Source organism: Pelodiscus sinensis, chromosome 1 (genome assembly GCF_049634645.1).
Source record: "Pelodiscus sinensis isolate JC-2024 chromosome 1, ASM4963464v1, whole genome shotgun sequence".
Taxonomy (NCBI): Eukaryota; Metazoa; Chordata; order Testudines; family Trionychidae; genus Pelodiscus; species Pelodiscus sinensis.
The window spans coordinates 277,671,251-277,743,339 of record NC_134711.1 but is presented as its reverse complement, the minus strand read 5'-3'; the positions used below and the strand labels follow the sequence as shown (position 1 = coordinate 277,743,339).

General features: G+C 42.3%; 1 long non-coding RNA gene across 1 annotated transcript; it reads left to right on the top strand.

Moving 5' to 3' along the window:
* Nucleotides 1-35,409: 35,409 nt before the first annotated feature.
* Nucleotides 35,410-40,142, top strand: LOC142827107 (uncharacterized). Its single transcript, XR_012901530.1, has 3 exons — nucleotides 35,410-35,438; nucleotides 36,098-36,191; nucleotides 39,812-40,142. It is a non-coding gene; the product is annotated as an uncharacterized LOC142827107 (long non-coding RNA).
* Nucleotides 40,143-72,089: the final 31,947 nt, after the last annotated feature.

The following is a 72,089-nucleotide window of genomic DNA, read 5'->3' as shown; positions in this document are numbered from 1 at the left end:
AAAAGGTTTGTAAATGCATATGGGAGCTCATGCTGGGAAATGCTTTCACATGCTATGTTTTTAATACACTTTTGTTTATGCAGTCCAAAACTGCCATACATTGTACTAATACATCCCTTTTCTATCTCTTGTACCAGTCAGCTACCCTGGTAATGTTGCTCTATAAATTGACAGATTGTTAATATCAGTCTCCTTGTACCCTTCTTAGGGATGCCATTTTGGGAGAGCAGAGGGGTCTATAGCCATGTGCACAGGACACTACTTGCTTTTCTTCCTGTTCCCTGACCATGGGCAGTCATTCAGTGAAGGTAGGGCTGGGAGACACAAGGGCCAGGGTTAGGACCATGACTACTGCCAGAGCTGGGGCCATGGCCACTCTGGAGATCGGGTGCTAAGGCTGGAGCTGTGGCTAGCTTCAGAGTGGTTGCTCCTAGGACCAGGGGCCTCTGCATCCTTCTTTCCCCCTCCTCCTGCAGACCTCTTCTGCCGTAACTGCCCTCTGGCTCTCAGAGCCCCCTTCTCCCTTCAGTCCCCTACAGGCTCCCTCCACCTTTGGCTGCTCGTGTATCTCTGCTCCACCCCCTGTACCCCACTCCCTGCAAATGCTGGGCACTGGCAGCAGCTTCCCTCTGCCCCGGGCCCTGCCCTGTACACAGGCTGCTCCAGGAGCAACGCTCCCTGCAAGAACAGGTCTCACCTTCTTCCCACTAGGTGGGCGGCGGGGTGGGGAGCGCTGTCTGGGAGCAGGGCTCGGCATCCCAGCAAGAGCAACAGTGGCACACATCCAAACAAGCACACATGATCTCAATATTGGTGTAGAAGACAAAAACTCACTCCACTCGTGGATGAAAAATCTTAGAGGCAACACTGGTCCTGACCCAAAAATGGAGTTGTAGAGAAGTCACGAGGTTATTTTAGGAGGGTCATAGTATTGTCTCCCTTACTTCTGCACTGCTTTCAGAGCGGGGCAACTGGAGAGCGGCAGTTATACTGTTGGCTGGATGCCCCGCTTTGAAGGCAGCACCCCACCAGAAACAGGACAGAAGTAAGGATGGTAATATCATACCCATATCACTCTTCTTTCAGTACTGATGCTTGCAGAGCTGGATGTCCAGAAAGTGGTGGCTCCTCACTGAGGGCTCAGCTCTGCAGGCAGCAGCGCAGAAGTAAGGGAGGCAACACCACACCATGCCATCTTTCCGTCTCTGCTGCTGGTGGTGATAGCTCTGCCTTTAGAGCAGGAGTGGGCGATCATTTTTGAGTGGGGGCCACTTCAAACATTTTTGAAGTGGTCGCGGGCTGCCCCAGAAGGAGCAGGGCCTCCAACGGAAGGGGCGGAGCCTTTAAATAGCAGGAGTTGAAAGGGCTTGTGCCTCCCCTGTGACTCCTAGGCATCACATGAGCCAGAGGCGGGAGCTGCAAGCTTTTTTGATTCCTGCTATTTAAGGAGCTTGCTACTCCCAGCCAGGATGTTGCCTAGGATCTGGGGACGCGCGAGTCCTTTCAACTGCTTCTATTTAAAGGGCTCACATGTTTCCTGTGGCTGTTGCCTGCCAGCAAAGGGGAAGGTGCAAGCCTTTAAATAGAAGCAGTTGAAAGGGCACGCGCGGCTGCGGCTCCCATGCATCGCCCTAAGGGGATGGGGCCTGGAATAGCTTCTCAGCCTGTATCAAAGCCCTAGCTGGGCCGGATTCAGCCCACTGAGCGGCTTTTGCCCACCTCTGCTTTAGAGCTTGATTCCTGGCAAGTTGCCCAGCTCTGCTTCCAATTGCTGCACAGAAGTAAGGGTAGAAGTACTGCAACCTCCACATCATAACCTTGTGAACCCCACCCAACTCCGTTTTTGGGGCAGGACCTCTACAATTATGACACAATGAAATTTCAGATTGAAATATCTGAACTCATGACATTTGCCATTTTAAAAATCCTGACCAAAATGGACTGTGAATTTGGTAAGGCCCTACTCCTGACATTCAACCCTTCTTTTAACATAAACGAAACTTTAACTCATTGAAAGGTGTATTCTGTTACTGTTTTCTCAAGTTGAGTCCTATCTGACTCTTCGAGAAGTTTCAATGGTATGACTTGGCCTGAGCAAGCCTGGGAGAATATTGCCCTGGATAGAGAAAATAAATGAATGACATAGCCAACTAACTTGTAGCTGGTCTTGCTGACAAGAGAAGGGGATTCAGAGGAGGAGAAGGTAGAGCTTTACAGACCTTCTGAGGAAAGGTGTTCAACCAGTAGAGATTAAAGTGGAAAAAAACACAAAGATGACTGTGAGAGAAGATCTGAGATCTCAAAACTGTCATGATTGGCAGCATACAAGCACATGGGTGGTGGTTAAACACAGGAATAAATTCCCTAGGGAAGTTGGAGAATCTCCTCATGGGCAATTTTTAAGAGCAGTTTAGACAAACACCTATCAGGGATGATCTAGGTGGTGTTTGATCCTGCCATGAGTTCAGGAGACTGGACTTAATGACCTTTTGAGTTTCCTTTCAGTTCTAGTATTCTATGATTCTAATATTCTATATGAGAGATAAAAAGGGGAAGAAGTTACTTAGCCTTGCACTCATGCAGTAGACAGGTCAGTGGAAGAGTGCCGCTGAGGACACACATATTCCATAAAAATGTACTTCAAAGGCAATTATTAGAACAGAACAGAACAGAACAGAACAGAACAGAAAGAATCATACAATTTACAGAAAGTAGATTAGCTGCAATATGGTGCCATGCCTGCCTAGTGTGATTGAATATAGCATTAGGACAACAAAAAGATCTGCTACTCTCCTTAGCAGTGAGCCTCAAGAAGGAAATATGGAGAACATCTTTCCTAAAAAGTCTCAGAGGGGTAGCTGTATTAGTTTGTAACTTTAAAAATAGCAAGCTGTCTTGTGGCACTTTAGAACCTAACAAATGTATTAGATCATGAGCTTTCGTGGATAAAATCCATATCTTCTGATGAGCTGGAGTGGAAATTACAATGTATATATAACAGTGCATATATAGCAGTAAAATAAGTTACTTGTCAATTGTAGGACCAGTGTTCGTGAAGCTAATTAAGTCAGGCTGGATGTGTGTCCAAGTGCCAGAAATGCCCCTCTGTCATGTATTTTGGCCAAACCAGACAGGTTCTGTGCCAAAGTATAAATGGACACAAATCAGATATCAGTAATGGCAAAACCCATAAATATGTAGGGAAACATTTTAGCCTTCCTGGACATTCAATAATGGGTTTAAAAGCAGCTATTCTTCTACAAATACAGAGGGAGACAGCTGAACTGAAGTTCATTGACAAGTTCAACACTATCAATTTAGGCTTAAATAAAGATATTAACTGCCAAAGGCAATAATCCCACCTTTGATATTTTCATTTCCACATCTAATGCTATGAATGAGACACATCCAGCCTGACTTAATTAGCTTCATTAACATTGGTCTAAAATTGATGGATAAATTTTTTTGCTGTTATGAATACCCTGGATTCAGTAAATTCCACTCCAACTCATCCGATGAAGTGATTTTTACCCATGAAAGCTCATGACCTAATAAATTTGTTAGTCTCTAAGGGCATGTCTACACTAGGAAATTATTTTGAAATAACTTATTTAAATAATAACTCTCAAAATAACTCTTTCAAAATAGCATGTCCATACTACAGGGAAGCCTCAAAATTAGCCTAAGACAGCTCCCTTAAAGTGGAGGTGCTATCTCAATTTATAGCCCGAGGAAGCAATGGGAAGTAATTACTTTGACTCTGGGGAGTAGTTATTTTGAAATACAGTAAAACTCCAATAGTCCGGCACTCCTGATAGTCCAGCATCAAAATGGCAAGAGCCTAGTGAGTGAGCTTCGGCAAAAAATGAGTCACAAGGTAACAGTGGCAGCAGCTGAACTGAGCAAAAAGGGTAAAAAAGGCTTAAAAAAACTAAAACGTTACAGTATGCTGTATACAGTATGTACAATAAAAAGGGTTTAGAACACTTTATATACAGTATATAATGTATACAGTATATATATAATCAGTTTATATATATAAATCTCCTGATAATCCGGCATATCTGATAATCCGGGACCACCTAGGTCCCATAGGTTCCGGATTATCGGAAGTCTACTGTAGCAGCAGTGGAGCATCCACCCTACCACTATTTTGAAATAAGCGTTATTCCTCATGAAATGCAGGAGTTGTCATTTTGAAATAGCCAGATCCCTATTTCAAAATAATGGGCTTTAAAGTGTAGACCCTCCGCTTGTTATTTTGAAATAAGGGGAGTTACCTTGAAATAACTTCCTCGTATAGACCAGGGCTAAGGTGCCACAAGATTGCATGTTATCTTTTCTAAAGACAATGTTAAGGACAGATTTACAAATTTTCAGTTGTGAATTACAAGAGCTGTGGTATGATTCAAAATAGAATACAAAATTCATTGCCAATGCTCCAGTTCTCTTTGATTGAAGGAGTTTATGATAGGGAATGTTAGCATATTGTTTAAAAAGCAATAAAAGAAACATAAAAAAACCCACAAACCCATGAGTTGTCAGTTAATAAAGATGCTGACAGTTTGAATCAGTTTCAGTCTCTCTATGTAGCTCTTGGAGTTTTAAAGCTCTAAAAAAATGGCAGCATGACAGGTGTTGTTCTTTATCTTTTTAAAATATTGACTCATTAGATTCATGTGGGACCTTTTGAATAATCTCTTCTTCAAGAGTTCATCAAAAAGAAGAACTCCTGAATGCTAATCTGTGTGGGGAAATGCCAGGAAGACTAGGGGTATGTCTAAACTACATCCCTTTTTTCGATAAAGGGATGTAAATTAGACAGATCGAAATTGTAAATGAAACCAGGATTTGAATTTCCCGTGCTTCATATACATAATAGCGGTTGAGGCTTTTTTTTTTTTTAAAGGGTTACAGGATCTTTTGAAATGGGGCATTTCTGTCGAAAGATCCCCGTCTTGACCGCGGGTTTTTTTTTTTCTCCGAAAAGAGGCTTTTAGAAATAAAGCCACGGCCGCCATTATGAAAATGAAGCACAGGGAATTCAAATCCCGGCTTCATTTACAATTTCAATCTGTCTAATTTACATCCCTTCATTGAAAAAGGGATGTAGTTTAGATATACCTTCAGAAACACAACATCTGTTAGTGTCCACCAGGTTCCTGAATGATCAAAAAATTGAGAAGGGCATACACACAGACCTATAGGCATTAGGCCTGTTGCATTTAATACTTGCCTAATAACATACTTCCATAATCACTCTCCAGAACTGGTTTGTTGTCCTCCATTTATTGCTTATTAATAGTTCCCTGTTAGTTAACAATATGAGTCACCTGTACATCATCATTTTTCACAATGATTTGTTTTCAGCATGAGCTCAGCCCCTTCCTTTATACCTCCTTATCATATATTCCTGTCTGCTTCATGCTTTCATGGTCTGTTTCCATGCTCCTTTCAGTCTTCTAGCCCAGCTTCTAATCTTGCTCTCTTGCTCTCATGGGCTGTGTCTAGACTGGCAAAAACTTGCCAGCTGTCTACACTGGCCGCTTGAATTTCCACAAGAACACTGACAATCTCATGTAAGGTTGTCAGTGTTCTTGCGGAAATGCTATGCTGCTCCCATTCGGGCAAAAACCCTCTTGCGCAAATGCTTTTGCTCAAGAGGGCCAGTGTAGACGACGTGGTATTGTTTTGTGCAAAAAAGCCCCGATCGCAAAAATGGCAATCGGGGCTTTCTTGTGCAAAACCGCGTCTAGATTGGCACGGACGCTTTTCCGCAAAAAGTGCTTTTGCGGAAAAGCGTCTGTGCCAATCTAGATGCGCTTTTCTGCAAATGCTTTTAATGGAAAAACTTTTCTGTTAAAAGCATTTGCAGAAAATCATACCAGTCTAGACATAGCCATGGGGTATGTCTACACTACAGCGTTATTTCAAAATAGCTTATTTTGAAATAACGTGTCTACACAGAAAATGCATTTCAAAATGGCCTTTTGATATTTGAAAATAGCACATCCACACTGACTGGATACCGAATCGCATTTAAGGCCAGCCGGAACTGGCTCTGGCAGGGCATCAGGTCAGGAGTTACCTTGCGTGGCTGCTGCCTGAGGCTATCTGAGGCCTGTGCTTAAGGGGACCTCCCCATTTCCCTCTGGACAGTCAGTTCTCAGATTTCCCTGCTTACTTGCCTAACTCGCTGAGGGACAGCAAAGCCCCTCACTGGGGCTTGTGCCTCATTCCATCCTCACATCCTTCCACTTATCCCTCTCTAACCCCCCTTCATGATGTATAATAAAGACACATGTGTTGAAGAAAACAAACTCTCTTTATTGAACAAAACTGGGGTGTGGGAGGGAATGAAGGAGGGAGAGGAGAAGCCAGAGGGCAGGAGAGGAGAGGGGTAAACCTGGGGGGAGGTGGCTGGAAGGGGGAGGCAAGGAGAGGAAGTGGGAGGAGAAGCTCTTGGCTCATGGTTGAGGGTCTTGCTGTCCCACCTGTCTCCCAGCACTGTGGGTGCAGAGGAGGTACCAGGAGCTGGAGCAGCAGGAGGCAGCAATCTCTGCACCAGGGTCTGCAGGTGGTCACAGATGGCACAGCCCTGGGCAAGCAGCTCCCACCAACTCTCCCACCAGAGCTGCAGGTCTTGGTGCACCCAGTAGTCCAGGGTGAAGTTCTGGCCTCACAGGATCCCCAGGTGCTGCCATCCCCTTCTGGTTACAGGTCAGCCTGCGGAGTGCCCGGGTGCAGGAGGATATCCTGGGAAGGGTGGTGCACCCTGCACTCGCAACTGGTGCGACTGTGGACAAACAAGAGAAGTGGTCAGTTATCTGTCGGGACACAGTGGGTGAAGCCCAGCCCCGCTCTGCAAGGTGAGGGTGACAGGTCTCCATACCATCGGCGTTGATGTGCTAGCACAGAGGCCATGTTCGGGATGTCCTGCTATCTCCAGGAGTGGGAGCGGGCCCGGGACTGCACACATGCCCCTGTGTTGTATGTGATGTGGGTCTATGGCGGGGTGGAGATGACTCTGCCCCTGTGTAGAGGGGGCTTGTGGAGGGAGGGCATCCTGCTGTGTCCCACCTCAGGGTCAGGAGCACATCATGTTCTTTCGTACATACACGCGTGTGGGTAACAGGCCTCGGCCCCTGTGTGGCAGCCAGCTGGGGCCACGTTCCCAGCGGTGGCATGCCATATGCACAGGTTGCTGCATGAGCCGTGGCCAGCAAGGGTCCCTGGTCTCCCTCTCTCTCTACTCAACCCCTCACATAAGGGGACAGTGATGGCACTCACATGTTGTTGCCTTCCCGGCCTCAGATGACACCAGCAACAGCCCTGCTGGGACAGTTCAGGGATCCTGGGCACACGGTACTCTCCCTCCAGGCTTCTGGAGTTCCTGGCCCCCCTCCTCCATTTTCTGGTCAGGGCCTTCTGCCCCAGGGTAGATGATCACCTGGGGGGCACAGACCGTCCCGCCCCTCAGGATGTGGTCCAGGGCATCAAAATAGGGGCAGGGGTCTGGGTCTGCTCCTGGTTGGGAGCTGCCCCCTGTGGCCCTGGCATAGGCCTGGTGCAGCTCCTTTATTTTCATGTGAACCTGCTCCTCGGTTCGCATGTGGCCTTTGGTGGCCAGGCTGGCAGACATCCACCTGTAAATGGTTGCGTTCCTCTGTTTAGTGTTGGTGGCATCTCCACAAACCTGAATTAGGTCCCTGATGTCCGCACTGGACCACACAGGAGCCCGTCTTTTCCAGCCCCTGGCAGGCGCCTGGGAGCTGATAGACTGGTCCTGGGGAGCAGTGGAGGGCTGGCTGGCACTGGCTGCCTGGCTCATGCTGGGGCCACTGAGTCAGGTGCAGAAACTGCTGGCTCTGGGCTGGCAGGTTTGGAGCTGGCACAGGCACTGTGGCCAGAGTCTACCCCTTTAAGGGCTCCGGGGGAGGGGGAGAGGAGAGAAGTTTTCTTGGTTGGGGCCAGAGTGGCCAGCAGGGCACCCTTGACAGGGCTAGAGGCTCCCTGTTTTGAAATAAGCATCTACACAGTGCTTATTTCGAAATAGCAATTTCTAAATTGGCGCTATTCCTTGTTGAATGAGGTTTACCAATTTTGAAATAAGCTCTCTGCTATTTAGATTTAATTTTGAAATAGTGGTTTGGCTGTGTAGACGCTGGTAAAGTTATTTCAAAATAATGGCTGTTACTTTGAAATAACTTTGCTGTGTGGACGTATCGTTGCTCTGTCTCTCTTTCAGTAGATACTTAAAAGGGTCTGATCAAAACTGTACTAGGCATTTATCTATCTTTCCACTGCTCACATTCTATCCCATTCTCTTGCACAAAACTCAAGGAACACAAGGAATAGATGTAAAGATAATGGCTCAGCAGGCAGTTGAATCAGGTAGTGCCTATTGGTATGGCCCCGCTATTAGGCATTGGGGAAGGAGAGATGAGCTCCACTAGCTAAATTCATTCAGACAGGCAGACATTGCGGCTAAGTCTACACTGGCATGATTTTCCGGAAATGCTTTTAACGGAAAAGTTTTCCATTAAGAGCATTTTTGGAAAAGCGCGTCTAGATTGGCCACGGACGCTTTTCCGCAAAAAAGCCCCGCTCGCCATTTTCGCGATCGGGGCTTTTTTGCGGAAAACGGTACTATGCTGTCTACACTGGCCCTTTTGCGCAAAAGTCTTTTGGAAAAAGACTTTTGCCCGAACGGGAGCAGCATAGTATTTCCGGAAAAGCACTGATGATTTTACATGTGATCGTCAGTGCTTTTTCGGAAATTCAAGCGGCCAGTGTAGACAGCTGGCAAGTTTTTCCAGGAAATCAGATGATTTTGTGGAAAAACTTGCCAGTCTAGACACAGCCAAAGTGTATGTTTCATCCATAGCAATGAAAGGGAAAGACTGGTAGAAGGGAGACAGCAAGAGGATCTGCTAAGTGAAAGAAAGGAGGAATTCTGTTGATGAAGGGAGTGAAAACAGCTTCTCATGACATAATTCCTTCTTTAACTGATGAGCAAAAATCTTTGGGGGATGGGGAGGAGGCTGCTACTATCATGACAGACCTCACCATCCAAGTACTAGGAGTTTCTCAGTAGGAGACCACTGGAGGTTTTCCAACTACACAAAGAACTCTTCAGGCGAAAGCTGCTTCAACATGATTTGTCTTTGAGCAACTGGAAGCCGTTAGCTTCTGCAAAACATGAAGAACAGTCTGCTCGCTTTCATCTATAAACTCTATCTTGGCATATTACAGTGTAATGTGCTAAACTGGAAAACAAAATAAAAAACGAATAAAGATTGGTCGACTATTGGAATTGTATATGATTACTCTTATCCAGCATGTCTAGACAAAGTGTTGGCAGACTGATCTATGTGTGCTCCTTTCAAATCAGGAAATCAAATAGACTGACTACTGTTGAACATAGAGGTTGATGATAGATTTACGGTTAAAGGTATCCTGATAAATGTGTTTTTTAGATTAATTTATCTCGATACCTTCTCTAAGTCAACACTCTCTGCTTTTGTCTCTCCTTTTCCCTACAGCTGGGTCTGTCTTTCTCCTTTCTTGTGCCAGTGAGCAAATGACCCTTTCCACCCCTCTTTAAAACCCACTTTTTTCAGCTAGTCCCCCACCATTCATCCCCACCTCTCATTGCGGTGCCTGCAGCCAGTCATGACACTGGGTAGAAAAAATTAAATAATACAAATTGACAAATAACTAAAGCACCAAAACAAACAAGCAAACAAACAAACAAACAAACAAAAGCAAGTCATTTCAAATGATTGCAAGTCCAATATGCAAATGTAAAGTACATTTTTCTGAGGGCATAGCCTCCTCTTCTGTGAACTCTCTATCTCCCACAATCCCTGTGTTGCACTGGATTTACTTTATGTGGCTTCACTTGATTTTAAACTTCTTGAGGGAAATCCTGTCCCCTTGAAGTACAGTAGAGTCCCTATCATCCAACCTAAACAGGACCGACATATGGTCAGATTACCGAATATGTTGGAAGATACAGACTCTATTGTAGAGAGCAATGGAACGAAGTCCCTGCAGAGCAGCATCAGCTGTTCCATTGCTCTCTAGGAGCAGCTACTGCTGCTTCTCCCTGGATGCTTCCATGAAGGAGCGGCATCAGCTGTTCCCTTACTCTCTAGGAGAAGCTGCTGCTGCTGCTGCTGCTGGGACGCTTCCCCGGGACTTTGTCCCCAAGAGCTGCAGGGTCGGATAAAGCAGGGTTTCGGATTACTGGGTGTCAGTTAATCCGGACTCCACTGTAATTAAAAAAATTCCCATTGATTTAATAGGGCCAGAATTTTACTCCTTTTTCATATAGTATGTATGCAAAAGCAGTGTGTACGTTATGATGACAAAATAGTAATAATGTTTGGTTTTGTTGAATGTACATATTGTGGTGATGGCAATGCAAGAATTATTGAATTTTAATGGTTGGGTATAAAGAAAGGAGACTATAGTGAACCATGTAGTCATTTATGCTAAGATGACATGAAGCAGTGTGCAAAGACTGGATCCATATACTTGCTCTCCATTACTGTCTCTGGACTCAACAATTTGATGTTACAATTTGAATCTCTCAACTCTGGCACTTTCTGGTCTGGCAACCTCTGTTGTCTGGAATGATTTTATTTAGCCAGATGTCCACATATCATAAGTGTGGCCAAGTTTCCCGTGGTCCCATAAAGTTTGTTTATAGTCACTAGTCCTGGCTCTCAGTGTTCTGTGTTGTTATTTAGCTCTAATTTACCCTTAAATGTCTACTAAGAGCCCAATAAGAAGTGGAAGTGTTGGTACTGCTCCTAGACCATATTGAGCTCCCATGATTCAGGAAATTCTCTGGTTTGGCACCAGTCAAGTCCTAAGGGTGCTGGACTAGAGGGGTTCAATCTGTATTGGATATTGGGGCTAACTCATAGTGCAAGGGTTGCACTAGATAAATCAAAATCTGAGCTTTTTTCAGCTTTTGAATGCATAAGTTCATATGTTGTAATAATATCAGCTTTGAAGCCAAGCTTTCAGACTGAAATCTTTCTCAGTGTGATCCTAAGTGAGCATAACCTACTCAGCAATGCAATAAAGCTGGGACTAATCGCTGACTAGAAACACAGAATTCTGTGTTAACTGCAGTTGTAAATTTGATTAAAGTTTTTTTTCTGGAAATGCCCAGTGTGAGCCCACTTACATATTGAGGACCGGAATCTTCAAGATTACTCAGCTGGGCAATTTGGAATGCACTATCTTTGGTTTTCATGATGGCTTTCATTTGTTACAATGTGACTGGCCTTTTAGCATTAACATTTCTTTGCAGCAGTCTGCTGTGGGTATTTTACAGTTCACAATGTTTTCCCTGCCAGAAGCACTGCTATGTTATGACTGTTCAGCACATGCTGGAGTCACAGCAGTTCTAGTAAACTAAGCATGAACCCAGGTGTTCCTGACTTCTGCTCACAGCACAGCCACTGGCTTGCTTTAAGCCAGTTCATTTCTTTTTTTTTTTCCAGTTCCTGGAAGGGACCTAAAGAGGTCATTGAGTCCAGTCCCCTGCCCTCAAAGCAGGATCAAGCACTGTCTAGATCACAGATGTCTGTCTAGCTGTTCTTAAATGTCTCCAGACATGGAGATTCCACAACCTCCCTAGGCAATGTATTCCAGTGTTTAATCACCCTGACAGTTAGGAAAATTTTCCTAATGTCCACCCTAAACTTCCCTTGCTGCAGTTTAAGATGATTGCTTCTTGTCCTATGCTCAGAGGCCAAGGAGAACAATTTTTCTTCCTTATCCTTGTGACACTCTTTTAGATACCTGAGTACCGTTATCACGTCCCCTTTCAGTCTTCTCCTTTCCAAACGAAGGAGCCTAATTCTTTCAGTCTTTCTTCATAGGTCATGTTCTCTAGACCTTTAATCATTCTTTTTGCTTTTCTCTGGACATTCTCCAATTTCTCAACATCTTCCTTGAAATGTGGTTCCCAGAACTGGACACAATACTCCAATTGAGGCCTACTTAGCACAGAATAGAGTGGGAAAATGACTTTTAGTGTCTTGCTCACAACACTCCTGTTAATGCATCCCAGAATCATGTTTGCTTTTTTTGCTTTCTTTGCAACAGTGTCACAGTGTTGACTCATATTTAGCTTGTAGTCCACTATGACTCCTAGGGTAGACTTCCTAGTCCGAACTACCTAGTCCGTGCCGTGTGTAGCCGCGCGGCACAGAGTCCGTACTAGCGGACATTTAAAAATGGCGGCGCCCGGCGAGATGCTAATGAAGCCCGGGAAATTCAAATCCCGGGCTTCATTTGCAACTCTGGTTGCCTACATTACCACCCTAGTTCGAACTGGGGTGGTAGTGTAGACATACCCCTAGATCCTTTTCTGCAGTACTCCATCAAGACAGTCGCTTCCCTTTCTGTGTGTGTGACATGGATTGTTCCTTCCTAAGTAGAGTACTTTACATTTGTCCTTATTAAACTTCATCCTGTTTACCATTTCTCTAGTTTGTCCAGATCATTTTGAATTTTGACCCTATCCTCCAAAGCACTTGCAACCCCTCCCAGCTTGGTATCATCTGCAAACTTAATAAGTGTACTCTCTGTGCCAGGGCAACTCAACTTTGGAAGCCCTGGAGGCCACAATGATACTCACAGAATATGCCTAGGGCCGCAACTTAAGTGTGGTTGCATATACATGCAAACATGTTTGTAAATATATGCAAATAGTTTTTTTCACACTGACAGGCATGAATACAAATATAAGACAAGACTACACAACACACTGGCCCCATTTAAGTCAGTTCTCCTGCTATTAATAAAATGTAATATTTACTCAATTTCCACCCATATTGCACTTTTAATGAGCAATGACAGTCCAGGTATTTAACTGCTAAAATGCATATCATAAGAAGACCATTCTTTGACTACTTTTTTGTGGGCCACGTGTTAAGCCCCGCATAAACCCTAACCACACTGTGGGCCGCAAACAAATAGGCCGTGGACTGCATATGGCCCATGGGTTGCGTGTTGAGTAGCCCTGCTCTATGCCATCATCTAAATAAATGGTTCCCAAACTGTGGTCTGCAGACTCCTGGTGGTCTGTGACAGTACTGTAAGGAGTTCATGGGAAGTTTAACATGTTTTAAATCGCGATGTGCCCTCTTCTCTTCTCTTCTCTTCTCTTCTCTTCTCTTCTCTTCTCTTCTCTTCTCTTCTCTTCTCTTCTCTTCTCTTTTTTCTTTTTCCCCCTTACTTTTCCTTTCCATTTCCTTTTCTTTCCTTTTATTTTTCTCTTTGACAGGGTCCATGAAATTTTAAGACATTGAAAAGGGGTTTGTAAGCTCAAAAAGGTTGGGAACCATTGATGTAAATCATTGATGAAGATATTGAACAGAACCGATCCCAAAACAGACTCCTGTGGAAAACTACTTATGCTCTTCCAGCGTGATTGTGAACTGTTAATTACTATACTCTGAGAATTGTTATCCAGCCAGTTATACACCCACCATACAGTAGCCCCATCTAGGTTGCATTTCCCTAGTTTATTGATAAGAATTCCATGCGAGAATAAGACATATATAATTCTATGATGCTTTCTAGAGAAATATCTTTAAAGCAACAAACAAAACCCCAAAAAGAGAAGAGAAGAGGAATGATAAAATAAAAGGGAGAGGGAAAAGGGAAAGAGGTTTAAGGAAGTAGTTACATCATGTGGTTGCTTAGCATTTTATGCACACATTGTCATGATTTTGCCTTTTACCCAATACATTTATTTGCTACTTTGAAACCATTTTTTTAAAACTTCTTGTTTGTTTCAAAGCAGTGGAAGATTTAATGGGAGTCCAGGTAGAATAATGCAGTTGGGTCCCCCTGCCTGTGAGGTAAATAGAGAGGAGCACTGTAACCCTACCATTTCAGAAGCTGGCCTAGATAGTTTCTCAAATTCTCCCTAGATTGAATTAATCTCTGATACCCAGCTCCCAGATTCTTCCACAGCAGTTCCTTGGATCTGTCTCCATTAATTGTTTTAGCATTGATGAAACATATATTGACCAAAAATATGCAAAATGTTCCCTTCAGCTCTAGTTAGCATGCCATTTTGAATGTAATATGTTATTGCAGTTATTTCTCCTCAAAAAAGGTACAAGAACCAGACACTCTATGAAGTATGCTAGGAACCTGGCTATAGTTTATCCATTTTACATGGAAAACACTCAGATAATATGGTAATGGGTGGTGCTTTAAAACATCAGAACGTACATCTAGACTACAAGCTTCTTTCTTTTGAAAGAGAGTGTCTAGAGAACAGCCAGTACTTTTGAAAAGAGCACTTTAGAAAAAAGGCGTTATTCCCCGTAAAATGCGGTTTTCCGCGGTCAAAAAAACTGCCACGTTCTATCAATTTACTTTCGAAAGAACGTAGCAGCAGTCTAGACGCAGGGGAAGTTTTTTTAAAAAAAGGCCACTTTTTTCGAAAAAGCCCTGTAGTCTAGACACACCTTGAGAGCGCGCGCGCAAGAGAGAGAAAGAGACTTTAAAAATAAGCATATTACACAAATCAAATAAAACTTGTTATTGCAATCATATCTTTTGTCTGTGACAGTCCTGAATTTCTTTTCCAACCTATGTTTTATATTCTTTTTTTAGCTTAGGAGATATTTCTATACTTTTTGACATTTAGAATTTCATTTTTAGACAAACAGTATTTCTGCCATAGTAGGCATTGTCTTTGTTATGTTACGTCCTGTATCTCGTGCACATTTTGAAATCTTGCCTCTGCCTATGTAATTCAAACTAACGCTTATAAAAAGGAGTTCCTATTAAGAGATAAAAATCAATTGTGAAACATAGGTTGTTATACTCAATTTAAGTCTTGATCCTCTTATAGATGCTTTATTTCTGGTTCACTAGAAGAGATTAACTGAACTAGTGGGAATTACATTTAAATACTTACTTATAGGCTTAATTAATGGAGAAAAGATTTATCGCATTTGTGGTTAAATAATCCACTGGGGCTTCTTTAGGAATGCTTTGTCATTCTTGAATGCCTAGTCTGACTGAAATTACTTTTACAATCAAATTGTCCTAACTATTTTAACTTAACCATAGCAACTAATATTTAAATAGCCATATGATGCCAGTGAGGGCATAATTTTACCTTGTTTACTGCTGTAGTTAACATGTCATTAATATAATGTTTAGCAGCACGTACAATCTCAGACCGAAATCTCATTATACTGTTTATTCCCCTTCTTCAGTCAAATTTACAGTTTTTTTCAACAGAAAAAGAAATCCTCTGAGACTGTGCTGCCTGATTTTACAGAACTATTCAAATGTTATGATATAATTAAGTTTTCCTTTTAAAACCTAGTATTTATGATTTCTTTTTATATATTCTATGGGCCTATTTAAATGCATACTTGAATTTATAATATCCTAATATATCATACAACTTATTAATTCACTGAATCTCAGTCAGTTACACATTCAGATCAACGTTTCCTCTAAACATACAATACATGCAATATAAATAAAATGTTAGTGTTTATCTGGTATCAGACCACTTTGTCTTTTCACATTAGCAAAAAAGGAACATTTTTTTTCTAATACTGTTCCTCTCCTTCCTCCTCCTAAGTAGGGATATTAACTGGTTAACTGGTATGCCTCCGCCTAGTAATGGATGAGGCTTACTAGTTCTGGTTAACAAGTAAGAGCTGGGGCAGTTACCCACCCACCACTGCCAGGTAACTGTAAGCCCATCGCAGGCAGGGGCTGCTCCAGCTGTCTAGCTGGAGCATCCCTGGCCTGTGGTGAGCCTGCCCTTTCTCCCCCCGCTGAAGATTATATACTAGCTTCCTGGAAATGGGGCCTGCAGGGGCTGCCACCCTGCTCCCAAGGAAGCTTTGCTGTGGCCTCTGCAATATAAAGCTTATATATAAGCTTAACTGTGTAACTGCTAGGATTTTTAATGGTTATACAGTTACATTTTAAAATGACTTTTTACATTCCTACTCCCAAGTGTCTCTAAATCTGATGTTGGCAGAAGTACAGCTGAAGAGAATGAGTGCTCCCATACAACTAAAAATTCACTTGGGTTCCGCTGGACATTTATATTTTCAGAGAGTTGAACTAGGTTTTAGCTACCCAACTTCCATTTTGCCTTATCCCTTGGAAAATGTTCAAGGTCTTGTCATGGATATAAGTATCATTACTTCCTGATAGGCACAACATGGAACTGCTTATCATTAAACAATGTAAATTATCTTTTATAAAAGCATGTTTATGGAAGATCGTCTTTGTTGGAGAGTTGTTCTTGAGCTATTCTCAGTGCTCTGGGCTAGTTACCATTAGAAAACAATAGACTTTTGTTATATTTCGTTTAAGAGATGAAAGAAATCTTGTGAAGTGCTGTGTTCCCTTGTAAGGTGATGATTCATTACCCTACAGTCCCACTGAAATCAACACTTCTTATTTAAGAGAGACAATCTGAAAGAATTGTTCCTAAGACACAGCATTTTAAAATACACACAATCCTTTCTTAAGATTTAATACAAATATAATGAAATCCATCATGTGCAGTGAGCTTATGACCTTGCTCCATTTGCATGTCCCACTAGCATAGAAGCATTTTGATTTTAGTATTCACTGAATGTTATTAAGATTTAGGTTTTATAACTGTAAATAATTATAACGCTACCAGTTTCCAAGAGTGAGAGAACATGGGGTTTGGAAAGTCCCACTTGGGCCAGCAGAAGCTGGGCAGGGAAGCTTCAGCATCAATGGATCCAGGCAACATATCAGGAAGCCTCCTCCCCCACACCGGGGAACCCAGTGTCAGTGGGGCCAGGGAATCCCAGGAACCCCTCTGGCAGCAGCAAGGATGCCCAGACAGCCCTGATGAGGAAACTCTCTGTGGCAGCAGGGCCAAGCAGTGGCAGGTGGCATCTGGGGTGTCCTGGCCTTAGAAGGAGAACCCCAGTATCAGTGGGGCCAGGCAGCATCAGGGAGCCTCTGCCCCATTTGGGGAACCCCAGTTTCAGTGGGCTATCGGAGTGCCCCTGAAAGTGTGGCTGGCAGTGGCTGGGGAACCCTGGGGAAACCCTCAGTGGCAGTGGGGTTGGACCACAGCAGCAGGGCCAGTGGCGGCCTGGCAACCTAGGGCTGAGAAACCCTGAGGAACTGCTAGAGGTAGTGGGGCTGGCGGTGGCCAGACTGCCCTGGCTGGTGAACCCCGGCACAGCTGGCAGGCAGCAGAGTGGGGAGCCTCAGCCTGTCCAGCTTTAGAGGTCAGCGTCAGAGCAGAGAACCTAGCATTGGGAGCCCCAGGAAGAAAAACCATCACAGGGCTGCCAACACAGAAGCATTGACCCTGGTCCGGCAAACTCCCTTTCTGGAATGGCTCAGGTCCCGAGGATGCCAGAGCAGGGAGGTCCAACCTGTAGTTCCAATAGCATGCACAATAGAGACCAGAATTTGACCTAGTATTTCTTGCCAGTCTGCAAAAGTTTTGCTGCTATCCATTAGTAAATATTCGTATCTGGTATTTACTATACACCCAAATTGACAGCAGCTTTCTTCTTTTCAATTAAGTGTCCTCAGTCATTTGTTCAAAACTGAACTGTTATGTTTTCTTAGAAAATAAATGAATATAAAATTAATCCACATAGATCATGTCATGGATCTAAGTATCATTAACTCTAGACAGGCACAACATGGAACTCCTTTAGTATATAGCAATACAAACTACAGTATCTTTTATAAAATCATTTTTATTGAAGATCATCTTTGTTGGAGACTAGTTCCTCACGCCCATTATTATACTGCATATGTTACACCTGAGGAAATTATGTGCCAAAAGATTAAAAAATCTTCACCAAAAATCAAAACATCTACATACAATATAGCACTCCTCTGGGACACCAATAGTTCCTTGAGAGTGCACCCAACCCTGACACAGGTGTTCCATGGTAGCAAGTGAGAGAGACAGAGTCTTGCACACACACTCAGACCTTGCTCCCAATCCAGGTGTGAGACAGGTTTAGCCCGGCTAGATCCAAGTGTGGAGGGCTTAGTGTGGGGGCATCCAGGTGTACAGTGAGATGGTTTGGTGGGTCAACCTGGTGTGGGTGGCTCAGTGGAAGGTCCAATTGCAGGCAGTATATGGTTACACAGGAGCTTGGTGGGGTATCTGGAGCAGGTAATTAAGGAAATCATATGCAAACACTTGGAAGGTAATAAAGTGATAGGGAATAGCCAGCATGGGTTTGTGAAGAACAAGTCATGCCAAACTAATCTGATAGCTTTCTTTGATAAGATAACGAGCCTTGTGGATAAGGGAGAAGCGGTGGATGTCATATACCTAGACTTTAGTAAGGCATTTGATACGGTCTCGCATGATATTCTTATTGATAAACTAGGCAAATATAACTTAGATAGGGCCACGATAAGGTGGGTGCATAATTGGCTGGATAACCGTAGTCAGAGAGTTGTTGTTAACGGTGCTAAATCCTGCTGGAAAGGGATAACAAGTGGAGTTCCTCAAGGGTCTGTTTTGGGACCCGTACTGTTCAATATCTTCATCAATGATGTAGATATTGGGATAGAGAGTACGCTTATTAAGTTTGCAGATGATACCAAACTGGGTGGGGTTGCGACTTCTTTGGAGGATAGAGACATAATTCAAAATGACCTTAGCAAGTTAGAGAAATGGTCAGAGGTAAACAGGATGAGGTTTAATAAAGAGAAATGCAAAGTGCTCCACTTAGGAAGGAACAATCAGTTCCATACATACAAGATGGGAAGCGACTGTCTAGGAAGGAGCATGGCGGAAAGAGATCTAGGGGTCATAGTGGACCACAAGTTGAATATGAGTCAACAGTGTGATGCTGTTGCAAAAAAAGCAAATATGATTCTAGGTTGTATCAACAGGTGTGTTGTAAGCAAAACTCGTGAAGTCATTCTGCCGCTCTACTCTGCGCTAGTTAGGCCTCAGCTGGAGTACTGTGTCCAGTTCTGGGCGCCACATTTCAAGAAAGATGTGGAGAAATTGGAAAGGGTACAGAGAAGAGCGACAAGAATGATTAAAGGTTTAGAGAACATGACCTATGAAGCCAGGCTTCATGAACTGAGCTTGTTTAGTTTGGAAAAAAGAAGATTAAGGGGGGACATGATAGCGGTTTTCAAATATCTAAAAGGGTGTCACAAGGAGGAAGGAGAAAATGTGTTCCTCTTGGTTTCTGAGGACAGGACAAGGAGTAATGGGCTTAAAGTGCAGCAGGGGAGGTTTAGATTGGACATTAGGAAAAAATTCCTAACTGTCAGGGTGGTCAAATATTGGAATAAATTGCCAAGGGAGGTGGTGGAATCTCCCTCTCTGGAGATATTTAAGAACAGGTTGGATAGACATCTGTCAGGGATGGTGTAGACGGAGCTTGGTCCTGCCTTGAGGGCGAGGGGCTGGACTCGATGACCTCTTGAGGTCCCTTCCAGTCCTATTATTCTATGATTCTATAATTCTATGATCTGTGAGGAGGCTGAGTATAGCCATGTAGGTGTTGGGAGCATGGGACCACATGGAGCTGTTTGGAACTCAGTGGGATGGGAGTCCAGATGTTGGGGTTTCAACACGGTCTAGGTGCATAGGAGTAGACTTGTTGGGAGAAGGGCCTTAGTGGGGGTTTGCGTGCAGGTGAGTTGCAGAGGCAAGGGGGAAGGTTTAAAGGAGAGGGGTCAGCTGTGTTGGGGGTGAGGCGTGGTGGGTAGGGTCTGTGTATGTCTGGATAGGGCTGAGGCAAATGAGGGAGCACCTCGCAATATTGTGTCTACTCCTCTTACAGTTGAAGAGAGATGGGGACAGGAAACGTGTGGGGAGGGGGGTGCATAGCTTTCTGTTGCTGAGGGAAGTTTCTGGAGGTGGGTTGGATCTATATGGACCCTGGATAATCTTTTCAGGGGATGAGGAAGTTCCATCTTTCCCAGTCCATAACCTACCTGGGACTAGCAGCTCAGCCTGGTGCAGAGTAGACACCCCTAGCCAGGATGTTTCCAACCCCTTCCCCTTCCCTTGCAGTGATTTACCTCCTTACCAGCTGCTCTGGACATCTGAAATAGTGCACCCACCCTGCGGCGGAGGGGTGTGCAACTGCTGTTGTAACTTCCTTTTACTTCCCTGTCAGAAAAACATTTTTCTATGGGGAAGCAAATAAATCTGTGGGGGGGACCATGAATTCTGTGCATGTGCAGTGACACAGCATTCTCTCAGAAGTAATATACATATGTAACATAAAGACACTTTAAAAATAAAACACTTGAAAATCAACTTTGACGATAATGAAGTGGCAGCAGCATGCTGATTTCTTTACAAGATGTAAAATACATAGTTCCTAATAGAATAGTCAATCTGCATATAGAAGACCAAAGATGGAAATGATGTGATATTATGATGTCTACAATTATCACTTACCTTTCAGGACCCACGTTCCGGATTCTTTTGGTAATTTTTGCCGTGGTCAGCATTGTAATATCACTACAACTGAAATTGGAGTAGACCACATAGAAGATGCAGCTCCTAATAAGGTAGCAAATCAATACTGTCATCAGTTGATGAAGATATGTGGAACTCTGGTTTTGGTAGGTAAGAAACATCTTTTCATCTTTCATGACATCACACTAAGCATCACATACAGTGTTATTACATTCTGTCACCTGATAAGCTGGTTATAAAGGCACTGCAATGTAATGTGACACAAGGCAACAGCTAACAAGATCATAATCTAGCTAGTTTGTAACTGCCACGGATGCATTTTCAGTGAAGACTACAGGCTAAAAATGTCAAATGAAGGTGCCTAATGTTAGGCAGCTAAATCCACCTTACAAAACCACATAAGATAATTTATTCTTTTTCATTAAGTCACAAGAGTGGCCATTTTAAGGACCTGATCCAGGAAAACATTCCAGTTCAGAACCAAATGTAAGTAGTTTTTTTAAATTTGGGGGCCTATAATTGCAAAGGGGAATTATGCCATATACTTTGGTACAGGTACAAGCTTTTATGGTAATATGTTTTCAAGCATTAGTTATAAGGATGTTAATGAAGTTGTTTCCAATTACTATCATAGCTAAGTGTCTTTTAGATTTCTGGCACCCTTAATCCCACTAAATACTCCTCAGGAGGTCCATTTGTGGAGGACAGTGTTACTTGTGATAAGCACCAACATGAACATAAAAACATTAGACTGATTAATTTTTGATAAACAATGTTCATCTAAACCTCACATGTGGACAAAAAGGAAGTCAAAGTCAAAATATATAAATAACCATTATCCTTGATCCCTCACAATGTTATATATGCCATTTATTTCAGAAAATACACATGCTACCTTTTATAATAATCTGCTTTAATATCAATACATTTTTGGTTCTGATAGACCTAAATTCCAAAGCTACATTTCATTAAAAGAATAGCAGTGCCCAAATTAAGTGCTCCTTTCCTTTAACTGTAATGGCAACATCAGTAAGATTTTGACTCTTTAACTTTTGATTGAATTATTACAGATTGTACAGGACTTCCTCTCTAATGGCTATCTTGTGGATAATGAGCAGTGTCTGCAAAGTGTTCTCTTCATAGAAAGAAACAAGGCCATGTGAGGAATGTGATCAGGCCATGTAATAATGAATAGTCCACATTAATGGTTTCTTTCAGACAGTGTGTGTGTGTGTGTGAGGATGTGTGAGTGTAACTATTAAGCAAAAATATGTTTCAATTTCAGCTAATGAATGAAAAATAAATCTACTGACTCTGGAACTATGAATTATCTGACCTGGCTCCAATATATTTACACTGGACAGATATCCAGCAACTAAAAGGATTTTATTTACTTTCAAGGATTAATCACAAAGATACATTAGGTGATTTGTATAACTTTTCATAAGCATGCACAAGAATTCCAATCTGAACTGATTCTAAGACTAACAAGAAAGTTGTGATTTCTATAAAGCAATCAGCATTAAATTTGAAAAAATGAGGAAAATATTAGTGAGCCAATGTTTCTGAATTTAGCAGTAATAAGACTGTCACTAATGAAGCATTGATTGCATTCCTGAGATGAAAATCCATTATAAACTCATTCTTATAAATTAAGGATGTGACCCTCATTCCTACTCTGGTCCTTTAGGCTGCATAATAGGGCTGGGAATGATAATAAGGAGCTCTTAGCACCCTGACTTTAGTAGGGGTAGGCTCCCTTAGAAAAGGCTTGGCAGACAGTGACCTGACAAGATGACCTCTGTGCAGAGGATGTGCTGTGGGAGGGGCTGCAACATAGAGTGTGATAGAAATTTTTGGCGGCTCAGTGTCTTATTGGGCAGTTTCAGCAACATGCTATAATGGAGGCCCCAACATGCTACATCAGAGGTCATTCCAGCACATCCTAGGATGAGAAGGAAGGAAGCCACTTTAGTTGCCCATTTCCTTTGGGCTGACAGTGTTGTGTTGCAGTATTGTGTCACTGCCAGAGCATTCCAGGGAAGGAACCCCAAATCATAATTTCCTCTTTACTCCAACGGGAAATCATTTATGGGTGGCTTAAATGATCATCAAATTACTAACTCCCCTGGGCCATCTTAGCTCTAGGGATAGTCAAACTGAGGTGGGTGGTGTGGGTGGAGCCAAGTCTCAGCCCATTCTTGCAACTTTCTGCAAACTTGCTCTAAGAGGTGGGAGGGATAGCTCAGTAGTTTGAGCAGTGGCCTGCTAAATCCAGAGTTGTGAGCTCAATCTTTGAGGGGGCCATTTAGGGCTCTGGGGCAAATCTGTCAGGGATGGTATTTGGTCCAAACAGGGGACTAGACTCAACAATCTCTCAAGGTCCCTTTCAGTTCTGTGAGATAGGTATATCTCCCTATGTTAAGAGGTGGGAGATATAAATTGCCAGGCAATGTCCCTGATTACTTACATAAATTCTAAGCAGATTATGCAGGGACACTGGAGAGGTTGAGAGAAAGGCAGAGGTTTTATGCATGTGCATAGCCAAGTTCAGAATGGATGCCCAAGGTATGCTTATCACTGAACCATCAGTACTTTCTGAACTTTGTTACAACTTGCAGCTTGTCTAGGTTTTCTATTTGAAATGGAAATTAAAAAGCAATTCTCTCTAACATGAATTTGAAAATCATTGTCTTATACCAGAAAAAAGCACCTATTGCAAGCTCTCACTGTGTTACATAGACAACAGATTGTGTCTTTTAAATCCTGGAGCATCATCCTGTCCCTACCTAGAAAATAATAAAGTAGTATTTCAAGGCTCGGTCACATATTATTAATGTCTTTCTCTTCACATAGGCTAATCTGAGCTTGACTGTGAAATGTGGCTTTGCAGTTGGCAGGCCCTTAGTGTGGTTGAACTGCAGAGTAATAAATCCGGCACCATTGTGCCAAAAATAATGCCAGAGAGTCAATTTAGTGTTAATGCATCATACTGGCATCAGGAAGTATCATATGACTTCTAACTAAAAAAGAAACAAAAAACCCAACAACAAAAGAACTCCAACCCTGGATCCATTATCCCTGAACAATGCTGTGAGTCAAATGTCATTGGAGTTTGGTTGATCTGCTGCTTGTATTACAGTAATACATTACCTTTGTGCTATCAGTTTCATGATGCCTTAGTGTAATATATTGCAAAGAAAAGAAGGAAAAACAGGTTGTCCTTTGAATAAGTTTATTCCAAGGTTGTGGATTTAAGATGATGTATAGTATTTCCCATTCAAGACAACTCCCTAGTCTGAGCTCAGCACAAGTATGTTAGTGGGAACCTCTTCCTGTATACTGAAATTTTTCTCAGGAAATCTTGCCCTAATACGACTGGGAAACAAATACTAACAGCACTCTAGGAAACTATATCCAAAATGAGAGATATTTTCCTGGGAACATAAGGTTCTCACCATTCCATTCACTTTAGATGGTATAATAGGTGGTTACCTTAACCTAAGTAAACGGAAAACAGGAACAAACTAGTGTGGCTAATTATAAGAAAAGATTTAGATGTCTAAATTAGCATATTTTTCTTTTTTAAATTAATTCACTGCCATCGGATATTTTAATTTTTACTCTCGCCTGCATACATAACTAGATTTCTTTAGAATAGTTTATTTTTTTCCACAGGGAAAATTAAATAACAAAATCATAATTATGTCATAGGATTCAACGTATTTATGTCACTGTACATTACCTTTTTTCTGCTGATGAAAGTAGAGGGAAGTTTGGGTCATGCTTAAATATATACATAAATCTCCTCCCTAAGGTCTGTTCATTTCAGAGACTTTTCCAGAGGTGGCAGGTTTGCAGAAACTTTGGTGGTGCCCAGAATGAAGGTCAGAGCCTTCACCCCTCCCCCATTTAAAGTCCTTTTTTTAAAATCACTTGGGGACAGCAAACAGGACCAGGGGACATATAGAGGGGGAACAGACAGTGATAGCAGGGGCCCGGGGATGCATGGGAGGGGTGGGTGTGCAGGGGCTGAGGGATACATCTGGGGGAAGTGCACAGTGGACAGCAAGCAGACTAAAGGAGAGATTCGGCCCTGAACTTTGGTGGAGCCCACACCTGGGCCAGCAGTACCCCTGGTGCCCAGGCATCTTAGACCCATATAAATTGCCGCCGATGCTCTTTTCTTCACGGGAGATTGGGTCTTGGGTTCTTTGTTGTGATACTTTTTGCTTCCTCCCAAGACTCCCTTCACTGTTCCTAGGGCTATGTCTACACCACAGAGTTTTGTCGGAAAAATGGCTGTTTTTCTGAAAAAACTTCACTTACCTCTACATTGCAATCGTGTTCTTTTGGAAAAAAATCGAAAGAACAGAGGGGTTTTTCCAACATTGGCAAACCTCTTTCTACGAGGAAATAGCCTGTTTCCAAAAGAGCTCTTTCAGAAAAAGGCATGTGTGGATGGGGAAGAGGGAGTTCTTTCAAAAGAAGAGGAAAGAGAAAAAAGCACAGGTGCCCTGGTGGCCACTCCATCCATGATAATCACAGCTTAAATGTGAGATAGCGTCCATTCAGTGTGGATGCTATCTTTTGAAAAAGCAGATTGTTTTTTGGATGCACTTTTGCAGTGTGGCACTCTCTTTTGGAAGCCTTTTTTTTGGAAGATCTCTTCCAGAAAAATTTTTTCTGAAAGAAGCCTTCAGTCTAGACATAGCGTGGGTGTGGAGATGGGTATAGCATGCTGCAAACATTGGCCTCTTAAACAAAACAGAAGGTCATTTTACATTGTTTTCATTCCTCAGTGCTGTAGTCTCCTCTCCTGGCTCCCTGAAATTTTGCTGAGTGCTCTCAGGTGGCTCTTGTTAGCTGGCGCTTGGGTAGAACTCTGTCACTCTGCTCTCCGCGGGATTGGAATTGTCTTACCATGCATTATATGCCACAGCAGTCTGAAGGCTTTCTCTGTGGGGAGTGGGAGTTAAGTGGAGATTTCCTTCCTGTTTTGCTTCTTTCACAGCTCAAAACTGAAAAACTCTAAAATGAAAGTAAAACTAGTTCTTTGTCTCCAAGTCAGGCTTTTTCACCCAAGTGAGGGACTGAGCAGTCCTGGCTCCTCATTAGCCCCACCAACAAACTGTTGGTATAAAACTTTCAGGCTACGTGTAGACTGCAGCACTTTTCTGGGATACTGGAGGTATCCCAGAAAAGCAATGCTTGTGTCCAAGGAGCGCGTCCGCTTTTTTGGAAATTTTTTCAAAAAAGCGGACATGCTTTTTCGCCATCCCTGTAAACCTCATTTTATGAGGAAGAAGGGATGTATTCAAAGAGGACTTTTTGCTGAAATTTGGTGCCATGTAGATGTGCCAAATTTCAGAAAAGCCTTTTTTAAACAGTGAAGCAGAAAAAGATACACAATTTGCCTACTGCAAATTGTGTTACTTTTTCCAATTTATTTTTGCAGTGTAGACCTAAGTCTCCATCAGAAATCTCTCTACTATTCTCAGCAGCAGTTCCCAGTCATTTTGTTCTCCCCCTGCCAGGCTCTCATTAGAGTAGTATACTGTTTCTGGTGGTTCTAGAACCACTGTTGTGCTTCATATGTAACCCTTCTGCCAGTTGGAGTTAGCAGCAACAAGGTCTGGTTCAGTCTCTTTGGGTTCCTTTTCAATAATGCAACATAGACTGAGATCTGAGCAATGTACATATATTCAAATTTCTTTTGTATAGTTTATTTTTTCATTGGGAAAATTAAATAACAAAATCATAATGATCTCCTCATGGATTTCAAGAAATGCCTACAGTACCTAGACTTCTTGGCTCTAGGCAACTGATTCCTGTGTCTGGATCACATGTAGGGATAGGTGCCTCCCAGAAGCCTACTCATAAGTGCCTACATCTGAAAGAGAGAAGGGGTTTAGGTGACACTTCTGTCATCAACATTTCCCACTGGATAGCTTTGGCAGTTCCCCATCTAGCATGTTATTATTCGTGAATTGCATTGGAAGTGAAGGGGTACCATATAGGTCCAGTTTAATCACTGGGATATGGGTCGGATTTGATGTAGGTCTAGTTTAAAGTCAGCATCATGTCCATTGAATCACCAGCCTGCTTTCTTTCTTCTCTCTTTTTATTGTTAATTCCCCCATTCTATACCTGGGGATATTTCCTACTTTCCAGTTTGCCTGGGCAATTAGCTTATCACTCCATAACTCACTCTAGCTTAGTTGGAAAGAAACTCATGGGTAGTTTAATGAGAAAGACTTGTTAAAACACTTGGATCCTCCATATAATCTCATGAAAATCCAACAATTGCATGCTGCATTAAATAAATCCCTAGGCTCAAATGAACGAAACATAGATGTACAGAAACCACAAGAAACTGCAAAGCTATTGCTGTATGTACAACTGAAATATTTTGTCTTTCACTGTTAGGTTAGTGCCTTCTAAATTATTGTGGCAAATGAAAAATAGTGTACATGGAGCCCACTGATTCAGCTCAAGCTCAAAGCACCTAGCTTTAAAAGATAAACAACTCACTTCACTTCTCTGGAGATAGAGAGCAACCAACTGAAATAGTCATTGTGGCCAATTGTGACCAACATCATGTTTGAAAAAATACAAATTACATTAAATTCATAATGACTAGTTTTTATACAATACTTTTCATCAGGAGATCTGAAAATACTTCACAATCTTTAGTTAATGTACCTCACTGCTCTCTTGTGAGATATGGAAATGCTCATCTTTCCATTTTACAGATGGGGAATTGAGGTACACGGAGGCTGAGTAGCATGCCCAAGATCACATAGGAAGTGTGTGACAGAGCAGGGAGTTGAAGCCCAGGTCTCCCAAGTCCTTGGCCAGTGAACCAAATTTTGCATACTTTACAAGTCACTGCAGCAAAGTGATGATATGCAAGTTGCAAACAATATAAATACAGGAAGTTTCAGTGTAATTCATTTATCCTGGTTATTGGCCTGATCCAAAGCCAATGAGTGGCATTCAAAAGTCAATATTAATTGACAGTTATCACATGCCAGTAGCTATATCTATAACAAGAAATAATTACAGCATCTCAAATATCAGACAATTTTAGGAAAGTTGAAAACTGAGTCAACCACTGTTATTGTGCTGTGACTTTTACAAGCAAACATACACTCTGGTGGTATCAATTAGTTAAATCTATTAAACTAGGCTGGTTTATTCCTTTTCCAAATCTGATCAATTATTCCTTTAAATATATTCTGTGGTTGTTCTGACTTTTACAGGTTTAATAATTATACACAGACAGCTCTGAGTGGTCTCAGTGCCAACAGGAGTAGAGCCTAATCCAAAACCCTTTGCAAAAAAATATTCTTATTGTCATCAATGAGCTTTGAATCAGGCCCCAATTTTTCTTGTAGAGTTAGGAAATGTGAGCATTCAGATGTTAAATCACACTTTGGGTCAGACGGACAAACAGGTGTAGGAATAGAACTAAAATGTAATTCTTGAAGGATTGACTGAATTACCAATGGGAACTTCTCATACCCCACAGTAGAGAAGTGTGTATAAACAGTATTGTCACTTCTAAATTACAGTGTTTTGAATTTTATAGAATAGAACCTTATTTCACCCATTTTTCTACCTATCCACTGATCTGAGGAGGACATGGCTCTTTGTCTCCATCTGAAATTGGCATGAACTTTAGAAATGAAGGTGGGGCTCCTTACTATGCTCTTGGCAGTATGATGCAAAGGGTATCACTTGGCCACCGTCATGCACCCATTTATACAGCAGAACAAAAGCACAAACTCAGGACTGCCTGCTATTGGGAAAAGTGTCAGGTTAACTTAGCTGGCTACAGTGATGTGTAATTGTGGGTTAAAGCCATCTACTAGAATTCAGCACCAACCCTGTGCTAAATTGTCAGTATAATATTGGTATGTATTACCCTGAAAAATATGGAGGGTGTGCTGCATATGAGGCATTTTCAGTGTGTATTTGTTGTTTATGAATAGGGTTTTCTGACATTGTTGGATGAGATTACAAAATTTTTATGCTTTTCTGGATGAATTTTCCTCTCTGTCATGGATATACTGGCATGCATATAAGTACTAACAACTGCATGTTACTAAATGAATATAAGACATGGTCCTCTGCATATTATTGCTGCACTATGTGTATATAATTCATCCCAATAATAAAATATTATCTCACAGCAAGCATTACTGGGGCTGTAACACCACATACTAATCAGACTGCAGTGATTGCTCATACCAACCAGAGGCTGCTTCTTCCATAACAGAGTGAACAAATCTTATATCATCACTTCAGTGATTCTGCTTTTATGACAATAGTTATGGGTGTTGAAAACTAAATGTGCTAATATAAATTTAAGCAATAGATTCACAAAAATACACGATAGGAAGTTTAACTAGTCAAAGGATAAAAAAAAGAATTGTCCATCTTATTAAGAAAGATGTGATCTAAGAATTCAATTTAATAGCTCACTTAAGATTTTGGTCGTTTGGTTTTCTAACCATTATCAACCTTTGCACTGCATATAGGCAAAGTTTGGCCACTCATTATCTATAGTTTATTTTCTCTATGATGTTTCCTATGAATAACAGAGATGCATAAAATAATTAAAACAGCGTGTCCTGCAATGTCAAAGACTATACTTATTTATTGTTTCTTCATTGCTCATTGATTCAAATATAGTTAGTAGTAATTTCAGTAACATTTGTGGTATTCTTAGTAGTAGGGTTTACAAAGTAAGTAATAGCAGTAGCTGATTGCAGTCCGTAGAAGATAACATGAGGATGTATTTGAGCAGGTCTGACTTATTTTATCCAAAAGAAGGCATCATATGTACATTGTCAGAGGGAAAAAGCTTAACATAGAAGCTGGACAGAAATTCTGTGATTAGGTCCCTAAATTCAACAGCACTCTGGCAAAAATTCTGGGAATTCTATAGCAGTGTTAGTAAATTTATAAGTATATAATCGTATTGACTTAAATTGGAAAATGAAGAATATAGACAGTACCATAGCCTCTGGGTGATTCTTTTAAAATCAAATTAATTTAACTGTACACTTTTTTCATAGTTTTAGTTTTTAGAGTTGAGTTTCAGAGTCAACAAGCTATTAAATTGCAGTAGGCTGTTCATACCTCTAACATTATTTCAGGCTGTCATCAAACTCAGGTGGAACTCTCAGCATTAATTTGTTAAACTTGCACCACATTCTCAAGTTTATCTCCAAAGCAATATGGGTGCAGCTAATCATTGGCTGTTTATGTTCTCTCTCTGTGCTTCACTGACTCTGGTCAGGTAGCTCATATAGCACGCTCCAATTGAACTGCCCAATAAAAACATAAGTGGTTTAGTAGCAAAAGTATCACCTCATGTTAATTGTCATTGAAGCATAGTTCCAGCTCCCTAGATCAGTGCCTATAGGTTATGCTAGCACATGAATGCCTGTGACAATGGACCCAGCTCAGTGAATGGTGAGACAGTATATTCCCCCCCCCCATTCCCCAGCTGGCCCAAGACACTCCCTTTGAGACTACTCCTCTTCATATACCAATAAAAACAAGTTATGTATTGCCCCTCTAAAGCTATCATGCTTCACCTTGCACGTATTGGTTCCATCAAAATATCTTTGTCCATCACACTGTCATTTGACTTACATTTAAGAGGGGAGTCAGTGTGTCCTTTTACCATCTTTGGGGAGTGTGTTAGTAAAATACTTCGTATTGTGTTCTAGTAGTTCCCTTTTGTAATATGATTGAATGGTTGTTGTGTGTATTTTTCCAGTGCTAGTCTTGTTCTTGCCAGTTTTCTGTAATCAAGCAGACACGTTTTATAACAGGGTCTGACATCTCCTTCCAGCCTGACATTTTTTATATTAGCCATGCTTCACCACTACTTTAGTTTAGGCCTCAGGCCTGATACCAGGCCTCTTAGACAAGGTCTCTTGTCCATATCCCAACATAAAGCGAGATTATGGAGCACAGTTCTGTGGCAAGAGCAGCAGTGAAAGCAACTTAACATTTCTTTTAGGTACTGGCATATTGCAACCTGGGTCCCTGCCAGCTCTTTAAATAGCTCCCTGCTGGCTTTTGCTGCAGCTCAGCCAGCTTTTGCCAGAGCTGCACACCAGGGTGCACCTGCTTACTTTTACCTCTGGTCAAGAGATTAGTTATGTAGCAAATTCTACAGGTAAATTATGTGGCTTTAGAATTATGTGCCACTCATTCTGATATAAAAGGCATTAAATTATTTTTCATAAGGTTATGCCTTGAGAAGGAGCCTCTTATAGGTCTAAAGAGCTGTTACTGTGTGCTGTTCTTGCATTTGCATTCTAATCAGTGGTGCCTTCTGCCTTTCAAAAGAAGGATCTTCTCTAAGCATACACAGAAATGTAGCTCTCAAAGGGATCATCTGCATTAGCATATAGTTGTGTTCATGGCCTTTGGGGATCAGGAAGAAAATATTAAAATAGATGCATTATTAACACATACATATTTTCTTTTCCTCATTAAGACATGAAACATCCATGTTTCCCTTCATAATCAGCTTTGGGGGGATAAAAGCCTTCTTTAAAGCACCAGATGGGAAAACATAAGTATTGGTTTCAGGGTGCCCATTGCCTTTGTAAACATTATTATTTGATCTAAAAACAAGTCACATCTAAGGCTGGTGTTATTCAAAAAATAATAAAGCCAACACATTCCCTCCCTCTCTGTCTTTTTACATTAAATTATGCTGTTTTCAGATAAAACTCTATACTTCACAGGCTGTGAAAAGATTGATGGATGAAACTCTACCAAGTGCTTTATCAGCAGCCAGGCTGCCTTTCAGTGGAGCCCAGAAAACACGAGCTATAGTCTATACTAATAGTGAGTCGTATCAGAGAGAAGTCGGTTGGGAGGAAAAAGCCATGGTTAACTTTATGAAAAAAAAATGAAGAAGCAAGGGTTCCATTTACACAGAGGCAATTAACAGAAATTTAACAGAAATTTTGGGCGTGGAATAATGTTAAAAAAATCTTTGTTTTTAGCATCTGAGCAAGTGAGTTGTAGCTCATGAAAGCTTATGCTCAATACCCTAATAAATGTGTTAGTGCCATCAGATTACTGGTTGTTTTTGCTGAAACGGACTAGCACAGCTACACCGCTGAAACTTTTTGACTAATTTCAACAACTGAAGGCTCACTTGTTCTGACCCATCATTAAACCCATCATATTTATGAAAAATCCCTTTGGTGAAAGGCTGGTAAAAGGATATGGAATATGATACTGGGTTCACCCCTCACACCAGCCCCCAAAAGGCTAAGGAAGCTGAGGAGAGGACCAGTTATTGAGTAGTTTCATATAGGAAGGGCTGTAACTGGAGAAGCAACCCCTGATTAAAAGATGAACCCTGCAGTGAGTGTATACCCCATGACATTAGGCCCTATAATGCCAGGAAAGCTAACAGAATTTGATGCTAGCAAAACAATAGAAAAGAGGAGTTCTTAAAATCTCTACCGATAATGCCCTATCTCCAGACTTTCAAATCTAGGGATTATCAGTAAAATCATCTTTGTTTTTGCTAAGTCTGGGATATGTATATGAATAGAAAAGAGATGGAGTAGTATGTACCCAGACTAAACTGAATAAGGCTTTATATGTTAGATTGATCACCTTGTGTTCTTGTGCAAATAAGCACCAATTAAACCAAAGACGTCTCTGAACACCTGGAGCTGTATGCTTCCTGAAACTCCCTCCTCTCAACAGGCAGATTACTGTTGGCTAAAGTTTTCAAAAGGCTTTCAGAGGGTACGCTCAAATAATATTGCAGTCATACAATGTGGAGGAGCATTTCTCCAGTGCTCAGCCCTGCTCAGAATGTGATTCTAGACATGTGGGGAGAGCATGGGCTGTTTGCCCACTAGTTGACACTACAGTCAAGGACACCAGAAGGAGAATTAAAGAAGATGGGTAATGAGAAGAGCTCTGGTTCCACCCTGCCTTTCCCAAGCCATTTTAGCTGACTGAGCATGCAACAAGTGGCTCCCCAAAAGGGAGTATAAGAACTTTGCTTCTCAGAGCAAAGCAGAAAGAAAGGAATTGTGATTCTGAGTCCTAGTTCATTGTCAGCTTTGCATTTGGTGCAATGGTTCTCTGGGCCAGCCTTTACTCTAGGCACACTGTAAAGTTGCAAGCTATCCCTTTGTGATTTGTGCCTTTTGCTTTACAATAGGAACAGGTAGTAATTTGCTAATGTATTAATGAGCACATTTTATCTAATGAATGAAAATCGCAAGTTTATTACCAAAAATTATGATAAAATATTTAGTATAAATATATATTAGTCAATTTAAAATATGTATTACTGTACATTCTTGGAACTAAGAACTTCAGAGTCTCATCTTCTCAGCTCATGTGTGTTATCTGTGTTGTTATCCACCAATCTATATCAGAGGATTCAGTGAAATTAGGGTGCATCTATACTGCACCCTTACCTCGAAATAAGCTACACAATTTGTGCTATGCAAATTGCATAGCTTATTTTGAGGTATTTTGAAATAAAGCGCTATTCCAAAATGTCCCTTAACCCTCATGGGTTACAGGGAAGCTGGAATAGCGTACCCGTTATTTTGAAATCTATTTCAAAATAACAGGTAGCTTTAAAGATGCAAAATAGCTATTTTGGGATACTTCCAGTATCCTGAAATAGCTCCACAGTGTAGACATAGCCTTAGAATCCAAGCTACAGCAGAAACATATAATAAAAAGACCTTAACAGAATGAAGCAAATGTTGTGTAGTCCTTGTTGCATTTTTAATAATAAGGATGGTTGGGTGGCAGGGGGAACAGGGAAGAAATAGCATTTGAAACCTCACAGTAAGTTATCCATAGTGTAAAGGGATTCCTCAACTATCTGTATGTGTCTGTGTTTAATTTTTTGCTCACCTCTGCCAAACACACTCATGCCAGGTAGTTGAGGGGTCCCTTTATACTGTGCCTTCCTACCAATATATGAAAGTTAAGTGTCAGGGTCCTGCATCTTATGGAGCTGGCCTTTTTAAATTAACTCCACTGGTCAATTATCTACTAATAGCCAGAATTCAGCTGGAGGAATTGCCTTTGCTCCTGTTACCAGCTCTACCATCCAGCATGACAGAAAAAGGGAGGGACTTCTCCCCTTTCAGCACCTTTGAGAATCCTCTGTTCCCACCTTGCTTCAGAATCCTTAGGTTTCAGTCACTGCTACTGCAACTGCCTCTCTGGCAATTGTCAATACCAGCCAGATACTGTCATCTTAGAGTAGCTTCAGGTCAGCTCAGGTCAGTCTCTCCAACACCAGGTGCAGCCTGTCCCCAAAGTAGCTGCATTCCTTTCTCTTTAGGTAAGAAGGAGAGAAGAAGGAGTCAGTAATGGGCCATGGTCTCCAGGCCCAATCTTTTATCCTGAGAAGGCTCCCTGCAAGGTCTGTCCCAGGCACCAGACTGCCAGTGGTCAAAACCTCTACCTCTGGGATTTCAGTAACTAAATTATGGCTAACTTCTCCTGTTAATTATACTGCTAAATCTGGATAAAGCCAACTGGAGTCAGTGGCCTAATTCCAGACTGATATTAGTGTCAGCAAGAGCAGAATTTGGCCATTATTAATAACAGGTCAGATTGCTCTCACAGGTGCATAGTGATAGTAGTGAATTTAAAGATCATTCTGCCCTCCATTTGGCATGGGCCGTGTAATTGCCAGGTTGAACTATACTCAGATGAATGGAGAAATTGCTCTAAAAGTAGTCAGCATGGGTCCTTGGTACCTCAAGGAAGATGGGGAAGGTGTAGCAGAAGGACTAAGATGTTCCCCCCAAAAGGCTGCATCAGTGCTTGTGTCCTCTTGGCAAACTTGGGGAGTTCAGAGAGGCTGAATTCTTCCTGGGCCTCCCTCTCCTCTCCAGGGATGAGTTTCTACATTGCTTTAAATGATCATAACTATAGACTTTACACACTGCTCAAATTATTTTGAAATAACTTATTTTGAAATAATAATTCCCCAAAAAACTATTTCAAAATAAGCTTATTCCCCAAGGAAAGCAAGAATTATTATTTCAAAATCTTAAATCAGAAAAGGAAATTATTATTTTTTCTGTCCATGGATATGGGACTGCTTCCTCTTGCAACATCCATAGTTAAGCATAGATGATAAGGGAATGCCAGAATGTGACAAACATGCCATAAAAATAACAGGTATCCATTGTAAACTCTTTAGTCAGTCAGCTTATGTGATATCCTTATCGAAAGCTGTCTTATTTTAATTCATTCCTAGTGTGCTACTTTTACAATGCTGGGTATTCAAGAGATCTGGGGAATAATGTTTCTCCTCGATCGAATGTTCCAGTAGGACAGTGTTTCATGTTCTGGTAATGGATACCCTGGTAATGGCAGGGTAGGGGGCAAACTAGTTCAAATGGTTCCTGGGGAAGAGGGGAAAAGCATTTGAAATACTGAAAGCAGCAGGACTTAGGATCACCACACCCCAACTGTAATTGGATTCCTTTCAATGAGGGTAAAGAGAGGTCCTTAAAAGCCTCTCATCTTCTATTGCTGTTAGATCATCAGGTCCTAATTTAGCCAATCATTGGACCTTCCCACATATACTGGGCTGCAGTTCAGGCCTGCAAACTCAGGCTTCAAATCACTGCTTCTATGGCACTCAGCTTCAACATGACATGAAAGCTGATTCTATGTAGCCACCTTCTCATGAGTGGGGATGGGAAGTCACATAAAGAGAGAACAAAGAAAAACAATTGGGAAGAAAAAAATTGACATGAATGAGAAGACAGGCTGGAATGCAAAGAGCAATATCTAAGGGACACAAATACAAAGCCAAAGGGCTGGCAGATACAGTTGCAGGAGGTGTTCATCTTCTGATCCTTTGCCAGTGTTGGAAAACATAATTCCAGCACGGGTAAGCCCTTCCTCCACTCCTTAGCAGTAACAAAGATTCATACAGTGGGTGCTAAATATGTGGGGGGAGGGATAGCTCAGTGGTTTGAGCATTGGCCTGCTAAACCCAGGGTTGTCAGTTGAATCCTTGCGGAGGCTATCTGGGGCAAAAATTCATCAGGGATGGTACTTGGGCCTGCTGTGAAGGCAGGGGACTGGACTCAATGACCTTGCAAGGTCCCTTCCAGTTCTAGGAGATAGGCAATCTCCATTTTATTTTTATATATATATATATATATATATATTAACATAAACTCTCTACATTTGTCTGATCTTTCATTATTCTGCATACATATATTCATTGTGTCATGTATAATGGCTGCTATTTCCAAAGAAGCCAGTAGGAACTGGGAACAAAATTCTCACTGAATTCCAGTTTCTGTAGGCTCCTTTGAATAAATTTGTATTGGTAGGGTATTGAATAAATATGATGGGTCTCTTAAAATAAAGCTATTATTATTTTGCTTTCCCTCCACAAAAACCGCTTTATAAATGCATTTAAGCAATAAAAGTAGGTGTTACTTGCTAGTCTATCTTACACTCAATGCCTTTATACAATAATTACATATAATATTATTTATCTTCTAAAGGCAATAAAGTTTCCCAATATATAATTTTCAGTGCCATTGCTTTAAAGGAGGATCTAGCTATTACCTCTGAAAGCTGAAGTTGCAATGAATGGATGGAAAATATGCAGGAATTTCATCCTGAGGAGGTGAGAGCATAATCAGACTGGATATTGTTTCACTCCTGTAAACATAACTCCCATTGCAGTTAGAGGAGTTACTTCCGATTTACACCAGTGTAACGAAGATGAGAATATGTCTTTCCTTTAGTCTTGATGTCCCAGCCCACTGCATGAGAAAAGCTTTGTATGCAATGCTTTTAATTTGTTATAATTTGTGAGCAGTCTGATAAGGTAGTAACTGACAGTGGCTGGGGGGATGAACTCATAAATCTCACAAGCATCTCGTCAAATATCCTTTTCCATCCTGATTGAAGGGTATTCTGTAACATCTATTGTTGACTTGGCAACATTTCCCCCCACCTGGGCCCTGCAGCTGCTGTAAAAAAGGAATCTTAAAATCGTGTTCTGCAGTTCAGACCATGTTACATGGGGAGATGAGAATTTTGAATGGATGTTGTGAGGACTCTTGTGGGGGACCAGATTATGACCTTCTTCCTCACACTGGTGGGCAGTTAATCACGTAACTCATCTGGGTGCCTACAATGGAACTACCTTCCATGAGTAAATGCTCATCAGGGTGATACAGGATTCACAATCTGGCCTCTTTGATGTTGTGCTACCTACCAGTTAATTACTATTAAATTGTCTAAACAAAATGATTGATATGCCCTTGCCTGAGCAAAGAAGAATCACTTTGCATACTAATACCACCTAATGTGTACCTTCTAGGTTTGGTTTGCTATGCTTTGGTTTATTAATGAAGGGTGAAGGATTTTCAGTATGTTCTTTAAGAAAGTTCATTAGAATTGGCTGTGTCATGATTGCCAACTTTCCACAATGCTTCTACTTTGAAAAGAACAATGAGTATGATTTTATTGTGGGAGCCTGCAGTAACAGACCAAAATATTATAACTGCATTAGTATCATCTCAAAAAGTGTGGGGCAAAAATAGTTGTGTTCCAAGATGAGTTGCCAGAATTGTTTAAAACATGGAAAGGCTTCTATATAAAGAACCTCTGCAAATATTAATATTTTTCAGTTTGGAGAGGAAAAGGGACACCAAATAAGTAAAAAAGATAGGGGACTCCTATGTACCCTCTTGAAATGCCAGAATGAAGATATGTTCAGTGAAATGGAAAAGGAACAAGTTTAAAGCTAATTAAAAGAAATACTAGCATTACAGACTAGCCTTTCTGTTTACATAAATGGCTTTTACAACTCATTGCCCCAAAATACAATGAAATCAAGTGCTTACTAGCTTGAAAATACCTTCATGTATCCAAATAAAATGGGATGTGATGACATATACCATCAACGTAGATAAACAGATTTCAGAAAAGAAAAGATCCTATTGATATATTGGCCCAAAATTAAGGACATGAGCTCATTTCTGATAAACAAAATAACAATTAAACAAAAATCAAAACCAAAAACCAGAATTAAAAAAAAAGGGCATCCAGAGTCTTCCAAATTTAAAAGAGCTACTTACATAAATAAAGTTACATATAGGAATGTCCATTTGCAAGTTGGGGTGTGTCTAGACTACAGGGTTTTGTCGACAAAAGTGGACTCTTGTCAACAAAACTATACCTGCGTCTACACTACCACCAAGTTCTCTCGACAGTAAGTCGACAGAACACAGCAGTTTTGTTGATGGCAGTAAACTCCATTCTATGAGGAATAACGCCTTTTTTCTACAGAGTTATATCGAAAAAAAGGCGCTATTGCATCCACACTGTGCTTTTTCAAAAGAGAGCATCTAGACTCTGTCAAAAAAAGTGGTTAGCTTTGTCAATAGAACTGACTGTAGTCTAGACACTCTTTTTTGACAGAGGCTTTGTCGACAGTATCTGTCGGCAAAGCCTCTGTCAACAAAATCCTGTAGTCTAGATGTACCCTTAGAGCCTAGGATTGGATAATGTAGATTCAGGTAAGCGAGGTTGCTCTAGCTACATCTGTATCTGTGTACAACAGGTTAGGATATTCAGCATTTATTTTAGATGCCCCAATTTTTAGGATGTCCAATAAGACACAGATTAAAGGGCTCTATCTCAAGAAGGATTGAGTACTCATCTTCTGAAAATCAGGCCCTCTTAACATACCTCTATTTGACACGCAAAAGTTGTGGCACCCCAAATCATTAGTCATTTTGGAAAATTTTAACCACCTTCTATATATACCGTCTATATATACTGCAAGTAACTATATATGCTGTCTATTAACATTATCTCTTGGATAACTTTTAAAAATAAAATTGTAACCATTTGAAACTGGCTTCAATTGGATGTCAGAAAGATCATGCGCATGAATATATTGTTTATCCAGTTGGGAATATAAAACCCTGAGACCAACTCTTCCTCTGTGTTTTATACTATATTATTTTATACAATAATAGAGCTCCATCTGTAAGAATTCATTTAATAAAAAGAATTATGTCAAAGCTGTACTTTCTTGACCCTGATGAAGTAGGGGAAAATATTACATTTTCATTATGTGGAAGACATAAATGTGAGAATGTTAGCCAGTGAAAGCAGAGTTCATTCTGAAATATACAATTCTGGTGCCTTCATATTCCAACTTCCCTGCAGAAAGGACATATCTTTTATAAGAGGAACTTAATATTGTTCAGTGTAATTCACCTTGCATGACAGGAAATGTTCTGCAAGACAGGTAGAATTTTAGGTTTCTACAAATTGCAGTCCATCTCCCTTATTTTTTCTTTCTCTGTCTTGTCTTCTTCCCTCCTTCCCACCCTCCTCTCATCTACTTTCTTCCACTCACTGTCAAAAAAGGCCATCTGATGATCGAGCAAAGCACTATGCAACAAAATACCTACAGGGGACATGCAGCAAAAGCAGTTCCAATGAATGCTTTTAAGGGAGAGTGTTTAAAAACCAAGAGTTACACAAACTGAATGTGAAATTCTTACATCAAAGAGATGGAACTGATATTTCCTCAAAATAGATATTAGCATTAACCATTTGTGGCTTTCCAAAAGTAATCTTTATCACAAAAAGGAAGCTACACCCAAGGATACGTCTACATTGCATGGCTACTTCGGGATGCCTCCAGTATCCCAAAATAGCTACCCCGCATATACACCTGCCACCCGTTATTTCAAACTATTTTTCAAAATAATGGGTGCACTATTTTAGCATCTCTTTAACAGTACATCTGCACAGCAGGTCAAAACTAGAATTAAGCTATGCAATTTCAGCTACATCAATTGTGTAGCTGAAGTCGAAATAGCTTAATTAGGATTTTAGCGCTGTCTGCAGTGTTCTTCCTTCAACCTTTACTCCTCGTGAAATGAGGGTTACTGGAGTCATAGTAAGAAGTCCTACAGCTCAACATTATTTCAAAATAAAGGCTTGTAGTGCAGACACGCTCTTTGTTAATTCGGAATAATGTCAGTTTTTCTGAAATAACACGGCTGTGTAGATGTATCCTAATAATGTAGTTTTACAGAGCATTGTCTGCAAGTTCCCATCTGGCATTGTATAATCAGGTTCCCCTGGGCTATTTAGGGCTGACTAATCTGTCTGGCCAACATATTCAGACAGTTTGATGTTGCATTTGTCCTGTGATTTCGTCCTGCTTTAGTAAAGATAAAATTCTAATACAAACTTATTTTCCTGATGATCTAGTCTTGGCCTTGTGCAAAGTGAACAGACTTCCCAGGAGACCTGCCTAAGGATTGGAGAGATGGATTCTTCTCTGGCGTTGCAAGGATTTTGGCCAGTCACTGGCTAAATACGTGGTACTTCCATGGCCCACCCAAAACTCACATCCATGTTATGCTGCTGCTGGATGTGCCCATTGGATGGAGCAGATTATATGAGATATATGGTCAGATTATATGAGGTATCAGGTCTGCATGTAAGACTGCTCTGCATTAATCTTTTTCTAGTAGAGATTGTTTTTCAGCTACCACGGCATTCAGATATGGGTCTTTTTAGTAGCAAAATGAGACCATTGTTGGTGTAATAAACTATAAAGTGTGTATAGTATCACCTTGCACTCTTACTTCTTATTACAGTCTCAATTTGCTGGAAGATTCTAATTTTAACGTTATTGAGGGTTTTTTTCCCCTCTATAGTTCTGGCTAGAGGTGATTGAAACATAAAAACCAGGGCCATGATTTTAAAAAATGGGGGTCTAAAGTTAGGTTCCTAAGTCCATATTAGGCATCTAAATAACTGGCCTGATTCTTACAAGTTGTGTGTACTTCTCAGCTTCCTCTGGTGATGGGTGCCAACATAAGAACCGAGGGTATGTCTACACTACCCCGCTAGTTCGAACTAGCGGGGTAATGTATGCATACCGAACTTGCTAATGAAGCCCGGGATTTGAATTTCCCGGGCTTCATTAGCATAAAGCCGGCGCCGCCATTTTTAAAAGCCGGCTAGTGCGAACCCCATGCCACGCGGCTACACGCGGCACGGGCTAGATAGTTCGAACTACGTAGCCATTCCGAACTATCTGTACGCCTTGTTCCACGAGGCGTACAGATAGTTCGGAATAGCTAGCTAGTTCGAACTATCTAGCCCGTGCCGCGTGTAGCCGCGCGGCACGGGGTTCGCACTAGCCGGCTTTTAAAAATGGCGGTGCCGGCTTTATGCTAATGAAGCCTGGGAAATTCAAATCCCGGGCTTCATTAGCAAGTTCGGTATGCATACATTACCCCGCTAGTTCGAACTAGCGGGGTAGTGTAGACATACCCCTAGATAGTTCACGACCTCTGTGGTTATATTTTTTCTGGGAAGGAAAAGAGAGAAATGACTGTGCCCTCACATGGTATAAAATCTCCCTCACTGATATTCCCCTAAGAAGCATACAGTGGAGAATTTGATTCAGTGCTCGCAAGAACTGGTAGGTGTGACTTCTCTAAATAAGGGGATTTCTTTTATGGATAAACACCTGAACACTGACACGCATATTCAAGCCATATACTATTTCAACATGGACAAGAGGCATAAGAAGCCAAGGGAGGCTAACCTTTCCTGAGCAGGGTGCAGTGCACTTCCTTTTGGAGGCAGGCCGGCCAGCCCATCATCTTTGGAGCTTTGCTGCTGGAAGGGCACCTGGGCTGTACTGTATCCATGCTCTGCCCTGAGGCCCCACTGCTAACTCACCCTCTTCCCCCATGGCTTTGCCCACACTCCACCTCTTCCACCAAATGGTGAGAGCTTGGGGAAAGGGGTAAACAATTGTGAGTGATGGGGCCTTCTAGGGAGGGAGTGAATTGAAATGAGCAGTAGGAGGGGGGAAGAGATGTACAAACAGAAGGCGCAGAAGCCTTGAGAGAGGGTCAGAGAGGAACAGGTGGGGAGGGGCTCCATGAAGGGGACCAGGGCAGAGTAGTAGTAAAGCATGGACAAAGTCTTAGAGGTAGGAGGCTGATTGGGGAGGCTTCAGAGGACAGCAGGGTAGTGGACCATGGTACCATGCAGTGAGGCTGTGCCCCACTCCAGCTGGGCTGGAGACCCTCCTCCCATTTCTAGGGAGCTTCTGGCACTCATGTCCTGCCTTCCAAAGTGCAGGAGTCAAGCTGCACCTATTTAGTTTAATCTTTTTGTCCTGTAAACTTGGGCTACAGACAAAGGGGCTACGTCTAGACTGGCATGATTTTCGGAAATGCTTTTAATGGAAAAGTTTTCCGTGAAAAGCATTTTCGGAACAGAGCATCTAGATTGGCACGGACGCTTTTCTGCAAAAGCACTTTTTGCGGAAAAGCGTCCGTGCCAATCTAGACGCGCTTTTCCGAAAAAAAGCCCCGATCGCCATTTTCACCATTTGGGCTTTTTTGTGGAAAGCAAATCTGAGCTGTTTACACTGGCTTTTGCCCAAATGGAAGCAGCATAGTATTTCTTACATGAGATCATCAGTGCTTTTGTGGAAATTCAAGCGGCCAGTGTAGACAGCTGGCAAGTTTTTCCAGAAAAGTGGCTGATTTTCCAGAAAAACTGGCCAGTCTAGACACAGCCAGGGAGTTTAGGATCTCTCACAAAACATTGTGTATATCCTGTTCTGGATGGGGCTCAGAAATAATGTGTGGATGGTGTTTTTGGTGAAATTTTGAAAGGATCTCCCACGTTCAATGTCAACTAGAGCAGCAACTAAAAGATGGAATGTTCCCATTGAAATAATTAGCCAGTGACCACAGCTGTTTGGACCTAAGGGATGACCAAAGATTGGGTCAGTCCTTGTTTTACATTTCCAGCTTACTTTCACCTTACTGTAAGCCCATGGTCACCAACCGGTAGATCTACCGGTAGATCGCAGGGGCTCTATGAGTCAATTTTCTGCTCCCTCTGAAGTGCATGCCTGTGCATTAATTTTAAATTGATTTGCGGAGCAGCTACTCATGGAGCAGCAACACAGGTGAGTAGGTACGGCGGCGTGGTGGGAGCTGCTGGGTTGGGACGGCTGAAACACCCGAGCCAGCTGGCTGTGGTGTTCAACCGGAGAAGGCCGTGCCGTGCTCCAGCTAATTGGGCGGCCTTCTCTCTGCTCCTGCCTACGTGGAGCATGGTGCACCGTGGCTGAGCACCATGGCCAACTGTCCAGGCAGCCGCTCCTCTTTGCTCCAGCCTAGCTGCACCACGCTCAGCCTGGGGAGGCTGTGCCACACTCCAGCTGGGCTGGAGCAAAGAGGAGCAGCTGCCCAGCAAGCTCGCCATGGTGTTCAGCCCAAGTGCACCCTTCTCTGCAGGAGAGGGGAGTCAGCCCCAGAGGAGGAGTGTGCCAGTGCTTTCCTGCTACGTGGGAGGGAGGAGTTGGCTCCAGAGGAGGAGGCATGTGCTGAGGCTTCCCTGCTTCACTGGGGTGGGGAGAAGGAGTCCTGAGAGGTGGCGGTTGTACGGGACTCTGGGCTCCCACTGACACCCTGTCCCCTACTGCAGAACCCTACTCCCTGCCTCCCTGCACCCTTTTCCTCTCTCCCCCACCAGCACCCTGCCCTCACCCCAGAATCCTGTCCCCTGCCCCCACAGCCACCCTGTCCCAGCACCCACTAGCACCTTTCCCCAGTACCATGTCCCCTGCCCCCACCAGCACAGTTGGGGCCACATTAGTGAGGCTTGGGGGGGGGGTTGGAGGAGGGTTTTTTTTTTGCATCTCCCTTGTGTGGCCCCAACTGACTTTTCTGTGAGCCAGTGACCCCTGACTCAAAACAGGTTCCCTGCCCTTCTCATAAATAAAGACAAATCAGAAACTTTTTGTGTTTGACATAGTCTTTTATTTAGAAATGAAACCTGGCCAGCAAACCCCCAATTGGGGCCAAGCCCCCATCCGGCTGCAGAATTATAATGCTCCTGCACCCCCCAGACTCTAGATCTGAGCCTATCAGATGGACCCCCCTTTCTTGAGCCCCTCACATACCCCAACCCAAATTCCTGCACTCTCACATCCACAATCCAGTGGCTTGCTTAGTACTCCAACTCTTCATTTGACCCCAACATTCCCCAGACTGGAGTTCCCACCCCCATACAGGGTCCCCTTCTCCACCTCCTCCTGCATCCAAATTTCCTCCTAGATCTTGCACCTCTCACCCCTTCCCACACCCAAATCCCTCTAAACTCCCTCTCCAAACTCTCCTGTTAGCTGTTCCTGTTTGCAAGCTCCCTGGTCGCTGAGTCACCGGCTTATATAGCTCTGGTAGCCCCTCCCCCTGACTGAGGCTCAGCCAATTAACAGAGGCTTCTAGGTTTCAAACCTTTTAGAAGCTCCTTCAAACAAACAAACAAACAAACAAACAATCAAACAAACAAACCAAACAGACAAACACAAGCTCAGCACACAGCAAATAACTCCCCCACACACAAACACACACTTCAGACAGCCACTTACCACAAGGGTCTCATTTTTACTCCTCTTTTACCTGGAGAACTCCCTGTCCAAACTCTCCTGTTAGCTGGAGGATTAAAGAGAATCCCAGTTTACACTTAAACTTATTCATTAGAAAAATGGAGACAGAAGCCCAGCAGTACAGTGGGGGCTATCCTGTTTATTGCGTCGAGTGTAATATGTATGATTACCTGCCCTGTGGGTGGGTGGCGTATGTGTGCACTCATTGCAAGGAGCTCCTGACCCTCTGAGACCGAGTTCGAGCTTTGGAGACCAGGGTGGCTGAACTGGAGGAGCTAAGGGAGGCAGAGAGCTATGTTGATGAGACTTTCCAGGACACTGTAGTACTGTCCCACCTCCAGTCTGAGAGCCCCAGTGCTCTTAAGGAGGATGAAAGTGTCAAGGGAACAGAGTATTCAATGGGAGCAGAGAGAAATAATCCCGTAGTTGGGACCCTCCTCCCAGAGGATGTTGCGGTATCCTCTTGCACTGAGGATACCTCTGAGGGGAAGGGAGTGCCAGTTAGGAAGGTGTTAGTAGTGGGTGATTCGATCATTAGAAACATAGATAGTTGGGTTTGTGATGACCGGGAGAACCGTATGGTCACTTGCCTGCCTGGTGCGAAGGTTGCGGATCTCTCGAGGCATCTAGATAGACTTATGTGTAGTGCTGGGGAGGAGCTGGTGGTCGTGGTACATGTAGGTACCAATGACGTAGGGAAAGGTAGGAGAGATGTCCTGGAGGCTAAATTTAGGCTTCTAGGAAAGAGACTGAAATCCAGGACCTCTATGGTGGCATTCTCGGAAATGCTTCCAGTTCCACATGCAGGGCCAGGTAGGCAGGCAGAGCTTCAGAGTCTCAATGCGTGGATGAGACGATGGTGTAGGGAAGAGGGGTTTAGATTTATTAGGAACTGGGGACACTTCTGGGAGATGGGGAGCCTATACAGGAAGGATGGGCTCCACCTAAACCAGGGTGGAACCAGACTGCTGGCACTAAACATTAAAAAGGCCGTAGAGCAGTTTTTAAACTAAGAGATGGGGGAAAGCCGATTGGTGCGGAGATGCACGTAAATCGGAGGGAGACTTCTCTTAGAGGAGAATCCATTGATAGAGATTCTCTAAGCTGTAGTCAGAAAGAGAGGAGGGGAGAGGACAAACCATGGGCCAGAGCAGACAAACAACCGCATTTTAAGGAATCCAGTGCATCAGGGAAGGGCAGACAAATAAGCAGTGGCAAATTTTTAAAGTGTTTGTACACAAATGCTAGGAGTCTGACTAATAAGATGGGTGAACTGGAGTACCTCGTATTAAATGAGGAGATTGACATAATAGGCATCACTGAAACCTGGTGGAATGAGGAAAATCTGTGGGACACAATCATACCGGGATATAAAATATATAGAAAGGATAGAGCAGGCCGGGTGGGTGGCGGAGTGGCACTGTATGTGAAAGATAATGTAGAATCAAATAAAAATATTAAATGAATCAATACGTTCCATAGAATCGCTATGGATAGTAATTCCATGCTCCAATAATAAGAAATTAGCAGTAGGGATATATTACTGACCACCTGACCAGGACAACGATACTGACATTGAAATGCTGAGGGAGATTAGAGAGGCTACCAAAATAGAGAACTCTATAATAATGGGGGATTTTAATTACTCCCATATTGACTGGATACATGTCACCTCAGGAAGAGAAGCGGAGATAAAATTTCTCAATGGCTTAAATGACTGCTTCTTGGAGCAGCTGGTGCAGGAACCCACAAGGGGAAAGGCAATTCTCGATTTAGTCCTGAGTGGAGTGCAGGAGCAGGTCCAGGAAATAACCGTTACAGGACCACTTGGGAATAGTGACTATAATATAATAACATTCAACATTCCTGTGGTGGGAAGAACACCTCAGCAGTCCAGCACCCTGGCATTTAATTTCAAAAAGGGGAATTACGCAAACATGAGGAGGTTAGTTGAACAGAAATTAAAAGGCACAGTGACTAGAGCCAAATCCCTGAAAGCTGCATGGAAACTTTTTAAAGACACCATAATAGAGGCCCACTTAAATGTATACCCCAAATTAAAAAACATAGCAAGAGACCTAAAGCAGTGTCACCGTGGCTTAACCGCCATGTAAAAGAAACAGTGAGGGACAAAAAGGTATCTTTTAAGAATTGGAAGTCCAATCCTAGTGAGATAAATAGAAAGGAACATAAACACTGTCAAATCAAGTGTAAAAATGTAATAAGAAAAGCAAAAAAAGATTTTGAGGAACAGCTAGCCAAAAACTCAAAAAGAAATAACAAAATGTTTTTTAAGTACATTAGAAGCAGGAAGCCTGCTAAAAAACCTGTGGGTCCCCTAGATGATCGAGCTATAAAAGGAGCAATCAAGGACGATAAAGGCATTGCAGAGAAACAAAATGATTTCTTTGCTTCAGTCTTCACGGCTGAGGATGTTGGGGAGATTCTCGAATCTGCACCGTCCTTTGTGAGTGTTGAATCTGAGGAACTATCCAGGATTGAAGTGTCATTAGAGGAGGTTTTGGAACAAATAGAAAAACTTAATGTTAACAAATCTCTGGGACTGGATGGCATTCATCCAAGGGTTCTAAAAGAACTCAAATGGGAAATTGCTATACTATTATCTGTGGTTTGTAACCTATCCTTTAAATGGGCTTCCGTACTTAATGACTGGAAGGTAGCCAACGTGACACCAATATTTAAAAAGGGCTCTAGAGGCGATCCTGGCAATTACAGACCGGTAAATCTAACTTCAGTACCGGGCAAATTAGTCGAAACAATAGTAAAGAATAAAATTGTGAAGCATGTAGAAGAACATAATTTGTTGGGCAAAAGTCAACATGGTTTCTGTAAAGGGAAATCCTGTTTTACTAATCTATTAGAGTTCTTTGAAGGGGTTAACAAGCATGCGGATAAGGGGGATCCAGTAGATATAGTATACTTGGATTTTCAGAAAGCCTTTGACAAGGTCCCTCACCAAAGGCTCTTGTGTAAAGTACATGGCCATGGGATGAGAGCGAATGTCCTTTCTTGGATTGCGAACTGGTTAAAAGACAGGAAATAAAGGGTAGGAATAAAAGATAAATTTTCAGATTGGAGAGGGGTAACTAGTGGTGTACCCCAAGGGTCAGTCCTGGGACCAATCCTTTTCAACTTATTCATGAATGATCTGGAGAAAGGGGTAAGCAATGAGGTAGTAAAGTTTGCAGATGATTCCAAACTGTTTAGGATAGTCAAGACAGAAGCAGACTGTGAGGGACTCCAAGAAGATCTCACCAAACTCAGTGATTGGGCAGCAAAATGGCAAATGAAATTTAATGTGGATAAGTGTAAAGTAATGCACATTGGGAAAAATAACCCCAACTATATGTACAGTATGATGGGGGCTAATTTGGCTACGACAAATCGGGAAAGGGATCTTGGAGTTATTGTAGACAGTTCTCTGAAAACTTCCACGCAGTATGCAGCGGCGGTCAAAAAGGCAAATAGGTTGCTAGGAATTATTAGGAAAGGGATAGAAAATAAGACACAGAATATCTTACTGCCCCTGTATAAAACTATGGTACGCCCACATCTTGAATATTGTGTAGAGATGTGGTCTTCTCACCTCAAAAAAGATATTTTGGCCTTGGAAAGGGTTCAGAAAAGGGCAACTAAAATGATTAGGGGTTTGGAACGGGTCCCATATGAGGAGAGGTTAAAGCGACTTGGACTTTTCAGTTTAGAAAAGAGGAGACTGAGGGGGGATATGATAAAGGTATATAAAATCATGAGTGATGTGGAGAGGGCCGATAAAGAAAAGTTATTTATTAGTTCTCTAAATAGAAGTACTAGAGGACATAAATGAAATTAATAGGTAGCAGGTTTAAAACGAATAAAAGAAAGTTGTTCTTCACACAGCGTGTAGTCAACCTGTGGAACTCCTTGCCAGAGGAGGCTGTGAAGGCTAGGACTATAATAGAGATTAAAGAGAAGCTAGATAATTTCATGGCGGTTAGGTCCATAAAAGGCTATTAGCCAGGGGATAAAATGGTATCCTTGGCCTCTGTTTTTCAGAGGCTAGAGAGAGATGGCAGGAGATAAATCGCTCGATCATTGTCTTCGGTCCGCCCTCTCTGGGGCACCTGGTGCTGGCCACTGTCGGTAGACAGGATACTGGGCTAGAAGGACCTTTGGTCTCACCAAATACGGCCGTTCTCATGTTCTTATGTTCTTATGAGACCACACATCCTGTCTCAACCCAGTGAGGGTGCGGTTAGACTGCAGGAATTTTTTCAGTATTCCAGAGATATCCCAGAAAAGCTCTTCTGTATCCAGGAATGCATTTGTTCTTCTGTTTTTTTAGTGGAAGAGCAAACTTGAGGAATAAGGGGGCTTCCAAAAGAAGGGGTTTTCTGACAATTGTTCCAGTCTCGACAGGCCAAATGTTGGAAAAACCTGTTCCTACAGAAGAATTGGGAAAAAAATGGCAGTGTAGAGTGTATAAGGGCTGAGGATAGCAAGTGATGGAGAGGAGGAGAATAGAGAGGGTGGGGCTTCAAGGAAGGGGTGGGGTCTTGGGGGAAGGATGGGGTGGTAGATCTTCACTTGTTTAGAGATTTAAAAAGGGATCTTGGGTGTAGAAAGGTTGGGGACCACTGTTGTAAGCCTACTCAAAGCTCTTTCTCAGACTGTACCTCAGTGACAATTGTCTGCTGCTGCTTCTTGTTACTTCAAGCTGGGTTTTGTTTTTGTTTTTTCCGAAAGATCTCTCTCTCTCTTTCATTATGACAGATTTTAAGCCACCATCAACATTAAACCTATTAGACCATCAAAGGCTATGTCTACACTCGTGGCTTCTTGTGCAAGAAATATGCAAATGAGGCAGTGCTGCTATGCTGATTATTTTCACGAATAATGTCATTGTGCAAGAGGGTTTTTGTTGTGCAAGAAGGGTCAGTGTAGACAGGTCCTTCTGGCACAAGAGCCTCTTCTGCAAAAATGGTGGCTTATTAGGTATGCAAATGAGGCTCGGCGATATTCCACGCTTAGCCTCATTTGCATATTTCTTGCACAAGAAGCACGAGTGTAGACATAGCCAAGGTGTCCGTTTACCCTGTTACAACAAGATAAAAGTTGTAGAGCAGGTAGGATGTTACATATATATGTAAATGGGTTATAACACTTCACTTGCTTTAATCTACTGTATTTGGCAGTACTTGACTGTTTGCTTCCTTCCAAAATACCTCAGCAGTCTGACTTTGAATGTGGCTGATAAGACATTTATTTTCTCTCCCACTATTTGTTGCAGCATTTTTATGTATGCATGTCAAAATATTCTGCTTTCATGTTGTTACTCCCCTTAACAAAAACCAGTCCTGAACACATTTTACATTTTTCAGGCTTGGAATCTGAGTGTTCCAGTTCAGGTTATTTAAGCTGGTTATATTTCAGCGTGTTCTCATTTTTATGCTTAGAACTATTGCCCAGTTCTTAAGCTGTATCAGTCAAGGAGTTCAGTTTTACACAGATACATTAAAAAAAAGAACAGTGGGTGACATGCAAATTTCCAATTCCTTCCTTCATTTACATTGTTGCTTTTACATTTCTATATTGAGCTATCATTTTTATTTGCATATAGCAATATTCTAGCTAACAGAAAACTTTTTTTAAGACTAGAGATGATGATAGGGAAATAGAAATATTTTTGGAACAGCAAAATGGAACAGCAAGCAGCAAAAAATGTTTGTAATTGGTTCTAAGATGTTTGTCACTTATACATGATTTTCCTAAGCAGCTCAGAGATAAGATAGACAAACTCATTCATCACTGAGAAAGTATATAATGACAGTGATAGAAAGGAAGAATTCTCTATTCTGTTCCCTGATATTAATTGCCCTGGGCATGCTGTCTGTCTGTTCCACTTTGGGCACTTCTACACTATAGCGTTATTTCAAAATAACTCACATAATTTTGAAATAACAAGGTGAGCATCAGCACAGCAAGCCTGTTATTTCAAAATTATTTCAAAATAACTGGCTTCTTATTCTGGAATAATAAACCCTCATTTCATGAGGAATAAAATCTGTTTTGATAAGCTATCATATATATAGTAGCCCAGTGTCTGTGAGTCTGTAACACTGACGTACACGGCCACGCCCCCTGGCCGTGTACGTCAGTGCCCCACCCCCTTCTCCTCCCCTGTGGCAGCCCGCTGCATTGGGGGGAAAGGGAGACCGGCCAGGAAGGGAGAGGTACTGGCTGGGGAGAGGGATGCAATGGGGCTGGCCGGGGCAGATGGGGGGGCCAATGGGAAGCAGGGCTGGGGGGGTGCAGGGGGGCTGGCCGGGGAAGATCAGGAAGGGAAGTGGGGGAGAACCGGCCAGCTGGGATGGGTGGGGGTGAGTAAATTGGTTGGCGGGGAGCGGGACTGACCTGGGCACTTGCTGCCTATCCCGTGTATGGTCCTGATGATGCACGAGCGAGGAGGAGGCTTCCCCTCCTCCTCATACTCAACTGACTGAGGGCTCCTGGCGGCAATCGCAGCCCTGCATCCCAGCTGGGACTCCCAGCCCCTCCCTCCACCCACGCCAGGCTTCTGTCCAGTGCGCAGCCAGAAAAATCAGAAAATACTGGACATTGCACATAGAGTGCGCAAATGCCGGTACAATGCTGGACACCTGACAATCCTACCCACCTCTCCTCTCCTGTGGCAGCCCAGCTGAGCATGCAACACTCAGCTGAGTCACCACAGAGGGAGGGGAAGGGGGCAGAGCGGTGATATACACGGCCGGGGGGCAGGGACGTGTACATCCCCGCCCCCCTTTCCTCTCCCGCTGTGGCACTCAGCTGAGTGCTGTGCCCCTCAGCTGGACTGCTGTGGGGGAGCCAGCAGTGCAAGGGGCCATTTGGGCTCTCCCGCAGCAGGAGGGGAAGGAGGGGCGGTGACGTACATGGCCACGCCTCCTGGCTGTGTACATCACTGCCCTGCCCCCCTCCCTTACAGCGGCCTGGCTGACCAGGCAGCACTCAGCTGAGTGCCACGGCGGAAGAGGAAGGTGTAGGGGGGTGGGGAGAAATGGAGGGGAGGGAGAGGCAGAAAGAGGAGGAGAAGAAAAAGGTAGAGTGAGAGGCAGGAGGGGGAGAGGAGAAAGAAAGAGACAGAGAGAAAGGCAAAAGGTGGGAGAGAGCTGAGACAGAGAGGGGGAGGCAGTCGGAGGAGAGAGAAAGAGAGAGAGAGAGATGGCGCAAGAGACTGGAGGCTCAGGAGAGAAGACCAAGGTGGGGAAGAGACCTGAAAATCCCGTCTTCTGATGGGCTAATTGGTTAGTTTTTAAATAGGGTGAGTGTGGACTCTCCACTGCTGCTGTTTTGAAATAGCTTCTCCCCAGGGCCATTCAAAGTGCTTCTTGAAGCTCTAAATTGAGGTAGTGTGTCCACATTAGAGGAACCTGCCTCAGACTAATTTTGAAGCTTCCCGGTAGTGTGGACATACTATTTCTAAATAGTTATTTTATGAGTTATTATTCCGAAATAGCTTATTTTGAAATACCGTTGTAATGTAGCCATACATTTTCTTTCTTTAAGCATATAAGTCTGTTTTTCAATGTGTCCACAAAAGTCTGAGTATCTCTGTATAATCAAACACACAAATAACTTTTAAAAAACACAATTTCTTTTTTTAAAGATAGACCATTCATATTAATTAATGAGTTTTTCTTCCTAATAATATTAATCATGATTAGTATTGCAACTAAGTAGCTAAGATTGTTATTCTGAGTAGAAGAATCTCTCACAGTACCATTCCAGCACTTGTTACAAAACTAACAAACAGTATGGCACAAAATATGTCATCACTGTAATTTCCAGCATCTTTACTTATGGTCCAATCGTGCTTCTATTGAAGTCGGTGGCCAAATTTCCATTGATAAAATTGGATCAGGATATGAATTTCTAAAGTCCTTTGCATAAATAATATACTTCTCATAATGCTACAACTAAATTTTAGACGAATTGGATAACCACCTTGAAATGTTTTCAGTCATTTCATCCTTGGAATGTAAAGTGATAAAAAGTTGTTTTTTAAGATTCCACAGCAGTATGGGGGACAGATTAATTTGTTCTATACTGTTGAATCCATGTGTTGCAAACAACAAAGTATGTTTTCCCATGCTGCTGCACTAATCCCCATCAACCCCAAATCAGGGGATTAAAGAGTCATCATTTCATATCGGAAGGAAAGGAGCTTTCCTTTCCTTACCTTTGTTCTTGGTCCTGTAAACAATTTTCATGGCAACAAGGAACCTAAGTCTGAGCAATTAGAATATATTTCAGGTTTATTGCATATGCAGGAGAGAGCTAAAGTTAGAAAGCAGTAGGAGACTAGAGGAGCATCTATGGAGCACAGTGGTGGAAACCATAGTGATAGCAATGCTCGTCTTTTAAAGAGACACCACTGAATACCGAGAATTTACCTTTTGATTGAATGTCTATGGACTTTAGAGAACAAAAATGTTATTCGAGGATGTGCTTTTTTTTTTAAAAAAAGAACTAAAAGTGCATTTAATTTTTCTTTGATGAAACTGTATGAATTCCCTTATAATTAAATCATAGTCAGTAATACCTAAGTTCTACTTCTAATCACTTTAGCCATTTGCTTAAGAGGCTGGGTTTGTAGTTTATTCTCACATGCCTCTTTGAAAATTAGTTCTCAGGAAAAACAGACTAATTAACAAACAGCCTGTATCAAGGGTCTCTGGCTCCATCTTGTGGTCTGTTATGTTGCTTCAGCCTAAAAAAATTTTAAAAGCAGCAAATACTATGGATGAAATTCTAGAATTTGAATTCAAGAATTTGTTTTTATGTTGTTTTTATATTTGTTTATTTGGGGTTTTTTTTGCATTGACTTAACTGATGGCAAGATTTCATCTTATGTTTCTGTACAGGAATAAATTGTCTTTTCTTCTGAAACCTTTATATTCCTCAATTGTGTATAGCTATATATTATGAAGTTTCTAAAAGCTTTCAACATGCAATTTTAAAACTCACCCATCTTAACCTATTTTCTGTTTTAAACTTGTGGCTCCTTGGGGCTTAAATAAAGGCTCCCCCCCAAAAAATATTATACAGATGCAATATTCAGTAGTACACACAGCAGTAAATTAAACAATGAGAACTAACAAATGTCACAATGCTTCATTATTCTTACACAAATGCTTACTTTGCAACCAGTGTGGATGCATAAATACAATTTATTGGAACAAATTAGATTATATTTAGACCAGTTTTAAAAATGTGGCCTTAAAAATCTAACGTATCTCTTCAGGGTGCTGTTAAATCCATAGATTATTTCCCCTAAGGAAATACAGCCCTAAATATTGCACATCTTCTGCAGTCCAACACTGTAAATCTATATTATGCGGACTTTCTGAGATTTGTGGGAAGTGGTTCTTTTCAGCTTGCTGCCAGATCTAGCTAGGAGGACATGTGAGTCACAGAGGGGAATATTTTGAAAGTAAGGTGTAGTTGTAGACCCTCCATACTGGAACAAGTAAGGAGATGGTATTTATCTAGGCTCGCCAGTTGGGAAAATATTAACAGTTCTTGAGGTTCTGTTAGGTGAATAAAACAAAAAGGTAGGACAGTAGGAACACCAGTCCTGAAATAAGTAGCTAACTTTTAAATTATTTGTAGCATTTTAATGTCAGAACTTCCTTTTATTATTCCATTCTTCTCTTTTTCAGAGAGACGCTGGCAGTAATGGGTTGTGAAGCTGAGTTAAGTGTATCTGTTACAGCTGCAAGGGTTGCATAATGAATGAAAACTTTCACTCCTGATTTATTAACCTTTCATGGGAACATCTGCCCTAAAATCAATCTCTCTCTCCCCTTCTTCGCTGCTCACAGTGCTAAAGAGGTTGTATCTTTTTATTATGTGAAAGGCAGTGCTAAGCTACACTACTTCACTATATGTCTGATATGTGATTCACATCAAACTATCCCCACCTCCTCACTCAGCAATAGCAATAACAGCTGAGAGGATGTGATCTTCGACTGCTTTGCACTGCTGACTGTCAAGAGGCTGATTTTACTGGCTGATTCCCTGCACAGAGTGTCTGAACATTGCCATCAGGCACCATCAAGATGTTCAGAATCTATAGTGACTGCCAAATTCTATTAGTTTGCCCAATATATTCTAAGAGGTATCCCTTTTACAATAAAATAATAGCATACAAGAGAAGGGCTTTTTGGTTTTCACATTTAGAAGAAAAATCACAATACCCTTTGGTTGTGGTTGTTGCTTAGTTGTCTCTTATATTTTAGGGAGGTGCAGTGGCCTTCCTCTGACACCAGTAGAGAGGAACCACTCCCTAGCCCCTGATGGTTGGCACCCCTTGTGTGGGAGGTGGAGAAGCAGAGCAAGAAGTATAAGAGTTGAGGTCTCCAGCTACACTGAGGAAGAGCCAGGGAAGGAGTCAGATGCCTCTTCCTTGTTATTGGTGAACCAAGGACTGAGCTGCCCTAGCCCCTTCCTATTGAGGAAAATGCTGAGAAGATGCTGGGTCTCTGGCTGTCAAGTACCCTGAGGAGGTTAAGGGCCCATGAGCAAAAAAAGGCGTAAAAACAAGTAGGGTTGGCAGTAGCTCAGGGAAACCAGACATTAGTCCTAACAGTGTTTCTGAAATCACTGTCAGCATGTTTTGACAGGATCCCAACCACAGTTAGAACCCGGGGCTGGGGACCTGTTGGAGTAAGGTGGTCCTACGTCCTCCTAGCTCCTGCTGTTGACTCCATCCTACTATGCTCATTTTTAAATAAGTATTTTATTTCTTATTTTATTACTTCTATTCCTTTTTCCCTAGCTTAAGTTAATTTTGTTTTCAATAATATACATTCTTTTTGTATAAAGGAATATCTGGGTATTGGCTGAGATGAGGCTAGAATGTAAGGAATATAAAAACCACAACAGACTTCAAATATTGAGCATCTACTCAAACTGTTGGCTAATATTTTTATGCCTGGATATTATAAAATGCTGGCAAAACTCAAGATACTGTAAGTTATTTAATTATTAGAACTGTACTGCAAAAGTAATTCAAAAAGAGATAAAATAATGAGGAACATTTGGCAACATAAATCACCTTGTATGCTTAATTCTAGAAGGTGTTCATATGTATAACATGCCATTCAGGCAAAAGAACAGCACAGCACGGCTGTGTCTAGACTGGCAAGTTTTTCCGCAAAATCATCTGCTTTTGTGGAAAAACTTGCCACTGTCTACACTGGCCGCTTGAATTTCTGCAAAAGCACTGACGATCTCATGTAAGATTGTCAGTGCTTTTCCAGAAATATTATGCTGCTCCCATTCGGGCAAAAGTCTTTTTCCAAAAAACTTTTGCGCAAAAGGGCCAGTGTAGACAGCAGAGATTTGTTTTCCGCAAAAAAGCCCCGATCACGAAAATGGCGATCAGGGCTTTTTTGTGGAAAAGCGCGTCTAGATTGGCACGGATGCTTTTCCCCAAAAAGTGCTTTTGCAGAAAAGCATCCTGCCAATGTAGACGCTCTTTTCCGAAAATGCTTTTAACTGAAAACTTTTCCGTTAAAAGCATTTCCGGAAAATCATGCCAGTCTAGACGTAGCCCACAGGTCTCTTACCAATAGCCCATATCCTTGTGAACTGAAAATGTAACTGAAGCAGCAAGTTAAGTGTAACAGGTGGATGTCAGGATAAGAACAACTTTGGGAAAAGTTTTATAGTGGGAACTCTCAGAAGTTTTTTTTTCTTTTTGTGACAAAGTGAAAGGAGGACAAAAAACCATCTTTTTTCTCTGTCACAAAATGGCAGAGTAAGAGTTCTGTTTATTTTGCTAAAATCATTGTAAACTTAAAGTACTTTACACCAAAGTAGAAAGAGTTGCTGTGCTTTTCTAATCTCTGATTATGCAAAGAGGACATTTGTAAGTATTGCAGAACATCCTGTTTGATTTACTTTCCATCAATGCACCTTACACAGTCTTTTGAAGAAAAGTGTATTCCCTCACGTTCCGCTTCTATTTGCATTCTTTTGATCTATGAATTCTGATAAATGCAAGGACCCACTTCCCTTAAGAAAAAGCTGCTCTAGGCATTGCTGTAGGGTATGTCCTCTAAGTAGCTCAGTTATGTAGCTATGTCTTTCTTGATGTATTCCTTGAGGAGAAGAACATTAACCCTGCACATGCTGTTGATATATATTTGATGTTAGTTTAAGGTCATGGGGGAGAAGCCTGCAGTGGTTACCAATTTGTTTATTTTATCTTCACTATAAAATAACTCATGAGATTTAAGATGAGGACATGCAATTCTCGGGAGACCTACAGGCATGAAGCAGAAATATCCAGTGTAAAGCACAAAACATGATGAACTCAGTGGTGCCTGAACTAATATTCTGGTAAAACAACAACTAGTCTAGTAGCACCTTAAAGACTAATAAAACATGAAGATGGTATCATGAGCTTTCATGGGCACAACCCATTTCTTCAGATGACTGGAGTAATAAATGTCCAGATCAAAGAATAAATAAGGAAGAGGGGGAAGGAGGGAAAAAAAGGAGAAGAAAGACAGTGAGCAGATTGTTCAAATTACAAGAGGCTTATAAGAACAATTAGCACCTCCATTCTCTGTTTAGTTGGTTAAGTCTTTAGGATGTGGAAGGTAGTGTGTGAGCCTGCTGATGTCTCTGTTCATTCAATTCTGATAATATTCTGGTGTGGGGCTCCTTCAAGTATTTTCAGTTGTTGCTGCTGGATGCTGAATTAATAGAGGCAGTGGAGCAGGATCCTGAGTTTTTCCTCTCTCTGGGGAGTGCTTTAATTACCAGATCTCATAAAAGTTGGACCTCCTGGATCCAGCACTGTCAGGACCTGACAGGTCCTGAATGACAGAATTTGCAGGACCAGGGATGGTCTTTTGCCACCAGCCCCAAGGCCCATCGCCTGCCACTGGCAGGCTGCCTCAGCAAGCACTCTGTCTCGCTTCTCTTCCCTCCCTCCCCAGCCTGGCAAGACTACTTGCCCAGATGCTGCTGGTTCTCTGGGTAGCACAGGCTCTGGCTGCTGCCTTGGGAATCCAGCCCCACTCATCTGGGGGCAGCCGTGGGGCTCTGGTCCTGGCGCTGTGCTCCAGAGGGCTACTGCGGGACTTTTTCCCTGGCCCGGTGTGCTAGAGAGCTGCTGTGGGGCTCTGGCCCTGTGCTTTACTGGGATACTGTGGTGCTCCAGCCTGGCCCCATGCTCTAATGTGCTGCTGCTACTGAAGGGCTCAACTCCAGCCCCATGCTCCCAGGAGCTGTCATGTTGCTCTGGCCTTGCGTCCTACGGGGCACCAAGAAACAAAGGCTCCATGTTGACCCATGCTGCCTGGGAACTCCATCCTGGCCCTGCACTGCTGAGGGTTCCTGGAGGCTGCCGCAGGTGTCCGGCCCTGGTCCCACACTGCCCCCAGCCAGGATGCAAGCCCTGTTGCCCTGGCCTGGCTGTCCCTCCTTCCCTTAGGCTCCTGGGCTCTCTGGTCTAGGAGCATCTCTAGTCTTGCTGGACAAGGGATGTTGCTGGACCAGAGAGTGCTGGTTTTGGAGGTACAACTGTAGTTAATCTTATGCTTGTGCTGGCCCATACTTTCTCACTTTACATGTCCGTGAACCAGAGCTAGTGAGCACAAGATGGAGAATGGTTAGAGCACTGACCTGGGAGGTCAGAGACCCAGAATCCAGGTCCTTGGATCCAATGATTCTCTAATTATCTACCAAAATGCAATAACTTCAGCAAGAGATTGAGGAAGCACTTCTGAATATCCCATAATCCAATGGTCAAACCACTCACCTGAGAGGACACAGATACTAATTTACATCTCTTCTCTCCCTCAGGTGGAGAAGGGACATGAATCAGGGTTTCCCAGATAAATTCCCTGACAAATGGGCTAGAGGTTGAGGTATGTTCCTCTCTGCCTGCCCCTCAACATGTATCTTGCAAAAGTGGAATAGGTATTTAACACCAAAGTAGATTCCCCAGTGTGGATCTCTACCAGGAATAGGTACAGCAAGAAGGCGACCATCTCCATGATAGGAGTTCGGCTTAGCCCACTAACCTCTGATGAGCATCTTCCATTGGCTAGTTTGCTGTCCACCTCACTGCCTAGCATTTTATCTTTTGCAAATCGTAACCTAAGGCACCTATCTTTCCCCTTTGTATAGGAGCTTAGGTGACTAACTCAGGCTTAAAGAATCACAGTGATTTTCTCAGTATCAAACTCCTTGGCTACGTCTACATTGGCAAGATTTTGCGCAAATATTTTTAACGCATGAGTTTTTGCGTTAAAGTATTTGCGCAAGAGAGCATCTACACTGGCATGTGCTTTTACACAAGAGATGTGCTTTTGCACAAAAGCATCCGTGCCAGTGTAGGTGCTCTCTTGCGCAAGAAAGCTCCGATGGCCATTTTAGCCATAGGGGTTTCTTGCGCAAGAAATTCATGTTGCCTGTCTACACTGGCCTCTTGTACAAGAACAGTTGCGCAAGAAGGCTTATTCCTGAGTGGGAGCATCATAGTTCTTGTGCAAGAAGCAGATTTCACACATTAGAACATCAGTGTTATTGCGCAAGAACTCCCCGCCAGTGTAGACAGGCAGCATGTTTTTGCGCAAAAGCAGCTGCATTTGTGCAAAATCATGCTAATGTAGACATAGCCCGTGGGTATATTCAGTCCCAAATGAATTGGGAATAAAGGCAAAAATCCCCACTTTCAACAATGGATGATGTTTTCCTTCCTGGCTCTTATCTGAGGAGATGTGGATGGAATCTTGCCTCCTTTTTTTTTTCTTTATGATCCAAATCAGCCCCTATTTGCACATACTCTATTTCCAAACAGTTAAAGGAGCTATTCATATTAATTTCACATGACTACAGATGTCCATGCCCACATCTTCATGCAGTTCCGAAGAGAGTACGCTTTACCTCTGATGTTATCCCTCTTTCTTATTTTAATTTTACTATATCATCTTTTCAGGTTGAAATGTAATTTAACATGCTCTCATTTTTGCCCAATCAGTCTACTTCCCTTCTAGCTCTCATTAATTGTTTTCCTTTTCTAATGCTGGAAATCTGGAAACTCTTCTTTAGGCTTTGCTGCTTTACAGAAATCAGTTCTGAATTGACATTTGATCAAAATCTCTGTTCCATGGCTTTATATTGCCCAAGACTCCCAATCATCCTATGAGAGTATATCTGTTCTCTGGTTTAATCTGTGGCCAAGGCTACACTTTACAGCACTGTAACTTTCTAGATCAGGGGTGTGAAAAAACACCCTCTTGAGCGCAGCACGTTACAGTGTTGTAAAATGCCAATGAGAAAGAGGCTACAGCTCCTCCCCTCCTGGAGGCGGATGCACTTTAAGCTTTTAAGTGTAGGTAGACAAAGCCTATGTTCCCCCAGATGTAATGACTCAGGGCCTCTGCAGTATCCTAGCCTAGCTCTTCTCTCATCTCTGCTCTCCACTTCTCTTTTAGAGCCTATTCAGAAAGGTGCTGAGCAATGTGCCCCCTAATCTTTTCCATCTATATGTGAATTTTTTTCATCCACTTGCAGAATAATTTTATGTGCATCAAAGCATGTGCAATTGTGCACCTCAAGTAGAAACCAAAAATCTAGTTGTGGATGCTCTGCTAATAATCAGGGCAGCATTTGTATCTCTCCTGAAAAGCTGCACAAGCATACAGCTACAGGGAACACCATAAGTGCTAAGCATCCAAAACTTTTGAAGTCGGTGGGAATGGAAAGTGTTCCACACCCTGCAGGAGGCATTCCTTGCACGTTAATTATTCAGTCCTTGTTACTGTTCTTTTTCAACAGTTTCTCAATCTGGATGGCTGAATGGAAAAACCACGTAAATCACAGAGATGACAGATAGTGACCTAGCTGCCCAAGCTGAACTTTTGTAACACTATCACGGTGTATATACTGTAATATCTGCCAGAGAAAAAAGGACAATGAATCATGTAACTAAAGACATAAATCTGTTTAATTTGTGATAAACTCCAGGAGCTCAGACTTCACTGTGTGGTAGCTGTGGGAAAATGTCAACTTTTTAATTGCAATCACTGTGCTTGTTTTCTGTCTCCCTCTTCTTGGTATTAAGCAGCTTTTCTAGTTACAAACACCGTGATACACAAAAGGATTTCACAAATAAAAACAAAATAACACTATGAAATTTTGGTACAAATGTTTCACTATCTTTTCAGGCCTCAGACAGCAGCATCTCAGACACCAAAATAATGGGCACAGGATAAATATGTCTAAATAGGTCAACAAATAGGGAATTAAACTTTCTCCAATATTTAATGGGAGCAAGAACTACAATAAAACTACAATAAAACTATTCACACAAGCTTAAACTTAAGCATATACTTAAGCAGTTTTTGAATCAGGACCTATTTGAGAACATTTTATATCATTCCTTGTGGCATTGCAGCCAAATTTTCCAAATTCAGTCACAAGCAGAAACCAGAGACCTTGCACTTCTGATTAATTGATTGTCTACACTTGTGCCTGCAAAAAAAAGATACTATTACCAAATCCTTATAAAAATTTACTCCTCAAAGCTTTTGAGTGTAAAGCAGTTTTATATTAGCAACACTGCAACCACAGCTATTAATAAGGTTATGAAGTTTACCTGGTACCTGGCTATAACCTAGAAATTACCTTGTTTCATTTCCAATGCTATTAATAGGAGAATCAGAAACTTATCTCTGGCATAATCATGTAAAGGAAATTTCTATAGGCTTACTCAGACTGGGAAAAGCTGACAATATTCTTGGGGTTTTTTTCATATGGGTCCTGAATACTTAGATCCAGATTCTCAAACATCCATTGACACCCATAGAAGTTAGAGCTTAAATACTTTTGAGAATCTGGACCTTAGTACTTCTTCCTTCCATTCTAACTAAATTGTTTGCTGTATCAAAAGCTGTCATGAAAATAAAAGCTAGAATTCAAATGAAGTTGAGTAGATATTATAAAAGTAAAATAGAAAAAAATATCAAGAATGCAAACTACTGCTTCCAATAGAATTTGGCATTCAGTCAAGTAAAAGCATTCAGTTTAGAAAATGGATGCTACGGGGAAAAGTATTTATTCTGAATGACATAGTAAGCAAATCAATTCAGACTTTAAGTTCATCTAATTAGACTTAGGTCCTTTACAACATTCAAAGGCAACATTTCAAGTACTCAGTATAATTTACTAATGCCGTTTTATCAGGAATAAAGTCTGTTCAATTAGGAAAATAAATTATTCTCAGCTGTGATCAGCTAAAGATCAAGTCAAGTCATTATCAAAGCACATCAATTACAAAACATATATTTGCTTGGAAAAAATCAGCAGAATTATCAAGTCATGTTTCTACTTTCACTTTTAATAAAGTATAACAATATTACAAAGTTTTAATTATTTAGCAACAGAGATATTGACATTCTTCCATTGGGGAAATAAAGACAGCTGTGGGAAATGATCAGAGATGCATGACTACTGTAGGTTGCAGATAGCTCATTCAAAATGGTCACTGTTCCACACATTTGCAAATCTCATTAGAAAAAGTAATGATTTATACAGTAATACGAAAGGGTGATAGTATACTAAATCATTACATATGAGATAGAATATGGTAATGATTCTCTGATCTATTTTAAAGTATATTATATTAAAAGGTCAGATTTCCAAGCTTTTTCCCCCTGCAAATATGAGGTCTAGAAACTTTTTAAATAAAAGTTAAGATTCTTACATAGTCACATGACTGTAAAGTTCATAGACAAAGAGTTGACAACATGGAAGTAATACTCATCCAGTCACCTTAGTAACAGCCTTAACCTGTAATGAATTGTTCATCCATCAGCTTTGAAGGAATTAAAATACATAGACCACAGAGGAATGGTGATTTTGAATGCTAAGTTTTTTGGAGTGCCCAACTTGATTTACCCTAAAGGAACTTGATTTTCAGAAAGTACTAAGGTCCAGATCCATAAAGATATATAGATAAAGGTTCCTATACTGGATACTTGGAGCCTAAATCCTAGTTTTGACTCCACTGTGATGCACAATACTCCTGTGAAGCCCTGTAGATGACTATATAAATTGGGCACCTACATTTTAAGGGCAATAGTTCTATGGATACCAATGTTTCCATCTATAGGCATGTGCACTGCTACCTCCCTCTAGTTAGCCAGATGTCTATCTCCTATCAGTTTCAGAGTGATTCACACACGAGGGGAGGGCAGTTGCCTGCCTAAGTAATGTGTGGGGTTCAATCTGGGAGGTATGCTCAGAGGATGCCTATGGGGTCAGGCTCCATTCATAATCTGGCTAGCGGGGAAGACAATAGTATTGCTTATAAATTTGAGCCCACTGATTACATTACTCACAAGGGCTGTGGGAAACCCAGGTTTAATTTCCCTCTCCCTCTGCTGGGTTTGAAGAGGAGGCCTTCCAAGTCTCAGATCAATGCTCTAACATTATAGGACAGTTTGATGTGTGGCTCCCTCAGTCTTTTCTGTTGAAGCTGGTCCATTGTGGAAGAATAATTAAATAATCATTCAGCCAGAGAGGGTGAATGACTCTGAAGCTTACTGGTCAGGGTGCTCAACTAAGAAATCCCAAGTCCAGTCCTCTGCTCCACTCACATTTTTATGACTTATGGGCTGTGTCTACACTGGCATGAATTTCCGGAAATGCTTAAAACGGAATACTATTCCGTTTTCAGTTTTTCCGGAAAAGGAGCATCTACATTGGCAGGCTGCTTTTCCGGAAAAGCCCTTTTTCCGGAAAAGCGTCTGTGGCCAATGTAGACGTGCTTTTCCAGAAAAGAGCCCCAATCGCCTTTTTCACGATCGGGGCTTTTTTCCGGAAAAGTCTACTGGGCTGTCTACACTGGCCCTTTTCCGGAACAGTGTTCCAGAATAAGGACTTATGCCCGAGTGGGAGCAGAATAGTTTTTCCAGAATAGTGGCTGATTTTGTACAGTAGAGCATCATTGCTTTTCCGGAAATTCAAGGGCCAGTGTAGACAGCTCGCAGCTTATTCCGGAAAAGCGGCTGATTTTCTGGAATAAGTGGCCCAGTGTAGACACAGCCATGGAGAGTGCAGCATCTTCAACAAGAGAGTGAGGGATCCCCACATCAGAATGTCTCACAGTCCAGTAGTTAGAGCACTCAGCTGAGACAAGAGAGATTCCCCTCTTCAAATCCGTTCTCCCCCTTTGGCAGAGAAAGAGCAGTCAGAGATACCTTGTCTGTTTGTCATAGAGTCTCTAGGCTAGAATCCAGGTAGAGGGAGGGCTTGGGTTCCCCTGACAGCCACTGGGAATTGTCACAGGGCATTGAAGATGACAGCCAGACCACTGGTCTGGAAGGACATTGATTGGAAGGGAAGGAGCTTAGTGACCTGGTTTCAGGCCAAGCCACAAACAGAAAACTGCCCCTCCAGGCGTGAGAACGGCCACAGTGTGAAAAGGGTGATGGAAAGAGACATCTCAAGAGGAGGGTAATGCCAGCAAGAGCTAATTCCCAGAGCTGCCAGAAGGAAGCATTCCTAGGGTATGTCTATACAGCAAAGTTATTTCAAAATAATAACTGCAATTCCGAAATAACTTTGCAAGCATCTACACAGCCAAACTGCTATTCACAAATAGCTTATTTCAAGTTCTGTAAACCTCATTCTATGAGGAATAGCACCTATTCTGAAATAGCTATTTCGGAATAGGCACTGTGTAAACAGCAAATAGGGGCTATTTTGAAATAGGGGGCCTCCAGCCCTTTCCAAGGTTTCCTGCTGGCCACTCTAGCCACACACAGGAAAACTCTATCTTCTCCTCCCTCTCTCCCCAGTGCTCCCCTGGAGCCCTTAAAGCTGTAAACTCTACAGGCAGGGTTTGTGGCTCACAGAAGACCTGACAGCCCTGAGCCGCCCTGCAGCTGCTGCTGACTGCATTTTGGCCCAAGATGAGCCAGGCAGATGGTGCCAGCCAGCCCTCCACTGCTCCCTGGGACCATTCAGCCAGCTCCCAGGAGCCTGCCAGGGGATGCAAGAGACATGTGCTTTCCTGGTCTGGTGCAGAGATCCTGGATCTTATTGACGTTTGGGGGGATGAGACAAACCTCCATGATCTCCGTACCAGATGCAGGAATGTGGAAATCTATGGCCTTATGGCAGACAGCCTGGGAATCAAAGGCTGGGGATGGAACATCGTGTGAGTGCCATCACTTTCCCATCATGTAGGAGGTGGGAGAGGGAGCTGGGCACTCCACGCTTGGCCCTTGCTGGCCACGGATGATGCAGCAACCTGTGCACATGGGAGCATGTGCTTTGCCGCTCCTGGGCACATGGCCTCAGCAGGCTGTGACAGAGAACCCTTGGACTATTGGCCACAGGGTGTCTGTAGAGACCTGTCATGCTGCTGACCCACCTGGCCCCGGGGTTGGACAGCCTACCACCACAAGCCACAACTAGAAGGAGGCAGAGAACTCCCTTCCCCTGTGCTCACACATACTCAGCAGTCTCACACATGGTACATGCGCATGTTCACAGTCTTGTGGTGGCCCCCACTCCCGGGGACCTCAGGGGCCACTGGCCATAGTGCACATGACCCCACTCCAAGAACATTGGCTGTGACAGTGCCGAGAACTGTTGCTCTTGGCGTGAAGACAGGGGCTGAGCTTCAGGCACTGTGTTCCCTGGGATGACTGACCATCTGTCTTTATTCTCCACAGCTAGACCAGCTGCGAGTGGAGGGCGGTCCACACCCTCCTGTACCCGAGGCTTCCACAAGCCTCAATGGTGCTGTTGGTGGTTTCTCAATGGATGACTACCACCAACAGCTCCTGGTGGCACTGCGAGCCCTGCACAGTACCGTCCACAGCTATGGCAGGAGAACTGACTGGAGCTGCTTGTGCAGGGCCACTTTCTGTGCAATGATGTACACACCCTGGTGCAGAGCAGTGCTGCCTCCTTCCACTCCAGCCTCTGCTCCCTCTCCTGCTACCACTCCTCCTCCCACTCCTTCTCCCCATCCCACTTCTCCCGCCACACCCTCCCCATCTCTCTGGGGATGCTGAGGCCCCCACATTCACGATGGTGGGATCTACACAGGCTGGCGCCACTCCCAGCCCAAGCCCTGAGCCTCTCTTTCCCCTTCCTCCCCCTCACTCCTCACTCCCCCAAGGTTTTCACCTCCCCTTTTCCCCCCCTCTCTCCCCAGTTTCATTGACCCCTCCCCCAGTTATGGAAAATATAGACTGTTTAATTATTCAAAACAAAAGTGTCTTTATTTTGTCATTGAGAAAGAGAGCAAGGGGGGAAGGGAGGGGAAAGTTTAGGGATGGCAGTGAGGGGTGAAGCAGAAGCCCCCAGTGGGGCAGCCCACAGAACAATGTCACTGCTCTCCAGGGGTATGTCTACACTACCCTGCTAGTTCGAACTAGCGGGGTAATGTAGGCATACCGCACTTGCAAATGAAGCCCGGGATTTGAATTTCCTGGGCTTCATTTGCATAAGCCGGCCGGCGCCATTTTTAAATGCCGGCTCGTTCGAACCCCGTGCTGCGTGGCTACACGTGGCATGGGCTAGATAGTTCGAACTAGCAAGCCATTCCATTCCACGAGGCATACAGATAGTGCAGAATGGCTTGCTAGTTCGAACTATCTAGCCCATGCCGCGTGTAGCCGCGCGGCACGGGGTTCGAATGAGCCGGCATTTAAAAATGGCGCCGGCTGGCTTATGCAAATGAAGCCCAGGAAATTCAAATCCCGGGCTTCATTTGCAAGTGCGGTATGCCTACATTACCCCGCTAGTTCGAACTAGCAGGGTAGTGTAGACATACCCCAGGAGAGAAGCTCTCCCTCAGGGCCTCCTGGATGTATACAGCCTCATGTTGGGCCTTCCAGATGGCAGCCATGTGTGGCTCTCATAGGCTCTGCCTAAGTGGTCCACCTTCACCACCCACCCTGGCAGGAAGGCCTTCCCCCATCCTCTCGCACACATTGTGCAAAACACAGCACACAGACATCACATGTGAGCTGTTATGCTCCCTGAGATCCAGGCAGGTGAGTAGGCATCTAAAACATGCCTTCAGGTGGCCGAAGGCACCATCGACCACCATGCGGGCCTTGCTCAACCAGGCATTAAATGCCTGTCATGAGGGGTTGAGGTGGCTGGTGTGGGGTTTCATGAGCCATGGCTGCAGGGGATAAGCTGCATACCCCACATGGCAGATGAGCATGTCCATTCCCCAACCCTAATGTGGTGGTTGGGAAAAAAAGTCCAGGCATGCAGCATCTGGCAGATACTAGAGTTCAGAACAAACATGTGTCGTGTGCTTTCCCCGACCACTCAACATTTTTGTCCGCAAACCAGCCCTGGTGGCCAGACGCAGCCTGCAGCCCCACTGAAAAGTATCCCTTCCAGTTAATGTACATTGATGCCTGGTGGTCTGGGGCACAGATAGGGATGTGTGTCCTGTCGATAGCCTCCCCACAGTTGGGGAAGCCCTTGATGATGGCATCCATATCTGCCAGGTGGTTGACTCTGTATCTGTTTTAGCAGCCTAATGTGACTGGTTTGGAATATGAGGAGATGATTATTATCACACATTTGTGCATTTGTTTATTAATATTTTTTCATACTCTGCAAGCCAGGTGTCTCTACAGAAAGGGGAAGAATCTATCAGGTTTCTTTGCAAAAGAACTTTCAGCCTCACTTCAGCACTGTTCTTGTAGAACTACTCAGAAATCTTTCATGCTGTCAGCTATTATTTCAGGAAGATCTGGTACCACAGTTGCTCTGTATAAAAGACCTTCCACTTGCAATTATTGTGCAATTAAAATTTCAGTCAGCTGGGAGAATTTTATTGCACTGGAACTGTGGATCCACAACTCTAATTATAATTACATCTTAGTACTGATTCTATGTTGAGAGGAAAAGTTAGCTTCAGATGGTTAATATTGTGTAGGTTACTTGCCACCTAATGATAAGAAAAGCTTAGCTGTCTTTTGTTCAACCTCATTTAACATTTTTGAATGTAAGGTTTCATTCGGAATGTGCAAAATAAGCAGCAGCAGCCAATTATTCAAGTTAAGTGGTGAGTGGGAATGCATCATTTACTCTTAGGCCTTCATTACATTTGGTCCTTATTTCTCTGGTAGATGGCAAAATAAATAAATAAATACAAATAAAAAAAATTGAAGCTTGCCAAAGGATAAAGAGAGAGAGGGGAAATTCAAGCCACATCCAGTCATTGTAAGGCCAAAATGAGAGTGGAGATTCACGTGGGGGAGAATTTCAATAACACAAAGAGAAATTAGGTGTCCAACTCCTATTAATTTTCAATTGAAGATGACATTCTTTGTGTCCCCTGTGCTTTCCCCTTTACCCACCAATCCAAAAGATACCATGGTTTAAAGCAACAATCATAGGATTGCAATGAAGAATTCCTGTAACAAGCTGTATAAATTCCTTGCTGTCAGCATTGGGCAAATAAAGCCCAAAAATAAAGCCCTAGTTATAATAAATTAGAATCAGGTAAAGGATGTGCAGTGAATGAAACACAGATTCCACTGACTTCATAAGAGAATGTGACTAGGTTACTGAAAAAACCCTATATTGCACTACATTAAAAAAATAGTTTGATCCTCACCAGGGAGAAGTCTACAATAAATTTATACCAACTGAAATGTGTCCATATATGTGTGATTGTTTAATGAAGGACTAAATAGGCTAGTGGTTTTCAAACTTTTTTCTCATTACCCAGTTGAAGAAAATTGTTAATGCCCAAGACCCAAAATACTTTGATTAGAGTGTGAGCTTTGTGAGATGCTCAGGATGAGAGCTGTGGGGAGTAGGAAGGCGCTCCAGCTTAAGGGGAGCTCAGGGCTGGTGCAGAAGGTGCTTACCTTGAGCGGCTCCTGGTCAGGGGTACAGCGGGGGTGCTAAGGCAGACTTCCTGCCACTCCTGGCACCACAGACCATGCTGCATGCTAGAAGCAGCCTACAAAATGACAAGGCTACACAGGTTCCCAGCCAATGGGAGTGCGGAGCTAGTACTCAGGGCAAGGGTAGTGAACAGAATCTTCTCCCACTAGGAGCTGATCCTGTTGCCAGCCATTTCTGGGACACAGCACAGTCTGTGGTGCCATGATAAGCAGACAGTGTCCCTTCACACCTTCACTACTCACCTGATCACCCTGCAGTAATGAGATCAAGTGCCTGACATTCCATGACCCAGTACTGGTGATCCAAAGTTTGAAAACCATTGATATAGGCTGATCCTTCACCAGGATCCATTAGCTCAGCCTCCTACATCTATTCAGATTCCTCCCACAAATGGAAGAGTACAGGAGGCTGCAAATGCCGTCCACGCTGCAGAACTCGGACATATAGAATCAAAGAATAATAGAACACTAGAACTGGAAGGGAACTAGAGAGGTCATCAAGTCCAGTTCCCTGACCTAATGGCAGGACCAAGCATCATCTAGATCATCCCTGATAGATGTCTAACAAACCGGCTCTTAAATATCTCCACTGATGGGGATTCCACAACCTCACTAGGTAATTTATTCCAGTGTTTAACCACCCTGACAGGAAGGTTTTTCTAATGTCCAGCCTTGTTGCAATTTAAGCCCATTACTTCTTGTCCTATCATCAGAGGCTAAGCAGAACAATTTTTCTCCCTCCTCCTTGTTACACCTTTTAGATACTTGAAAACAGCTATCATATCTTCTCTTTTATAAAGTAAACAAACCCAGTTCTTCTAGTATGCCTTCATTGGACACGTTTTTGGGGTCTTTAATCATTTTTGTTGCTCTTCCCTGTACCTTTTCCAGTTTCTCCCCATCTTTTTTGAAATGAAGTGCTCAGAACTGAGGTCTAATCAGTGCAGAGTAGAGCGGAAGTGACTTTTTCTGTCTTGCTCACAACACTCCTGTTAATGCATCCCAGAATCATGTTTGCTTTTTTTGCAACAGCATCACAATATTGAAACTTAGGATATGTCTAGTCTGCAGGCTTCTTTTGGAAGATGCTTTTCCGAAAGAGATCGTCTGAAAAAACTTCTTCTGAAAGAGAGCATTCATACTGCTAAAACTCATCGAAAAAGCAATCTGCTTTTACATAAGATAATGTTCACATTGAATGGATGCTATCTCACATTTAAGCTGTGATTACTATGGACAGAGTGGCCACCAGGGCACCTGTGCATTTTCCTCTTTCCTCTTCCTCTGAAAGAACTCCCTCTTACCTATCCACACATACCTTTTTTCCAAAAGACCACCTTACAGTTGCCCCATCTAGGTTGTATTTCCCTAGTTTATTGATAAGAACGTCATGCAAGACCATATCAAATACTTTACTAAAGCTAGGTATATCATATCCACTGGTTCTCCCTTATGCACAAGACTTATTATCCTATCAAATAAAGCTATCAGACTGGTTTGACATAATTTGTTTTTTACAAATCCATGCTGGCTGTTACTTATCGCCTTATTATCTTTCAAATGTTTGCAGATGAATTCCTTAATTACTTGCTCCATTATCTTCCTTGGCACAGAAGTTAAACTTATCCATCTGTGAGTTGTGCCCATAAAAGCTCATGATACCATCTCCATTTTTTGTTAGTACTTTTTTTTTTTTTAAATGTCAGGTACAGACCAATACAGCTACCTCTTTGAAACTTTTGACTGGTCTGTAGTTTCCTGGGTTGTTCTTATTTTCCTTTTTATAGATGGGCACTATGTTTTCCCTTTTCCAGTCTCTTGGAATCTTTCCTGTCTTCCCTGGCTTTTCAAAGATGTTGCCCTTTTCTAGTTTTCTGGTATCTCTCTAGACTTCCATGATCTTAATTGTAAGATCAAGAAGAACATAAAGTCACAATATCAGGCCTTGTGTGTTCTAATTTTCTTTATCCCATCTTTTCTCTGTTCTGTTAGAGAGAGCGTTCCCCTTTTAGGCCTCCCTAGAAACCCCTCCACCTCCAAAAATCAATATGTTTCTCAGGAGTATTATCACTTCAGGGCTAATGCTTCTATATTTTCAGTCAGTGGATTTATACAGAGACAATATGTAATTTCCTTTAGTCACTTGTTTGTTGACAACCTCAGAAAATTCTGAATTGGTGAGGCATGCTTTCCCTTTGCAAAATCCACGTGGACCCTTCCCCAACAAATAGTGTCAATTTATGTATCTGATAATTCTGTCCTTTACTAAAGTATCAAACAATTTGTCTGGTAATGAATTTAGGCTTACTAATCTGTAGGGCCATGTCTATACTAGGAAACTATTTCAAAATTACTTAAGGTAGTCAACTTAAGAACTCCCACTTTAATAAATTCAAACTAGTGTGTCCTCACTATGAGAAATCATCAAATTAGTTCATGGCAGGCTCTGTTAATGTGGATGAACTTAGAGCCCCAGGAAGTACTCTGGGGAGCTGCGGAAGGCCTTCCAGAAGCCAATAAGTTTGAATTAGTGGCACCGGAGCAGCTACATTAACATTATTTCAGAATTACTCCTTGTGAAAAGCAGGAGCACAGAGTTCAAATTGCATGGCCCGTTATTTTGAAATTACATGGTTGGAAGGGTGGATGCACTGTTTATAAATTTGAATTTGGGGGGTTATTTCAGAATAAAGTGCTAGTATAGACTGGAGCTAATTGCTGGGATCACTTCTGAAAGCTTTTCCAAAAATAGGCATCACATTAGCTATTTGTCAGTCATCTGATACAGAAGTTGATTTAAATGATAGATTACAAGTTAGTAGTTTTGCAATTTCATATTTCAGTGCTTCAGAACTCATGGATAAATAACTTCTGGCTCCGATGACTTATCACAATTTAATGTATATGTTCCAAAACCTCCTCTAATGACACCTCCATCTGGGACAGTTCCTTCAGATTTGCCAGCTAAAATAATAGCTCAGGTGTGTCAATTTGCAGTGAAAACTGATGCAAAGGATAAATTACATTTCTTCATAATGACCTTATCTTTCTTGAGTGATCCTTTGGCACCTCCATCATTCAGAGGAAAGAGAAAGTGAAATGGATGTAAAAGGCATCTTTTCCTATATGCCAGTTCCCCTCACCCAAGCATTTTGCCTAGGTAAAATGATTACTCAATGTGCAAGACAGACCTCTCAATCCACCACCTATATTTAGCACAGAAAAACACTAAACATTTAAATACACTATCAGCAGTTTCCTCAGCTAAAATTCATCGTTAAAAATGTCTATCCACATCTCTATTAGATTAACACCCATATTACCTTTCAAAAGAACAGAAGAGCACTTTCAATCAGCAGTCCCTTGGAGTGGAGAAAGTAGAAAATTAGGTTTATAAATGTAAACAAATTGCAATGAGTTCTTCAATATTTTCCCTATTAATTAGTATGTAAATAGGCTGCTGCAGCTGGGGAATTTTCCCATTATTTTTCAATTACTTATATTCCCCTCACATTTATTAGGTCACCTTCCTGAAAATGAGTCCTGGGAATGTATTTCTACACAAGCAATATTAATCAAATTTTGTGCAACTTTTGATGCTGCTTTAGCTATCCAACCTCAGAAGTGGGTAAAAGTCTGGGACGCCTTGTGTGTAAACCACATTTAAAAGTGAGATTTCCACATGTAAGATATTAAAGTAGTATACAGAAATCAGACAAGAGGCAAGATCACAAATTGTTGTTCTGATATAAAGATGAGCATGTTTCTTTGCTTTTCCCAAGGAGAAAATATGTACTGCAACATTCTTATATATCTTTCCAGAGAAGATGGTAAGCATCCAGTCACTCATCTCTCTCTGTTACAGATACCTGCCAACAAGAAGTTATCTGATTACTTAATTTATAGGCAGAACATGATCAGTGGATATTAAACAAACAAAAAAAAAAGAATGATTAGTAAGGAGCTGTTCCAAAACCATTGCTGCAAAGGAATTAAATGCTGGTTTACAAAGAAGAAAGAATAGAAAAATATATTAACAAGTCTGGCAGGCTGATGTTACCCGTTATTAAGT